The 71,926-nt window shown below is 41.7% G+C and overlaps 3 protein-coding genes across 4 annotated transcripts in view; 1 reads left to right on the top strand and 2 right to left on the bottom strand.

Moving 5' to 3' along the window:
- LOC140375886 (2-hydroxyacyl-CoA lyase 1-like) overlaps positions 1–4,595 on the bottom strand; it is a 7,900-nt gene extending 3,305 nt beyond the window's left edge. The window contains exons 1-11 of the mRNA XM_072461930.1: positions 4,480–4,595; positions 4,285–4,389; positions 4,178–4,218; positions 3,552–3,632; positions 3,399–3,471; positions 2,894–2,971; positions 2,726–2,820; positions 2,538–2,650; positions 2,181–2,316; positions 2,006–2,111; positions 1,838–1,921 (exon numbers count right to left, since the gene is read on the bottom strand). Of these exons, the coding sequence (XP_072318031.1) occupies positions 1,838–1,921; positions 2,006–2,111; positions 2,181–2,316; positions 2,538–2,650; positions 2,726–2,820; positions 2,894–2,971; positions 3,399–3,471; positions 3,552–3,632; positions 4,178–4,218; positions 4,285–4,389; positions 4,480–4,533 (966 nt within the window). The 5' untranslated portion in view covers positions 4,534–4,595. The remainder of the gene's footprint in view (positions 1–1,837; positions 1,922–2,005; positions 2,112–2,180; positions 2,317–2,537; positions 2,651–2,725; positions 2,821–2,893; positions 2,972–3,398; positions 3,472–3,551; positions 3,633–4,177; positions 4,219–4,284; positions 4,390–4,479) is intronic.
- A 194-nt stretch (positions 4,596–4,789) lies between these two features.
- On the bottom strand, positions 4,790–19,352 carry LOC140375884 (serine/threonine-protein phosphatase 6 regulatory ankyrin repeat subunit A-like). Of its 2 annotated transcripts, XM_072461927.1 has the most exons (28): positions 19,135–19,352; positions 16,039–16,122; positions 15,825–15,903; positions 15,582–15,652; positions 15,310–15,510; positions 13,747–13,834; positions 13,530–13,672; positions 13,225–13,437; positions 13,068–13,146; positions 12,869–12,983; positions 12,345–12,427; positions 12,010–12,073; positions 11,809–11,877; positions 11,021–11,161; positions 8,827–8,938; positions 8,723–8,749; positions 8,494–8,568; positions 8,211–8,412; positions 8,040–8,127; positions 7,849–7,966; positions 7,518–7,737; positions 7,349–7,436; positions 7,179–7,262; positions 6,844–6,989; positions 6,668–6,750; positions 6,511–6,593; positions 6,333–6,424; positions 4,790–6,244 (listed from the first exon to the last, which is right to left on the bottom strand). In XM_072461927.1, the coding sequence occupies exons 1-28, from the start codon at positions 19,159–19,161 to the stop codon at positions 5,961–5,963; spliced, it is 3,159 nt and encodes a 1,052-aa protein (XP_072318028.1). In that variant the 5' UTR covers positions 19,162–19,352; the 3' UTR covers positions 4,790–5,960. The 2 variants fall into 2 exon arrangements, with proteins under 2 accessions (XP_072318028.1, XP_072318029.1); XM_072461928.1 differs by lacking the exon at positions 8,723–8,749.
- A 28,540-nt stretch (positions 19,353–47,892) lies between these two features.
- LOC140375885 (histone deacetylase 9-B-like) lies at positions 47,893–70,996 on the top strand. Its single transcript, XM_072461929.1, has 10 exons — positions 47,893–48,165; positions 54,386–54,627; positions 54,989–55,148; positions 55,702–55,822; positions 55,945–56,066; positions 64,074–64,205; positions 69,248–69,489; positions 69,851–70,011; positions 70,556–70,684; positions 70,807–70,996. Exons 1-10 carry the CDS (start codon positions 48,060–48,062, stop codon positions 70,994–70,996), a joined length of 1,605 nt encoding a protein of 534 aa, XP_072318030.1. The 5' UTR covers positions 47,893–48,059.
- The last annotated feature ends 930 nt before the right edge of the window (positions 70,997–71,926 follow it).

Genomic DNA, 71,926 nt, shown 5'->3' with positions numbered 1-71,926 from the left:
GATAGTATTTAAAGCTGAACTGAAGTCCAGGAAAAGCATAGCAAATGAGTGTTCTCCTTCGGGTGTGAAAAGCTCAGGTGTTGAGCAGAAGAGATAGTGTTCTTGGTGGAGCGGTTTGTTCAGTTGGCAAACTCGATCCAACGAGGAAGGGAATCAAAACACTTCATAATGATGGGAGTTAGTGAAGCTGGCTGAGAGTTGTTGAGTGAGGTGATTTTAGCCAGGAATAATGGTTACAGTCTTATAACAGGATGGGACTTTTGGTTTGGCTTGGTTCAGAGAGATGTTAAAAATGGTCTGTGAGAACATAAGCTGATCTGCACATTCTTTGAGCGCCCTCCCTGGTATGTTGTCGGGGCCTGAGGACTTCCGGGTATTTCCTTTTCCCAGGGCTCTTCACACATCATTAGGGGAAAGACAAAATGCAAGGTTATCCTTGTGGGGCACAGTTTTCTCAGCAACATTGCTGTTTAGTACATTAAACCGGAAAAAAAATAATTTCACTGAAGAAGTCCAGCATTATACACGCAGGAGGAGCCCTCATCTTATAGTTTGTAATAGCCAGTACACTTCACATGCATGTTACGGGTGTTTGAAGAGTCATTGAAAAAATCCTGAACTTTTGACTTTGAGCATGTTTAGCAAGACAGATGGCGTCTTTCAGATCTGCTCTGGCAGTTCTCAATGCTACTTCATAGCCAGAGTTCCATGTCCTGAGCTTTAGTTTTACATCCTTAGTCATCCAGGACTTTTTGTTTGCTCGTGTAGTAATATCCTTAATGACACTGACATCCTCCATGCATGTGCAGATGTAGCCCGACACAAACATGGCAAACTCATCAATGTTGATTTGATAATTGTATGTTGCAACCTCTTTGAACAGGCCCCAGTCTGTGCTTTCAAAACAGTCCTGCAGTGTAAAACCCCTATTGCACCCTCAGTCCACACTCTCACTTAGGTTTTTCCTGGATCAGCAGAGGCTTGTGTGCAGGAATCAGCAGAACAGATAAGTGGTCTGATGAACCAATGTAGGGCTGCTTTAAATGCATCCTTCACATTAGTTTAGGCTTTGTCTAAAATGTTCTGTCCCATGGTGGCTAAGTCAACTGTTTAGTAAAACAGAGGGAGAACATTTTTCATGTTGGCCTGGATAAAAATGCCCTCTGTTTGAGCGGATTGCAAGCCACTGACGGTCCAGTAAATAACACTCAGCTTTCTTATTATTAGCACAGGGTGTACATACAAAGTGGGATGATAACACCCTGGGCAGGTAAAAAGGTCTACTTAGTAGTTTTGTAGCCTTATAGTTTTACTCTACGTGTGTGTGAATTAATAAACAGCTTTTGAAAATCAAAATCTATTCAAGGTATATTGGCAGAAATATTTTAGTAATTTAATCTTTGTTGGATTCCATATTTGTATTGTCCTGCTGCTTGTAACACTTGAATTTCCCCATTTTGAGACAAATTAAGGTTCTCTTATCTTATTTATAAGATTAGTTTAATTAAGTTAATTAACTGTCCTGACCAAATAAACAAACATTCCAGGCTAAACAATAACTAACAATAACAGGAAGTGGACCATATACCAGAACAATGATATACCGTAGTTCACCTTTAAATCCATTAAATCAATGAAATCTATTTTATACTATTTGAATTATATTAATCTTGGATGTTGAGTTTGTCTGGTTTGGGGCTCTAAATCACATTCAAAATGTTTCACATTTCAAACATTTGTCATAATTTAGTCCTCATGAAATGCTTTCCTTTTTCAATTTTTCAGATAGTTTTTTAGCTAAAATATTATACAGGCTAAAAGACGTTCCTAAACCTACCTGAGAAAGTACAGCAGTGATATCACCCAACAGAGCAACTGCAGGCCTCACATTGTTCCCCATTTCTTCTGGACAAAGGTCAACCTGTACAAAACAAGAAACATGTATTCATGTTTAACCAGTAGAATGAAATTTAACCAATACAAAGGTTATTATTTCACCAAACACCTGAATGATCTTGACATTAGGATCAAATCTTGGTGGTTGACCAAAGTGTAAAATCCAGTTTAGTCTGGCTCCAAGCAGAAGAACAACATCAGCCTGAAGAAGAGCCCTGGATGAAAAAAAAAACATGTGATTTGTTTCACTTATCAATAACAAAAATATAAATAACTTTACAGACCTTGAGCGGGCTGCTGCTACACAGTTGGGGTGGTCATCGGGCACAACACCTTTTCCCATTGGAGTGGGCAGAAAAGGCAAACCACTTGTTTCCACAAACTCCTTCAGAACAGTCTCAGCTCGTGCAAAAGCCGCCCCTATGGAACAATGACTTAATACGTTGGTGTAGTTCCATTGTAGAACAAGATTCAGTTGTAGTCATCTGGACGCGGACAAATATCCGAGTTCTCAGATTAGATCCGCAGGAATGGATGAGAGTCGAAACATGATGACTACAACTGATTCTGTTTTTACAATTACTTTATACCTCCAGTGCTCTTTTTTCATGGTTTGTAGTTATTATAAATCTAAATTATACCTTTTCCAATGATTATTAACGGTCTTTTAGATGCTTTCAACACAGATAGAGCTTCAGAAATGGCGCCCCTAGTGGCCATACTTATAGGAGGGGGTGGAGAGCAGGATACAACTCTGCAAATATAAATATGTGATTGTTGTTTATCTCAGTTTAAGTAACTCTGGAAAACGAGTTGGAAATACGGTTACCTGACGTTGCTCCTTTTCACATTTGTGTTGACCATGTCACCTGCTATATCCACATAACAAGCTCCCGGACGTCCATACACTGAAGTCCGGACTGCCTGAGAGGCACAAGACTAGGATGTTATTCTATGTGTCAGTTTATAACAAATACAAACAAACAAAAACACAGACCTTCTCAATTACAGAGGGTATGACTTCCAGACTGCTGGGTCTTGCAGAGAACTTACTATAAAGACGACATGACTCCACCTAATAACAGAGAAATGTTTTAATGTAACTCAGAAACAGGACATATTACGTCAAATCCATTTTTATGAGCTTTTAACCATGTTACAATGGTGTTCCCTCATCATTAGTTTTCCTGAGAGTTGTATTTTGATTTATTCATACATGTTTGAGTAATTCTGTATTTGTCCTGCATTGTCGTGGCTTGAGTGCTCGGACATTTCTGTTTTCATCTACCCTCTATCGATCTATACATAGCCATTTTCCATTAATAAGATCAAATAAATGAAAATGTGCTGCTTGCTACGAGGGAAAAGCTCTCAGCTCTGCTCAGCAGTTTAAAATCAATATTGCCATTTACAACGAAATGTAAAAGAATGAACTACATAATTTGAGAAATACACAAAAAAAGCATAATATGTCTTAAGATCATTGCTGAATTGTTTGTTACCTGTGGAAATTCCTGAAAAGCCCCTGTAGTTTCCTGGTTCCTATCAGACGAGCCCCCAATTACAACCACAGGCCTGAACAGATGCAGCACGAACAGAATTCATTAGAAGGGAAGAAATGATTTTACATCAGAATGTGGGCTCAAAAGTCTTACCAACAGTTCTCGTTGGCATTGGCCATTCCACCCAGAGCATGAATGAGGCCAGGACCAGACACCACCAGACACGCCCCTGGTCTGCACCAATTAGAAAACGTCAGTGGCCAAGCTTAAATGCACACCTGAAATCTACATTAGTTTATTGAAATGTCATGTACAGCTGTAATCTGTTATCTTTCTTTCTGATTGTTCACACCTATGCAAGGAAAATTATGCAAATAAAATAGCAAAATAAAGTGGCAAAATGAAAAAAATGAAAAAAAAAATAATTGTGAAAAACTGACAGAAAGAAAACAGCTGGGCCAGAGCAAAAATAACAGATTGGTTAATATTTTTAAATAACATTTTAGAGATGACAAAGAAATAACAAATAAATACAATTAAATTCATTGTACTTTGTCTTCCAAATCCTGCAGTTCCTTTAAAATTCCATTGATAATCCAACAAATGTGCTTTGTTGATGAGACTTATTTTGTGCATGCACACACCAACAACTAGATCTACTCATTGGGTTCATCTGATTATCCTAGTTATCTGACGATTATTATTATGATTATTACTGATTATTATGACTGTACCCATTGTACTGTACTACAATCACTTTACTAATGAGGCTTTCTCACCTTCCAGTCAGATATCCAATGGCAGATGCAGCATAACAGGCCTGCAAACGTTACAACACTGTTACAACACTGTTACAACACTGTGCAAAAGGCAATACTAGTCTTACCGCCTGCTCGTTTCTCATTCCCACATATTTGATTCCTACAGCTTGTGCAGCCATTGCCACTTCGATAATCGGGACACCGACCACACCGAACATGTACTCCACTTTCTGCACAAAGACGTAGTTGCAATTAGAACTATTTCGAGCGAATGATTATTATGCATGAACTTTAACGCAGTTTCATCGACACAAACTTACCTGAGCCACTAAAGACTCAGCGAGCACCCGAGCTCCTGTTATGTACTCGTCCATTTGTGAGCGGTGTATTGTTTTTGTCGTAATGGCAGCGGGAAAGCAATGTTTCAATACTTCAAGTTGGTGATAACGTGAGGTTAAAGTATTCCGCAAGAGGGGGTTGTTTACTTCCGTGTTTTAAGCCAATCAAAAGCATCGGAAGGGAAAACGAAAGCTGTGTAAGTCCAATCCATAGATCTATAATATTATCACGGTTTATGCTTCATTTGATTCAGTCAGATGAGTTAAAAAATAAATAAAAAATCAAACATAATTAAATAAGTCATTTCTTTATTACTCATAAAATATACATCAATCTCAGTAATGAAAGAATTCATTGGATCTCTAAATTCACAGTCATAATTTCTATATACATGCTAGTTTCAAATTTTCAACACTCAAATTGCAGGTAAAGATTTTTTTTCCATACTAATGAAGCTAGCAGATATTTTGTACATTTTTTTTTCCAGTTAAAACTGTTTAAGAAACTCAGAATTTCAAATCAAGAGTGGTCATCGTAAAATTAAAGCAATCAAACTTGTCAACAAATATTACCTAGAATAAGAGCAAAATTATAATTCGAACAAGAAAAAGCCTTCCAACCATTGGTTTACAATACAGTGTCTCCTCATACCGCAGTGAAACAGTGCTTTTTGCAATTTCAACACTACACAATACAGTTTATCACTGTAGTTTTACAGCTGCCGCTAAACCCCCGTGTTATTTATGATGGTGAAGGCACAAAATGAACACATAAATAGGAACCAAACAAACAAATAATTTATTACAGACTAAATCGCATAGTGGATAAGTCAATGTACACAAGGTTGTCTATTGACTTAATCATCGCTGATGGTGATATATTTATTCATTTGTGTCAGCAATTTTAATTCAGTGGTTTTAGTAAGTTGATGACATGAACATGGGTTTATTAAAATATTCCTTACCCAAAATAAACACTTTTCTCCTGTTTGAGTTGGAAAACTGAAGGACAAGTGCATCAGATGATACATGTAGTGAGCGCTTAATAATCTTTAACACGCCAAGCTTTTCAAAATCAAAACCAGCATCCTTCTAGGCCCTCAGGGCTCAATACAAACTCAGTTTTCATTCACACAATTACATGTGGGCTAAAATGCTTTTTGGTCCCTGTCCTTTAGCTGTTCTAGCATCCATATCCAGCTGTTATTGCCCTCATCTGCTGCTATCAGACACAAGTTTGCCCCTCAGAGTCCCTGTGTTCAACAGCCTCTGGGTCCGGTTTGCTGAATGGATTGTAGGTGCTGGATGAGGTCGGGACGAGTGTGGGCCAGCCTGTGGCACTCTCACTTGTTCTCTCTCCTCTGAAAAGGGGGGTCACTTAAGGCTCCTGTTGGGGCTTTCTTTCCCGGCCCTCCAAAGCTGGCGGTGGGCAATTTTAAGACACAGTTGTGTTTCTATGGTCATCAGTAAGTCTCTGAATCTGAGTCATTGAGCTCTTCGTCCTTGAAAAAACCATCATGGTGGCTGATGTTGTTGAAGCTGCAGTAGGAAGTGTGCTCGCTGCGCAGCACAGGCAAGCTGTCAAAGGTGACGCTCTTGGAGGGGCTGGTGGTGTAGTGATTAATGGCACTAAAAGGAAGAATGGGCGCTGGGGCGCAGGGGGACACAGGCATCATGGTGGCCAGAATGAGGGCGAGGCAGTCTGCCACATCTTTGTTAGGGGCACAGGCCAAGGCAGGTGTGTAACCTGAAATGTAAGCAGCAGATACATTATATAATTCTTTTTTCAACATTCCAGCATCAAAACTAGAACGAAAAGGCTATTATGACTTTACCATTCTCATCAACTGCAAGTACACTGGCTCCCTTTGCAAGCAGCTCTTGTACCACTACAGTTAGACCATTTCTTGCAGCCACATGTAATGGCCTAGAAATAAAAGCAGAAGCCAGTCAATATAATAACCTAGTATGACAATCACAATGATTCTCTAAGTTTAAAACACAAATGCATACGTCTGTAAGGCAGAGTTAGTGGCGTTGATCAGGTTTCTATCTGTAATCTTTTCCAATATTAACAAGGCACTAGTTTCATGTCCCTGGAAAAATGTAGAGTAAAAAGTCACAAAACAAATATTCAACAACAAATACAGACAATGGAGCGTGCTCATACCTTACTGCAAGCAAGATGGAGCGCTGTGTTCTTTGCAGCATCTTGCAAAGTGAGATCTGCTTTTGCACTACTCACAAGCAACTCTAAAACAAAAATAAACAAAATAAAAGACATTTGTTGTATGTCATGGCTGCAGTATATAATTCAGTGTGTAATGAAATTAAAGTCATTCATACCAACAGCATTGGTCTGTCCATTCTCAGCCGCCATCATCAGAGGGGTTTTTCCAGCAGCATCCACACAGTTGACCTGAGCATTGTGGCTCAGCAGTAGCTGCAGACACTCCACGTGGTCAGTGAAGGCTGCAGCGTGTAACGGCGTCCTGCAGAGTGTCCAAATACAACATACTTTACAAATGTGTCAGATATCAATACATAATATAGTATTGACATTTGTTTCCTGCGCTGGTTACAGCCAAAAAAACATTTGTTATTTAGGCACTCAATCATTTTGTTAACAATGTTAACAAAGAATATAATTTTATGTGTTAAAACCATAATTTAAAACATACCTGTCTTTTCCATCTTTGGTATTTACAATTGTAGGGCCCATTGTGTCTATCAGCATCTCTGCCGCACCTTCATTATCATGAATGCTATACAAAAGGTAAATAAAGATGACAAAAAAAAGCATAAAAAAAAAAAAAAGACAAAAAACATGAGACAACCATCCACCACTTACACAGCACAGTGAAGAGGGCTGAATGCATTGCCCACAGCCTTGTGAAAAACTTCTTGCTCCAGCAAAGCCTCCACACATGTATCATGACCTGTCATAAAAAGTTAACTTTTATTTCTTGAGTGTATTTCATATGTATTAAATTCTATAAAGAACGGGTGCCCATCTTTACCATTGTAGCAGGCCCAGTGCAGTGGAGTATAGCCGTGGTTGTCTGCTAAAGGAGGCAGAGTCTGCACTGACTGAGCCGCATGCAGCAGACTTCCCAACACCCCAAAGTGTCCACATGCGGCTGCCAGGTGGATGGGTGTGCGCCCTTTACAGTCTCGTGCCACGAAGTTTGCATTGTGCTGAAGAAGGGCTTCTACACACTCCTCATGGCCAGTCACAGACTGTAGTTCAAAACAAGAAGAGTGCCATAAATATTTATCAGCACAAACACATTCTATTCCATGGTGTGGTGAAGTAAAAAACATTTAAAATTAAAAAGAACAAGTACTTACTCCTCTGTGTAGAGCTGTCCTCCCCCACTTATCTTTAGCTTCTACACTGGCTCCTTTATTAAGCAGAGAATACACACTGTCCGTGTGTCCACTAAGAACTGACAGCATCAGTGGTGTTCTAAAGATACAGACATTTTAGCCACCAAAGACTTGCAATTCATCAATACATTATAGCTTTGATTTTGACTTACTGTCCATTTCCATCCTGAATGTCCACTGCACTTGGAAGATCTGCATCCCCAAACAATAAACGCAAACATTCAGAGTGACCGTTCGTGGCTTAAAAAAACAGAAGTAATTATTCATTAGTACTCGATTAATGTAAAAACACTGTTTATGGGACCATGCGACAGTATGAATACCTGCAGCATGAAATGGGGTCCGCTTTAAGGTGAAGTCCTTGACTAAAATGGAGGCTCCTTGGTTGATTAACACGTCAACACACTCGACGTGACCCTTGAAGGCAGCCAGGTCCAGTGGTGTGCGTCCTTGATCGTTTCGTACGTCCAAATCCAGCAAAGACTGTACCAACACCTCCAGAGCGTGGTGATGGCCGTGATACGCCTGAAAGATTTTATTTTTAAGACAAGTTTCAAATGAGAATCAGTGCAAGGTTATTATGGATGTTGTCAGCACCAAACTTACAGCAAGGTGCAAAGGGCTAACAGGGGCTCTGACATCAGAGTCATTCATGATGTCTGTTCCTGAGGTTTCCATGAGCTGAAAAGAAATGGATAAAGAAAACTGTTATAAACACAATTATAGAAATTGTGTTTCTATACCTCAAATAATTTTAATTTAGCCCACTCCAAATGGAGATTTTAAAATGAATTACTTGAGTTAGGGTTCAGTATGAAAGTGAAAACAGACTCACCACATCTAGGGGAGTTTCACTTGCAATCTAGAGCAAAACAAAATCAATCAATCAATAAATAGTTAGTTATAAAAATGACTGAAATGTAACCAAAGAGTTCTCACCAGTTCTAGGCAGAGGCGATGTCCGTAAGCAGAGGCGTAATGTACAGCGTTATAGCCGTGATTGTCGCGGATCCCTGGATTCGCATCATTCCGTAGTAAATATTCCAGGCACCTGCAACCGCAAGAAACAACGTTTTATAAAGATACAAACTGTGTAGAGAAAAACACACATGGTGAAAAAAGTAAAATCCACCTGGTACAACTATTTCAGAAGACATTATAAATTAAATTGCTACACAACTTTATGCTGATATTAACCTGTTACCACCCACCTGTCCGCCGGCGAACATTTTCTATATCTCAAATATTCTCTTACATCATCACTTTTATTTCCGTGGTCAATACCAGCAAGCCATACATCATTTTAAAGCTTATTTTCTCAACAAAACAAATATGTCATTGATTTACATTGAATAATATGCCCCAAGAAGCAATTGCCAATAGTTTGTGAGAAAGTCTCAACTTTTACAAACGCATGTCCTACCTGTTTGCTGTTTATGACGGACGAAACGGCTTTAATTCTGTACATCCTTGTACTCAGTCTGTCCGTAAGGAACCATTGAAAAACAATATCCACTTGTATTTTTCCTGAAGTCATCCGATTTCGAGATATTGTCAAGTAAACAAACTTTTCTTCGTTTCTCGCCGGACGAGAATGCGCTTGTCCGGCGCATTTCTCCGTCCATAACAAATGACCTGTTTGACCTATACGATAGTGTTTGACATCGATCTCTTCCTTAGACTGTTTCCTACAGAATGAGACCATCCACGAATTTTTCTGTCACCGGGTTTGTTTGCTACAGCCTCCGGAGGAAAAAAATGCGGCGCTTCCGAAGCGCGCGTCCATCTTTGTTTTTAGCCCTTAGCTTCTGCTAACAGGCACGCAGGAGACTTTGAGTGACATATTATTCTAGCCAATCAGGAGACCTTTGTCCTGATAGGCGGGACAAAGGGCTGAGTGACACAGAATGTCTTGTATTCCCGTGCGTAAGGCTCCGGGAAGGCTGTAAAGAGCCAGATTTCTCGGCAGGATTTTGCGCATAATGTTTTCTGATTTTATTAGCCTTTTGGACGTGCATTTTGTTAGATATATGTATTATTATACCAATACAAAAATAAAATAAAAATATTATATATATATTTTTTTTTTTTAACCTCTATATGGGAAATTCATGGGTAAACTCATATTACCACATTTTCACATATTTTTTTTTTAGCGGTTATAATTGCTATTAGTGGCCTACAAAACATCAAAATGTATGTTTTATGATCATAGAGGTGCTAAAATTGTAATAAAACAGTTTGGCACAGTTGGCACATATTTGGATCACTTGTTCCGAATATACTTTTTGATACAAAAAGGTCAACAGCACCAAAATGCCTGTTCCTAGAGATCTGAAACTTTACACAGTTGTTGTCAACAAGATAAACATTATGTACAGTGAACAGCATATGCACACAATGAAGTATGTCATGCTCAGGACCATTACAAATTGACAATATTCAGGCGAGACTAAAAAAGGATGTTTTGTTTATGTTTGGGCTTCTGTAGTGTAAGTTCTGAAGCCCTGACAGTGTGTCATGTGCACATCTGCAGAAACTAGAAGGCCTAAGCTTTCTAATGATGCATCACACTTGCATGTGGAACATAAGATCCTCTTTTAATAAGCAATGCCATTTGGGTATGTCCAACCATTGTGCACAGGGCGAAAATAGGTGGGTGGTAACAGGGTTACGCTCAAAGATCATTTTAAGTGTCCGTTGTCGCCCCCTGCTGTCTCTGAGCAGAAAACCAGCCTTGATATTAATGTTACCTTAATATTTGGCAACGTGACATTTTTTTGTATGTGATTTTATGGTCTTATAAAGCCTTTATGTCCATTTTCTGACAATGCATTTTCATTAGGATCCTGCAGGGGGAACTCCAGAGTTACTTTGTTTAACTTGAAATGACAAAGCTTGTGATTGTACCTCTACAGAGTTATGTCATTTTTTTCCAAGCTTTTTAGTTACTCCAAATTTTTTTTCTTACATTCAAACATTTTCCATTTTATCGATCAGTCGTTTCATTATTCAACAAACAATTCACACAATAAAAAAATAAAAAAACAATAAAATATGATCAGTCAGCTTGATTTGCTCGACCCATGTGAAACGCTCAGGATGAAAACTATGCTTCGTCTGTGATACGTACTTTCCATCTGTGTCGGAGGCAGCAGCGTAGTGCAGGGGCGTGCAGCCCCTCTCGTCCAGGTCATTCACGCTGGCCCCCGAGCCCACCAGAGCAAACAGGCACTGGTAGTTACAGTTGGCCGCAGCATAGTGTAGCGGGGTCCTGGAAAAACACATCGCACAAATCAAAGTTTAAATTTGATATCTGAGAGAACTTACAGTAATGGCTGTGTCGTGTGTGTAAGTTTGAAGTAGAAGTGGAAGATATACCGAAAAAATGAAAAATATCGAAATTGTTGTTTTGGAGATCGAGTATATGGACTATAATAAAAGCTATTTTCAGAAATCTGTGGAGTGTACTTTTGGCTGCAGAGAAAAAAGCTGTAAAATAAATGGACGACGGGAACTGAGCCGACTGAAGGACTGGACTGAGATAACTTTGCACATTTATAAAATGGAAAAACTGACTTTTACTCTGAACTTAAACATGGACAAATTGAATAATCACTGGGACAGAGAGACTGATATGTGTACCCAAGTGATATTTCATTTCTCATTTCCTTTTGCTTTCCTTTTACTGTACTCTCTGGTCTTGTTCCGTTTGTTCTTGTTCCGTTAATTTTACCGTCAATTGATGTTTTATGCAATATTTCAACCCAAACCATACAGTTAAAGGCACGTTTTAGCACGTTCCTGATCGACTGCACTGAACTATCTGAATATTATCAAGTCATTCCAAATAAAACCCCATTGAGATACATTTTTTTGCCAACATCGCCCTTGTGTGAACGCAGATGAAATAATACAAACCTCCCAAAGCTGTCTTTTCTATTGAAGTCTGCCCCAGTGTTGAGAAGAAGATTCAGACATTCCAGGTTTCTGAACATACAATACAAACAGCAACAGTTATAAGCAACAAATATAAATAGTACATTGTGTTTAGTCGTACAGTTTGATTGTTGCACCATCTGCAAACGTGACAGGTGAACGTAAAAATGCTCCTAAACTTACCCTCCGGCAGCTGCAGCATGTAAACAGGTCCTGCCGAAGTCATCAGGGGTGTCAATATCAAAGCCTGTGTGAATGTAAACACGTCCAACAGGAAAGCACAAATACAGTCAATACAAGGACTTCTGATTTAATGACGTTTAAGGCCTGAATCTATCAAAAATAAAATATAAATAAAACAGGTTTGCTAGCATTTGACCATCGAATTACAGACACAGGGAAAAATAATCTACTAATAATAAAAGAGATATTAGTTCTAGTTTCATGAGTAAGCAGTCTGAGATTTAACATGACACAATTAACGCAAACGAGAAAAGAGTGTAGGCTTTGTCGTGTACCTGATGACAGAAGCTTCCGGCAACAGTCGGAAAACCCACTGAGAGCAGCCAAATGCAGCGGAAACATGCCGTGAATGCCTCGTCTGAAAAATAAAAACAAACATGAATTACTTTAGTGTTTAATTGATTGACGGTGGCACAAATAATCAGAGTTTGTGGAGCAAATGTCACTCATTGCTTTCAACCATTTTTATTCTATTTGACAACACTATGAGCAACAGAGTGATTTTAATATGACAATATATCCATGGATTTTAGAATGATGAAAAACCAGGACTGTTACTATAGCGATTAACAATTCAAAACTAAATATTTCATCTTTTGAATGGGAAAGTCCTCAAGATGTGTCATAAAACAGGAAACTGAAAGCCATGAATCGCCCAGGACAGTTGCATTTACACATTAGACATTACACAGATAATTATTAATCTATTCATTCATTGTTTACATCCTTCTTTTGCCTTTAAAAAGGAGTTTCCCGAGCCTAAAGACAGGCCTTGACAGAGCTGCAGCGTGGCACTTACTTGGCTGTATCAGCTCTGTTTGTGATGAGTGTGTTGATGAGGAGCTCGTGTCCATAGCGAGCTGCGATGTGCAAAGGTGTGTTTCCATTTTTGTCTTCACAGTCAATCTCAGCACCTTTGGAAAACCGTCAGCGATTAGCAAGAGGAAAAATGTAGACAGTTTTACCATCCACTGTGAGTCAATTAAGCTGAGGCTCACCATTCTCAATAATAGCTTGAGACCTAGAAAACCTCCCATGGATAGCGGTCATGTGAAGCGGAGTCTTTCGATCTTTACTCTAAAACAAATACCAAACGAATGACAAAAAACACACGTAAATATATTGTTTTGGCAAAAAGGTGGCAATCATAATCACCTTAATGTTCACGTCAGCTCCGTTGCACACCAGGAGCTCCAGACAGAGCGCCCCGTGACGAGACGCAGCCGTAAAATGCAGAGGCGCAAACCCTTTCTCGTTCACCTGATTTACATTTGCGCCACATTCGATCAGCTCGTTCACCACGACGTCCTGGCCGTTGTAGCAGGCCACGTGGAGGGGCGTGTTGCCATACGCGTTCGGCTCGTTTATCTGAGAGAAAAAAAGAAAAAAAAAAAGTATTAATGAATTAGCACAGAGAGTTGCTAGATTAGACCAGCAATAATTAAACAAGAGCGACTTACATCAACCCCTAAGTCCAGAAGGTATTTGACCACACTGATCATCCCACTGGAGGCCGCTGCATGTAAAGGAGTGTAAGACTTCTTATCTTTACAGGCCACTTCAGCTCCATGAGACGCCAACAACTTCACCACTTCTATGTGACCTAAACGATTCAAAACATGGATTAAATAATGTTGATGGTAATAATAATGTGACGGATGCACATGTGATTCATACCCATATAAGCTGCCCAGTGGATTGCCCGACGGTCCTTTTTGTCAAAGGCGTTGATGTTGGCTCCTCTCGATAACAACAGGCGCACCATCTACGAAAGGAAAACATAACTAAATTACATCCGACCCGCTAAACCGGGGGTTCTCAAACTGTTCAGGCCGGGACAGGACACAAAATAATCATGCAACGGACTCAGGACCCCAACAGTAAAATTAAATAAGAAGTCTGTTATCATATCATATGTTTATTTGTATTTTTGTAATTGTATGGTATCTATGGTATCTATGTTTCACTATCGGCAGGTGACTATGGACCAGTAGATTCACTCTGTCACTGCATCCAACAGATCAGTTTGTGGATGCAAAACAACTTTCTTCAGCTGAACTCAGACAAGACTGAAATAATTGTTTTTGGCCCACAGAAACAAAGAGAAAGTGTTAGCGGTCACCTCCAGAGTCTCGCTCTAAAACCTACAAACCAAATTTGAAATCTGGGGGTAATAATGGACTCAGACTTGAACTTTATTAGCCACGTCAAATCAATAACATCAGCAGCTTTTTACCATCTAAAAAGCATTGCCAAAATCAAAAATATAGTGTCTAAACCAGATTTAGAGAGACTTATCCACGCGTTTGTCTCCAGTAGATTAGACTACTGTAACGGCCTGCTCACTGGTCTCTCCAAACCAGCTGTAAAACAGCTGCAGTACATCCAGAACGCTGCTGCTCGGGTCCTGACCAGAACCAGGAAGTATGATCACATTAGTCCTGTTCTCAGGTCTCTGCACTGGCTCCTGTGGCTCAGAGAATAGACTTTAAAGCAGCTCTGCTTGTGTACAAGTCTCTCCATGGCCTAGCACCAAAGTACATCTTGGACATGTTAGTGCCATATGAACCATCTCGGACTCTGAGGACCTCAGGGACCGGCCTCCTGCTGGTGCCCAGAGTCAGGACTAAACATGGGGAATCTGCGTTTCAGTTTTATGCAGCTAAAATCTGGAACATTCTTCCTGAAGATGTGAGACAGGCTTCTACTCTGACTCTACATGTTCAAATCTAAGCTAAAAACAGTTTTGTTTAGCTGCGCATATGACTGAAAGGATTTTTTCTTTGCACTCTTCTCTTTTGTTTGTGATTTTATTAGTTTAGACAATCAGTTGGATTGATAATTTTGTATTTAGTTAATTTTATTGTATTTCTGTTTCTGTAATTTCTTTGTGATTTGAATGCATTTTTCCTGCTGTGTGAAGCACTTTGAATTGCCTTGTGTATGAAATGTGCTCTACAAATAAACTTGCCTTGCCTTGCGTATGGTGTTATATGAACCAATTTCACTAAAACATAACGTTTTCAATAAAATAAATTGATTTAATCAACTCCTGACCTCCAGCTCATGCTTTGAGCTAATGGCTGCAGAGTTCACAGTCATTAGTTTAGTAAAGTGCTCAATGTTTTTATTTATTAAGCTGAATAGATATTTAGGATATCACATGGGTAATAAAAGCAAAGCTTACTCAGCTTACTGTCCCTGTATCATATAGTATGCATTATTGGGTGTGTGATTTACCTCCAGATGACCGCTGAAGGCTGCATGATGCAGAGCGGTGCGTCCTGCTCGGTCCGACACATTGACATTACTGAGCAGAGGCACCAGCGCCTCCGCACAGCGCACTGCCTTGTTCGCTGCTGCAACATGAAGTGGAGTCTGCCAGTTCTTGTCACGTGCATTTACATCAGCCGAGTGTTTGAGCAAAACCTGGACAGCCTCCTAATGGTGGAGAGGCTTCGATTAGAGCAAATATGAAAATACTGCTGATCTTTAAAAGGAAAAACGCATACCTCACTGCAGGAGGCCACAGCCCGGTGCAGAGGAGTAAGCCACTTGTTGTCTTTGGCATTTACTCTGGCACCTAAAGTCAGAAAAAAAAGAGCAGAAAAATGATCAGGGTCATGACATTCTAGTGACTCTAATGAGAAGATGGGCACAAATATAAAAGACAAATATTTATTTATTTAGCAATGTCTTTCCTTTTTATTAGCATGTATTGCTACATAAAGCTTTACATAGACGAAATACAACACCTGAAAGAATCAGTAGCTCTATAATTTCTGCATCTCCAAGATAAGCAGCAGCATGCAGAGGAGTCCGCTTTTCATTATCCTGTAATAAACAACAGTTTATTCACTTCACAAGTTTTCAACAATACCACAAAAGCAGGTCTAACACATATTGATATAAGACTAGTGACCTTTATAAAGTTTGCATGCATAAGTCTGAAGAGTTTAAATCAATTACCTGTACATTTACATCTTCCTTCTTGAAAATAAGTGCACGTACTTCGTCTGGATCTACACTGAAAATGGCTTTCAGCAGGGGAGGCTGGAAAAGAAGAGAAACACTTTAAACATTTACCCTCACTTTTGTAAATGGTAAATTAAATGGTCACATTTATATAGCACTTTTCTACCGTCAAGGCACTCAAAGCGCTTTACGTCGAGAACCACTCACCCATTCACACACCAGTGTACCCAGACACTGGGGGCGAGGCCGGTTAAGTGTCTTGCCCAAGGACACGACAGCAGTATTCACCTGAGGCAGCAGCGATCTCACCACCAACATGTGGGCCAGTGGATCTGAGCGCTCTACCACTGAGTACTGCAGCCCAAAGTAACTCAAAGTATCTAAAGGTCACAGCGATGCACAGCACAAAATGCTGGTGCGTTTCAATTTGTATCACTCCACAAATACTTGGATTGATGACATTGTTTATCGGTTTAAGCAGTAAGTCCTGTAGCCCTGTACCACTGTACCAACATGCCCATCATCAAATGCAATATGTTTACAGTATTTTCCGGACTATAATAGTAAAAATCACACCAGGCAAAAAATGCAAGTGTGAAAATAACAAATAATATCACATATATACTTATACTCCAGAGCGACTTAAGTATAAATATAAGTATAAGTCGCACCCCAGCCAAAACTACGAAAAAAGGGGTAGTTCCATTTTGCAAAGTAAAAAGGCCAAACCAGGCCAGCATAGTAAGATTATACAACACACAATAACAAACTCACTAAAGACAATAAAAATGTCAACCAATAAATCTAAATTTGCCCGGACCTGTCGAAGTTCTGACACATGTCGCTTACAAACTATAAACATGACTCACCGTTTCTGAAGTGGTTGAACCAGAGAACATGTTGGAAGATGAGAGTAAGTGCTACTCATAAAGTTAATAATCCATTCCTAAAAGTCTGAGCATGTAGCATTGAAATACTGGCCTAAAATACAGTATTAGAGGAAACATTTGCACATTGGAGCGAGCAGCATGACATCATAAAAGGTTTGAGTCTACACCTGACATTCAAGTCAGGACCGGCCCTGTCGAATCAATACATCAAGAGGAATTAATGTGCACATCAATGTACAGCATCTACTGAGAGATGCACTTTAAAAAGCACTATAATCATCCAGCATAAAGAACAGCACAAATGCACAACGCGTGACAAGTCGTAGCAACACAACCCATCGTGATTCTACCATTTTACATGGAACAAACACAATGTTCCCTTTGTTTTCATGCATCACACAGGGAAGAGCAGAGGAAAGCTCAAGTAAAAAAGGCCGATAAAAACAGTCTTGCTTTTTGTCTACAGAGATTTAAACTTTTCGTTTTGGGCAAATCATGTGAAACCGTCTCTAAATTGTAGCCTTCGCTTTAAATGTTTTAAATGCTAAGTTTAGTCAAAGAGATTGTTGGTTCCGGCCGTAGAGCGTTTCCACTTGATGCTGGCTGGGCTGGTTGATATTATCACCATGGCGACCGCACACAGTCAGGTGAAGTGCACACACAAAACGACACACGCGCGAGCCACATAAATAGCAACGGCTGCAAAACACCAGCCATAAATGACAACAGTGCTATTCTAGTATCGAGTGTTGGATATTCTTTAAGGGCACGGTGATGAATAAGAGTTGTGCGAGTTAACTTCCTCTGGTTTCATTTAAAAGTATTCATACAACAGCAAATCAAAAAGGTAGCTGCAGTATCTCTCAAGGTTTTCACACTGTCAGGGCTCGTCCAGGAATATATTCAGTACAAAAAAAAAAAAAAAGGACTTAAACCTGGACTAAATCGTGACAAATTAAGTCTAAAACGGCACCATGAACATGAATGTCGTTTGAGAACCATTAGGGCTGGAAAGTGATAAGTGTTGTGTTTATTTAGGTGTTATTAAGGTTTGTTGCCATAAAATACTATAAATCGATCCCACTGAAGTCACAGTTGGGAGGACGGAAGGGATGAGAGGCGCCATTGTTTCTGATGTTACAGGTAAGGCAAGTCCACAAATGATTTTCCATAACTTTTACTGGGGAAACGATTGAACCAGACGACAACATGAGACCATCACTGCTCCTGTTCTGACACATTAATATAACAACAGCTTTAGAAATGGATCCCAATGCAGTCAATCACCAATACGATGACGAACGGCCAATGAAACCAGAACAAACGCAGTGGACCTTTTAAAATGTCATGACGTCAAGTTGGTTCGAAGGGAAGAAACATCAAATAATTAAACATTTGTAAAGATGAATGGACATCAGACAAATATGCTAATGATTTTAAGCCTTTCAGCAACACGAGATGACGCTTAATCCAGCCTTGAATGTGTATTTGAGCTTCAGAAACAGTATGATTTGTGGTTAAGTGTACTATATCTGAAAGGTAAAAAGAGAAACTAGTGAAGGGTCAGCGTTTCCTCATCAGGATTATTCAAAAATGTGTCTGTCATGGTCTCCTATTACATAAACAAATGACGCAAAATACAACTGTAAGTGTCTTTAAACCAGGCTCTGATATCAGTGAAATGTATACGAGTGTTTTATTACTGCCAAAACCACGTAGGTTTGTCAAATTCTGCAATATTTTGTGGTCAATCCCAGTTTCTCCATTGAAATCACATCGTGTTCCTCTTCACTTTTGCCTGAAGTTGACTCCATTATGGAATGTATTTATAATATATGTATTTACCAACTTTTCACGGGTCTATAGCCACTAAAACCAAGACAAATTACGACAACACAGTGATGAACATTAGCAGTCAAACACCGACTGAGAGTAGCACACATGCACTGAACTACAACGCTTTTGCAACGACTTAATGGTGATTTTTGATTGCGTTTTGAGTCAAACCACGGCCCCGTCACACAGAGCCCAGTGTTGACAGTGTCGGGACATACATTTGAACGCTTTCGTCCCAGAGAAAAGCGGCACACACTCTCGGATTACGTTACGCTGCGATGTGGGGGATTGCTGTAGCTAGCACGTTAGCACAAAAAACACTGTCTCAAAGTTAAAGTCGGATATGGACACAACCGTCACTCACCTGGTCTCGGATTTTGAGAACCACCATATTTCTGAGGTTTTCAATGCTGTCATACAGTTCATACACGGGTGTTTGGTTTGTTCCCGGAAGCAGATTTGGTGGCTTTCTCCGTGCTCTCTGCTAGGCCTGATGGGACGCTAGCAGAGGGCTATTTTGCTAGCTCCCTAACCCGATGGCATGGAAGCAAAAAGCAGCGGAAACTCCATAACATTACCGCCAATGTGGTATGACAAAAGCTAGAGAGACTTTACGTACTGTTGACGTAGCAACGGCGGCGGCCATCTTGTGATTGTAAGAGCCGAAAATAACTTAAAACAGAAAAAAATACTGATTATATATTATTTTTTGTGGTCAGGGGTTAATATTCAGACAAAGATCCTGCACTGATCTGGACATTATGAACATTAAAACTACGTTTGTGCGTACATACACGGACACAACCAGTGATAATTATGGGTTTATACCTTCATTTATTACCTAAAATCGAGCCATAAGTATTAATGAGATTTTTTTTTAAGTCCAATTTACAACATTTTGAGAACCTTTGAAAAAAAAAAATCGAAATTATCATATTTTATGTTTTTTGAAAATCGCTATGGTAACAAATCTAGATCTCATCTCCAACCATATATTATGTCTCCAACACATGGATTAGTTTACATGAGTGCTTGAGTTGTTTTATCAAAGTTCATTGTTTTGTGACGAATCACCAAAGCAAGTTCATACTATCTAGAGTAGAGTATTGAAGTCCAGTCATGACTGCTGGAACACAATACACTCTAGTGTTCTATATTCTACGGTGTTTGCCGCCGCTGTAGCACCCCTCAGAAAGAAGCTGCTTTCCGATTGGTTACTTTCACTTGAAGACTCAGTGACAAGCATCTGGATTGGCTCATATCTGCCAACATATGAGTAGAGCATCGCCAACAACGCATCAGGTATAATATTTGTTATTTGTACAGGATTAAATAACAGCATCAGTTGAATATCACGTTAATAGGTTGTTGTATTAAATGATAGACTACTTATCTAACCAGAGTGTCCCGTCTTGACACTTCCATGGGCCCAACATTTCTCTCTAGTGTTGTTTACCTGCTAAAGCACATCTAAGGGGAAAAGAATATCAAAATTTATTCTCAAATCTATCTTTATTTATCTTATTTAACTTTACTAAACTTAGTACCCCAAATGTCAATGCAAGACAAGCCTAAAAATAGCTACACAGCTTTCTCTGGATACCATGGGGCCCAGGGGGTCTTGGGGGCCCTCCTATTGCTTGGCCGTTTGTGTTAATAAAAGCAGATCATTTGAGCTTTGACAAATAACATTTAAGAGGGCACATTGCTTATCATAATAACAACTGTATTTCTATATGAGTATATGGGGCCCTCATCAGATTGGAGCCCGAGGCAATTACCCTGTTTATCTACCTCATAATCTACCTCATTGGGGCGCGTTGAGAAGTTAATGACCTACCCACAATTTTGTCACAATAAAAGTGATGTATATTTTCGTTAGTTTAGAAATGTGGGTCTTTTCTAGCCTACTTTTCTGTTGTTCCCTGTTTCAGGTCTCTTTTATGAGCGAGCTGAGGGGTTATGAAGAAAAGGCTCCACAAGGATCCTTTTAAATCAATTTAAGGATACAATTAAGTAACTAAATTATTCTGGCCTTAATGCAACTAACTAAGGATCGTCATTCGAAATAAGTAATATGAGAATTCATCACAGTTTCATTATTTAACTGCCACATAAATTGCTACAGAGAAAAAACACATTCAACTTAATTTTCCAGAGGGCCGTATTTTTCAGTGGGCCAAGGTTTCTGGGCCAGAGGTGCACAACTCATCACATCACAACATTTTAGACACAAAATATCCCCAGCACTGTTTCAATTTAGTTAATACAATGAAAAAGCTATTGATTGATTAGATTTTTGTGAAAATATTGCCCAAAACAGGTCTAAAGCAGAATCAAACAAGGGCTAAACTAGTGCTAGAATTAAACCAGTAAACGATTCCTTTTCACTTTTGATTTATTGTTTTGTATCTACTTTTAGAAAAACACTCCTAGCTATGCTTGATACTTTTTGCCATTATCTTTTCACCTTTATTCATGTGCCTGATGTCTCTACTTTGCCTCACCGCGAACTTCTCTGATGAACCACTAGAGGGCACTGTTTCTACATAGATAGTGTTCTGATGCTACAGGTGCTATTTATAGGGGTTGTTTTGTCCAGTTCTTTCATGTACATAGTTTTTATAGTTACATAACACAAAACTGACACCTTATTACAAGTTGTGGCACTTTAGTGCTGCGTCTCAAAGACATTTGTTCCCCTCGATAATAACAAAAACCACAAGAGAAACGGGGGCAGTTTATTTTAGCTCTGGTAAAGTGATGGGTGAGTGTTGCTGTGCACCTGCAGAGGCCCCTGTCTGTCTGTCTCGTCACAGCGCTCATGGTGAAGTGAAGCTCTGAGTGCATCTACCTTGGCATCTACGCCCTCCCCCCTTTGACCAAACAGCTCTATTTTTAGCTTTGTCGTCACATCTCTACTGTCACATCTCCTCTGGCGTCCAGTCGTCTCAGCCTATTCTTTTTCGCTGCCTTTACTTTACAGTGATTGTTGCCGAGCTGTAGCTTCTAAAAATCACTCCCGAGTAAAGCAAAGCTGAGCTACAAACTCCATGCCCTACTTTTGGATCTAATAATGACTGTAAAGCATTATTGTAGACTCATTCAACGATTCAACAAAGCAGATTAAAATTGTCGTCTGAATTTAGGTCTTATCACACCAGAATAAGGATTATACTGACATGTGGAAATGTAATTGGCTTTGAGATATTGCAGATTACTGGATTACTACAGACCTTTACATCCTGGTAGAGTGGTCAGATCCCCTGACCCACACGTTGGCAGTGCGATTGCAGCTGCCGTTGTGTCCTTGGGCCAAACACTTAACCTGCCTCACCCCCAGTGTCTATGTACACTGGTGTGTGAATGTGTGTGAATGGGTGAGTGGTTCCTTTGTCTAAAGCACTTGCCTTGAAGGTAGAAAAGCTCTATATAAATGTGACCATTTTAGTCGTTTATAGTCAATTCATATTCAGTCAAGTCTTTTTTCAACAAATATTTATTTAGTTGACTTATTATTTTGGTGGATTTTAAGGATTTATATTCACAACATCAGGATTATAATGATCTATAGTGAGGTATCTTCAAATGTGGGAATTATTTGTGAGTTTAATCTTTCTTTTTACAGATCATACACTGTTTACTAGTAGTTGTTTGTATAAATGTTTGTACTTCCATGAGCTGTAATCTCGTGAGCTTGTCAGTGCACTTTGAGCACGGATACACGGTCATAGAGATACTTAATAGGTGTGAGAGCTTTATATGTTTGAGAGGTTTGAGAGCCGGTACCAGGCCATGACTATTTTTGTCAATGTCAATGTCAACTTTATTTCAACAGCACATTTACAACAACACCAGCTGCCCAAAGCACAAGTCATGGTAAAAACACAGATAAGTACAAATGTAATTACAAATAAACAACACAATGATGCACAGAGCAAGTCTTTAGTCAACCGGGCTTGTTTACTCGACTACAGATTACAGTTAGGTCCACACTTATGTCCTGTCCAGAATTCATCATGACAAGTATCTTATTCTTTTCAGAAAGTTGTCACTGAACAACAAGTGCAGCCTACACAACATTTAGTCAGTCCACTTGACAAGACTCATCCTTCTCAGCCAATCCAAATGACCCTTTCCTTCGGAGAATCGTTGTGATATCGACACTGGATTTGTTCTTGGCAGGTTAGCGCTCACAGATGTCTGTTCTGCTCAGATGGCTTGAGGGGGCAGGTACCATCTGAGCTGTGTCACACACAGAAAATCATTTTAACAGCACCTTACACTTAGCCTAACACATCATCTCATAGTACCAATGAATGTGTTAATGAGACAAAATGTTTTAGAGGGAGACGCTCATGGCAGGCGCCTGTGGATTATTGACTGGGCATCAAAAGTTAGCATCGCAGGGTCTCGAACGAGTCAAGGATCTGTGCTCAGTAATACTGTAAGAACCAACAAACAATGCAATAAAAATAATAATTATGACCGTTTCAGAAACAAATAAGTCGTTTCAATTCAATCTCTCGTAGTAAATGTAAATATTCCTTTTTTATCTGTTGTTTGGACACAAAAACTTTATCTTATTGTTCATTGTCTTTGTAAATCGGGTCTTATGATAATCCGTGTGTCTGGAAGTGAATTAAAGGATTTCACTGTTGTTAAGTCATGTTCATGTTGCAAAATCTTTATCTTTCCCCCCCAACTCTAATTTGATGTTGTGACGTCCGTAGCAACAGTCAGGCAACAATGGGAGCTGCTGTTTTTATGTAGTACTTGAACACCGAATACTAGTTATTGACAAAGAGTGACTCGTTGTGTCGTCAATGACAATGTAAGTGTCAAAAGTAATGCATTAGCCTCCACTTAGTCACTGAGAGTCGTATTTTTGGCGTTCTGTTGGCAACAATAGCTGTGGTAAAGCGGCTCAAAACACTGTTGTTTTGAAGAATAACGCATGGATTTGAATGACAAAACAATGAAGATAATAATGTGCTCAAATAAGAAGTTGACGTTGTTATTTGATTTTCGCAAATGAGTTATATATTTCGTTGAAGTCACAAACTACACAAATCATTTTACTTTTAAACATAATATCAGTTCGGCTCATACCTGTGGGAAAAGAATAGAAGGCACATTTAAGGATGACCATTTTAATAGTCACTATTCTTTATATCATTTATGTCAAGTTTGATTTGGTGAAGCTGGTCACATCAACATCTCAAAGACAGTGTGAATAAAACTGCATTTACTGTTGTTTGCTCATGAGTAATCCTAAAATCACAATGTCTCTTCTCACCGAAACGCTAAACTCTGACATCCCCAGTAGTCGCAGTTTCACTCTTTGTCGGCAATTTTTGTAGATTAAACGCAACAAAGTTTGAATTGTACGTTACTGCATTCCCAGCAACAACTCGTGACACGCTCCCCGTGAGGGTGACCGCGGTTCAATCCACATTCGAGCAAATCCCATGGAGGACTAGCTGTTTATCTTGAATGTTTGATATAAGTTAACTTAGTTTGGCCAAGCGTTCCCTTCATATACGGTGCCAGGAGCCCAAACGACTGTGAGCATAACGTGTTTTGTGCTTTTCACACTTCGAAAATCAGCTCTCCTCCTGTCCATCACCGCTGAAATGGCAGATGAGTAATAATTATATAATGGCGGCGGCGTTTCTCCTTTTTTTTCTTTTTTTTTTTTCTACAGTATCATTTTCACGACTTTTCGAGTTCGGCGTTCCTCTTAGATAACGTCCCCGTCGCGTCATGACCGGACACTTCTCGAGGCACGATTTAACCCCTCGTTACACGGCTAATAATACTGTTGCTGCTCGTGAAAGGGATGAAAACTCCCAACATGGCGTTAGGTAACCAGGCAACTGCGTCGGCTCGGCTGCCTCGTTTGTTCCGTGCGGTTCTGACGGCTAATGCTAAGTGACTGTGGCAGGGATCCAGCGTTGCCCGTCCCAGCCCTGGCCCGCTGTCAGGAGGCGCACAGGCTATTTTTGGCTGCTTTGTTCCCTTCAAAAAGACGAGTCCTCGGTCTGGACATGACATTTCTCTCGGTCTGTAAAGTAAAGTGGGTTCGGGTCAGTGAGTTAAGGTTGTTGTTGTTGTTGTTGGTGCCCAGGAGAAGGCGATGCTTTTCCCCCCGGTTCTGTCACAATCTCTAAACTGTGACGTTGGAAAGGGAAATTAAAGTTGTTGTTTTTTACTGTGAATAGAGATGTGATTATTGTAGGATTCGACCGGGTGGAGATCATTTTTTCAGTTAGTTGATTAGTCAAAAGATTATTTCTATTTTGCATTGAGATTTTTTTTAACACGTTATCAACCAAATACATGTGGAAATACGGCGACTCAAGATATGATAGAGAATATTTACGAATAAATAAATGTTTTTGTAGTTTCTCCTGCAGAAGGAGGGTCTAAGGACATTATCCATTTGCTAATTTTCTCTGAACTGATTTCGGAACCCTATAACCCATTGAAATGAATAAAATGTATGATTGATGAAAATGAGAAATTGTTATTCTTTCTTGATATTGTGATTTAATAATGTTTTTTGTCTTTTTGCACATGCTTTAGAGTCTATGTAGTAGTAATAATAACTATAGTTATTTTTTATAGTGGACTTATAGGGCTGGGCGATCAGGGGAACAAATAATCATTATTTTTTTCCTCATTTTGATCGATCTCGATTTTCAGTTCGATATTATTTGAGTTGGTCTTTTCAAAAACAAAATACAAATTGTCATGGAATCAGACATACACCGATGCTATTCCTTAACACATTGAGAACACAATTCAACTTAGAATATGAAACGACACAGAAACGTCAGACATTTGTATGGCATGCATGGGAGAAAACGCGGGGACTGTGTCAGCCAGGCCGTTGTAAGGAGCCTGGCTGACCCTCCTGCGTCTCACCCCCGCGTCTCACCTCGTTTTTTCTCATGCTGGTTGGTTTTATTAGATATTCTGGAATAGGCGGGTCACATTTCTCATTGGTCAGCCTCACATCAAGGCACTTGGTATTTTTCCGTAGAGATAAAGCCTGCAAGGGGGGTGCAACTCCCCCCCCCGGGGCAACATTCTTTGGCCCATCTTTATGATACCTTCGCAAACAAATGCTGTCACACACCCGTTCTTCTCTTAGACTAATGATGCAGATAAAATATCACTATTATGCAGATAAAATACATCACAGAAATATACTCATATATTCACATTTTATCACAAAAATGTCTTTTAGTAAGGATTTCATGAACATAAACTGTACAGACTTTCAATCTGAGCCTTTCAACACAAATAATAATCACACTTCTTCTCTGACCTCTGCTCTGAACCGCAGAGGATTATCTGTGGACTCTTGATCAAAAAAATAATAATATTTCGATTAATTGCCCAGCCCTTGTAACGAGTTGATTTAATGTTGCAAAAATGACCGCTAAGTCTTGTATCTGACCGCAATAGGTTTACAGCATTGCAGTATTTTCCAGGTGATGAGACTCTCGGTGCTCATGTATAAATAATTAGCCTTGTCATTCTTAAATGGAGCCATAGCATGTTTCATGAGACATAATTCACATAATTACACATGTCTTAAAGGCAGGGCGTGCGCTGTTCCCATTACCTGTTCCTTTGACCTATTTTCACCCACTGCAGCTGTGACGTTCTCTTTTATTTGGCTTTCTCTCAATCGACGATCTGTTTGCCGCACTCCTGGCCACTTTGAACAGTTTACGTTTTATTATTATTTATTCTTGACCACGACTTGGACCGAGCTGTAAATACTGCATATTCATCACCTATCGAGCTTTTACTTGATCAAGAATTTAAACGTTTCACCACATTTTTGAAGGAGGAAGTTGAGCTGAAATACGGCTTCTCAATACAGCGACAGCACAGAAAAGAATCATTATTTTTAACACTAATTTCACTTCAGTTTTCACTTAACGAATTCCTCAAATGTATAAATAAAGCTAATTGTGATGCTGTTGAAAATAAAAGAGCATGAGACTGTGCACCTTCATTGGTTTGATTCATTGGTCGATATTTTAGTCAATCTTTATTAACTGCACTTTTTTTCATTGGAGATTATACCGCTTTATAGTGACCAGGAAGGAGAACGGGTGGAGTTGAGTTTTGGGAGTGAGTTTTGGGATTTTAGTGGGACAAAACAGAGCTCCTCCTCATTGGCACCAAATCCACTCTCAATAAAACTGGTCCCTTTTCACTCAGCATCGACACCTCGACCATCACCCCCTCTACCCTGGTACGCAATCTCGGTGTCATCATGGACCCCACCCTCTCCTTCACTCCCCATGTCAGCCACATTGTCAAGACCTCATACTTCCACCTCCGCCGCATCGCCAAAATCCGACACTGCCTCACCCTCCCCGCTGCTGAATCCCTCATCCATGCCTTCATCTCCTCCCGCCTTGACTACTGCAACTCCCTCTTCACTGGCATCTCCTCCCATTCCCTCCACAGACTCCAAATGGTCCAAAACTCCGCTGCCCGCCTCCTCACCCACACCCGGTCCCGTGATCACATCACTCCCGTTCTCCGCTCTCTCCACTGGCTCCCCATCAAGCAGCGCATCAACTTTAAAATACTCCTCCTCACCTTCAAAGCTCTTCACCACCTTGCCCCCCCCTACCTGTCTGACCTCCTCATCCCCCCCGCCCCTCCCGAGCCCTCCGCTCCTCCTCCTCTCTCACCCTGACTGCACCAACATCCCGACTCAAAACTTTTGGCGACAGAGCATTCTCCCGAACAGCACCCCGACTCTGGAACTCCCTCCCCCAACCTGTCCGCCACTCTCCCTCACTCACAACATTCAAATCCCGCCTAAAAACATACCTCTTCACCCAAGCCTATGACCTCCCCTACCCCTAGCCTCCTCTACCCCATTGCCTACTCTTCTACCCCCTGTTACATCCCCATCTTTTTCTCTCTACTTCTTCTGTCTTGTTCATTTTATCTGTATATTAATGTGTATTGTACGTGTTGTCCCCCCTGTCTGTAAATACCCCCCCTTTTTTATATATGTTCAGCGTCTTTGGGTCACTGAAAAGCGCTATATAAATAAAAGTTATTATTATTACTTTAAACTCCCCTTTTTACACCGGGAGATTCTGTTTACTCTATTCGTACTCGTAGTTGTTTTTGTCGGGGTAAACACATAGTCAGATCTAAGAGTTTTGAAAGCTTTTGCCAGCACCACGTCACTTTTTAGTAAGCAACGGGCACGTCTTTAGTCAACCACAACGATATCAGGGGTCTAGTGTTGTGATTACCTGTCAGTATTTACTATTTCAACTATTTCCATTATTTGTTTGCCATAATTCATCTGATTAGCCATCGCAGTCCTAATTTGCATATCTTTCTGAATGTCCTTTTGACGGACATGATCAGCCCGGTCTGTTTAGTTCTCACTCCAGTGTTTCTAATAAAGTCTGCGTTGTAAAGCTGCACAATACTGGCAATTACTGTGATGTACAATATGGCCACTGCAATTATATATATATGCAGTAGATATTGTTGTGATATTTGATATTTATATTTATATTAAAACAAATATATTTTCTGTCAAAATAAAAACTTAACAGAGACAAAACCGAGCAAAATCATGAACAAAATTTGCAATTTTCTATGTTTTATTTTAAAAACAGCACATTTCAGTCAGATGGAGGACCATGGGGGGTTTTCGATGCAGTGTTTCTCAAACTGTGTCTGGCATCAGCTTCATTTTACACACGTTTTTGCTCTTTCTTGAGTCATTTCTTAGTTAAAACTACTGAGGAAATGCTGTATTCCTACTTCATTCCTGGTTTAGCCCTAATTTAGACCTGGAATAATCCTTTTTGTGAATTGTGCTAGCAAATATAGCAATATCAATACGTTTGCGATATATTGTGCAGCCCTACTGTGTTGTAAATACTTACTTGTTACTTACTTACTTGTTAGTGTGCGTTTCTCTCAGACCGATTGTCAGTTTGCTGTCATTGCAAGTCGCTGATTAAAAGAGGAACTGTAGCGTGCCATCCTGGCCTCCGTCTCCTGAAAGTCTCACCTCTTTGCGCTCGTCCGGTGAGTTCTGCCACGCACATACGGCCCCTCTCCACCTGCTGTGAAATGTACAGAACAAACGGGGCCAGGAATTACAGCGAAATTGGACACAGCGACGGGAGCTCTCAGAAGTGAGTGCCTCGTAAAAGTCCCGCCTGTCAAAGAGGTGCCGAAGGGTTAGCTGCCCATCTGTTTTCACACAACACTTTCACCTTTTGTTCGATGGCTTTTTCATTCTGCATTCTTCGTTTTACCTTTTGCTTTTTTGGTTTTGTTGTTTGCTATTTTGGGCGTGGGTGCCTTTAGTGCCTTTTGGTTTTGTGTCTGTGCAAACTCGTTAAGTAAAGACATAAAACATAAAAAAGTAAGAAATATATGCGATTTAAAGTATAGTAGGGTTGTCAAAAAAGTCATATACTAATAATTAATACACAAATTAGCATCAAAACACAAATTTGAACAATCAATTCATAAAAAAAAATCACTTCATTTTGTGTTGAGAATATCATTTTATTGTTCGAAAAAATAGTGGTTTTGATCATTATTATGGAATCAAATTGAGTACAAAGCTTTTTCCATAGATACAACCCAAAGTTAATGACCAAATTAAGTTTTTATAATAATATTTTTGAATCTTAAAATACACATACTGTATAAAGTAAATAATGTAAAATGAAAACATCTACTATTGACACTTGATTACTCTTTCTGCTAAGAACTAATTATGGAAAGCAATGTGTTGTAAAAGTACGTCACGGTGTATTTTACGATGTGAAAAAGGAGCTAAAAGAGTGCGATAGAAAGTGCTCTGTCTGCGTTTGGTAACTGCGGGATTTTGAGATGAAAGAAAGAGGTCAGGCAGCCACTCCCAGTCCTCGCTGTCGCTGTAGCGCATATATATTTTCAGCACGTTTGGTTTGGCTAAATTTAAATGTATGTATCTGCTTTTGTATGTTATCTTCATTCTCCACAAACTACAAAACAATCCTAAATCACATGTTTTACTCACAGGCAAAATACATATTGGGAATTATCAAGTGAGACATTCAATTTTAACATCAAAATAATAAGACTTTAATGGCTGTCATTTCAGAGTAACTGCCCTTATCCACTCATTACCAATACCAATCGCAATTTCTGATTTGATTACATTTTCCTTGTCAAAAACAAAGAACTATGACTTTCGGTATTAATTTAATATTACAAAAACAAGACTTACTTTGAGTCAGTGCCATTTATTACAAAAATAGTAAAATTTAATCCTACAACTCCAACATGCAGGATTTTTTTGTCTTTTTTCCCCTGTTGTGTACAAATTGTGCACTACAAGTAAACTTGCCTTGCTTTTACCAAAAACCTGCAGATCTTTCCCATGTCTATGTTATTGCTGTGTTGCTGCTTGGTCTGGGCAATGGCAAAAAATAAATACAAAAAAGAAAATAAAGTAAAATGATAGATAGACCTAGAATAGTCCTGTTTTAGACCTGGTTTAGACTCAGCTCAGACCTAGAATAGTCCTGTTTTAGACCTGGTTTAGACTCAGCTCAGACCTAGAATAGTCCTGTTATAGACCTGGTTTAGATTCAGCTCAGACCTAGAATAGTCCTGTTATAGACCTGGTTTAGACTCAGCTCAGACCTAGAATAGTCCTGTTTTAGACCTGGTTTAGACTCAGCTCAGACCTAGAATAGTCCTGTTATAGACCTGGTTTAGACTCAGCTTAGACCTAGAATAGTCCTGTTATAGACCTGGTTTAGACTCAAATCAGACCTAGAATAGTCCTGTTATAGACCTGGTTTAGACTCAGATCAGACCTAGAATAGTCCTGTTAACAAACTCGTATTGCCCAGTCACAATTTCTGATTTGACTAACTCTGACTTTAAATACAGTGCAGTTTAAAACACAAATGAAGTCCTCTGTAAGAGTGCATGTATTTCAGGGTATTTTTGAGCCCCTAAAGACACCTGTCGATGGATAAATACGATTCTTTACATAGAGTGAGTCTGGTTACCACGCCCTACGTCACGCCTCAAATCAAAACTCATACAGAACCGGGAAGTCAGATTTATTTCCGTGACGCACGTGGCACAAACAAGTTCATCTGTCATTCACGAAAAACTTCTCTCATCTCAGATTAACTGCGTCTTGTGCTTCACTCATTGATTCTGCACAAATCCGCAGTGGTTTTTCAATCCTTTTTTTTTTCAGTCAATCAAGCTTTATTTCAGACTCAACAAGGGCCATTTAAAACATTTAAAAACAGACAAAAGACAAAACATCAAACAATACAATTATGATGTTCCTTTTTTTCCAATCTTCTAATTATCCAGGGGCCGTTTCTCAGTCCTCAGTCTGCAGACTCCGTACTCGTGTTAAAGACTTGTAGGTACAGCGCGGTCTGTCTATGGGGAATCTGAAATATTTAACAAATAAAACAAAACATCATCCAAAATGTTGTTTCCTCTTGATCGCTGTATTGGCTAAATAACTTAAGAACATAAAATACATTGCGTTTGAATGGTTCGACTGACAATCCATGTTCAGAATTCTAATTTTGAGTTCCTTTTTCATCTGGTGTTCAGAATACAGTTTTTGTATTGTGGTATTTCATCAGGAAAATTTAGATAACAGTAATTAAAGTGCTTGTGGACAGTGAGTGCGCGACCTTTCCCGTCCATCTTTTGTGATGAATAAATGGTGAAAGACACAAAGCTGTTTTATTCCTTTGCTCTGTTTCTACACTATGATATAATACAACTTAAAAGTATTTTAATTTGCCCATTCTGAATACAGCATTGGGCCAAGTGACCACATTGTATTCAGTATTATCAGTATTCCGTGTAAATACATGTTCAAAGTCCAGGCAAGTGTCTGCAATAAATGTAGACTAATAAGCTTCTTTAACTTACCTTAAAAGTGCAATGGCTTAATTTGGGCCTCAGTGATTACTATTGTTTTGTTGGTATTAATAATATAATTAAAATAAAGAGGGAAATCTATTTTAATATTTAGTATGCACGGTTCAGATGGAAACATAAAAGTCTGGTTGAAATTTTCCAGTTTACAAAAGACAAAATATACAAAAGGTTGTTCACAAATTAATTGTGAGGAAATGGAAGCGAAACTCACAGAGATAAAACCGGTGACTCGACTCTGTGTAAAAAATACTGATCAATGTCACAGTATAATTAATGCCATACTGTGGAACATTCACATCTCCACAGAGACAAGCAACAAGTGGCGTGCCCTCCAGCCTCCGTGTAGTCCAGTGCACCTAACTGTAAAATATCTCATCTCGTTGCATCTAAAAATACACAGCGAACGCATGAACTGTTATCAAGGGAATATACTGTACATATATATATATAATAATATATATAATATATATATATATATATATATATATATAATTAACTTGTTTTGACTTTATTCGGCTGGATTGAGTGTTCTCTTCGTGTCGTTGCGATGTGTCTTGGCTCTGAGTCCCCCGGCTCCGGCCCCGCCCCCCGGCTCCGGCCCCGCCCCCCGGCCGGCGCCGTACCGCGTTTACACAAAGGAGGAACTCATGAAACTGCAGAGAACAGTCGTCTTACCCGGAGAGCGTCACGTTATCCCGTCGCAATACTGACCTAACCTAATACTGATGTGCAATTCTGTCGTATGTGCAATTGCTGTTGGAATTCATGTGCAATTCATGTGCAATTACTGTGAAATTCATGTGCAATCTATGTGCTGTTGTGACACATATTCATGTGCAATTACTGTCGGGATCACATGCAATGGTATTTATTTATTTATTTGTCTATGGGAGTTTTTATTTATTTATAGGAGATCTTCTACTGAAAGTGTTTTTCAGACTTCCTATAAGTGATCTGTTCTTCTGTATCTACCTCTGTATCTACCTGCGTTGCATCAATGAAATTTCCCCATGTGGGACAATAAAGGAATATCTTATCTTATATATATATATATATGTCTGTACAAAACTCAAGGTCACTGATGCAAGGTGTAAAAATCCCTGCAGGTTTATTGCATATGTGGTCCATTACGTATGTGTGATAATGAGAGGAAGAGGCATCGTCGTTGGTGATGGCGCACGAGGAGGGTTCTGTGAAGAGCTGTGGCGTAGGTGGAAGTGCCCGGGACAATGAGCGTCGGTCCACCCTTCCCCGCTATAAAACCTCATTTCCTCACTTTTGTCGTGAATCTATGAATGGAGGTTTTGTTTTCTGCTCTTTAAAGGTCGTCAAGGAATTAAGTTAAGAAATAGGGTTAAGATTACATGTCGTGTTTGTTTATCACTTGGCTTAACAACGATAAATGTGAACTATAAACGGACTCCAAGACATGCTGAGAGGAGAGGTTTTATGACTCGGACAAAGCAAGAGTCACATCCACATTTTGTGTTTTTGAAGTAAAGTATTTTGACTGTAATTGTACTCTTCCAGTATTGCCTCAAACAGCTTCACGTGATCTGTATCTGGGTCAAACTTTGTAAGAAAAAAAATCCTATTTGAGGACTTTTTGCAATCTAAACATAAAATCTAACTAAAAAAATAGTCTGTAGATTAATCAATCTGCAAAATATTCATTTGTTGCCGCACTACAAACTAATAATTAAAGGGCTTGTGTGGTGTAAACTTTCTATGCAGGGCCCATCAACTCCTTATTTTAGATTTCTTATTGCATTTTAAACAGATGAAGGCAAAAACCTTCACGCTAAAAAAAACGCCTGATGATCAAAATGCAAAATATATATCCAGACTTTATATTGTTGTCCGTCTGTCATAGGTTCTTTCAATAATTGATTTGTCACAATTAATCCGATTAGACGCTGCAGCCCAATTTCCACAGCGTTGAGATTAAATGATGTGCGTCTGTTTCAACGGACGCTACAATTGTGTAAAGACAAGAATAACAAAGCTGACATTCTGACAAAAGACCAAAGGATTTTTTTTTTTTCTCAGAGCTGTGTTCTTATCAAAAAGTACGTTTTAAACATAACAGCTCGGGGCATTCGGGACGCTATGATCACCCACAGTTTGTAAATAAGACAGAGCACCTTTGTTGTTGCCATAGCCGCCGGGATTCTCTAAGGTCAAGTGAATTGGGCTGGTTTCCATCAAAGTCACATGTGTCTGCCGGGCCTGTGTGTTTGTATGATACATTTGTGACATTTGACTTCTGCAGGCGCGGTAAAGAGCTGCTGATGCAACCGCTGCTTCAGGCTGGACTTTTCTCAGAATCCTCTCGGTCTGCCATCGTTAATGACGTCGTTACAGAGCGTCATTAGGCCCGAGCGCCACAAGCTGGCGAGAGGCCTATTAATCTCGTAAGGCCGTGCGAAGCACGGCTGCGAAAGTGCGCACGCAGTGCGCACGAAATCGAGCGCGAAGCGCTCGCCCACTTCCAAACACTCACTAACGCACTCCTTCACTCATGCACGCCCCGTGCATACTAATTAGTAGTAGGAAAATGGAACATTACCGTTGTAAACGGGCGAAGCCCGTGCAAAAGTGCGCACTAAACGAGCACTTTACATTGAAGCACTCATTTGCGCTAAGTAGCTCACGAATACGTTCCCCATCTCTTGCATGTTCCGTGCATATAAGCATGTAATGCAAAAATTGAACATTATTACTGTATAGAGGGCCAAAAACACAAAGTGGGCGGAGCCCACTCAAAATTAACGAAAGTACCCGTCAGTGACCAGGGACCCACACCATGAGGTAGGAAAGCGCGAGAGCTTTCCGAAAATGTATAGTTTATGACATTTGAAAAATGGGAAACATTGTTTTCGCATCGGAATATTATTCTTCTTCTTCTTCTTCTTCTTCTTCTTCTTCTTCTTCTTCTCGGGACCAACCCCCCTATTTTTCACCCAGTGAACATTGACGAAAAGTCACAAAAATGTTCACACCTCTAAAAATCGTGCCTCTCTACATTCTGGCTATTTCCCTTTTCTAAAATAAAAAAAATTGGCGCGTCAGCGCCCCCAAATGTACCAAAAATGCATTGAGAGATGGGAAATGACCCAAAAAAAATCTGATCGTAGAATCATGAAATTTGGCGCAGAGGTAGATGGTGACAAGAGAAGTAAAAAATATTATTACGGCAACGCCGTCCGCCCAACCAAATGTCGGCCATATTGCTTCAAAAATGGCTAAACATGACTTCGGAGTTTTTCCAAACGTCGTACTTTTACGAACTCCTCCCAGGGCGTTGGCCCTAAAAAGCTGAAATTTGGTGAAAATGCTACTGAGGAGTGGGACATCAAAAGTTATCCAAATTACATTGATACCTCTCACGGTCTCTGTGCGGCGAAGCCGCAAACTGTAGCTAGAATTTCAGAAATCTCCCATATTTAAAATTTCTGCCGTTTGCGCAGATAAAGTCCGAATTGCGTCAAATTAGAATCAGTTGTTAAACTCTTTGCCCTAAACCTACTTGAAGTGAAATAAATTCATTTGGCGCCACAGCGCCCCCTACAGATTTTATATGGAGGTTAAATGTTTAGTTTTGCGAAATTATATGAAATTTGACACACAACTCAATTTTAGCATCCCCATCAAAAAAGTCAATGAGACCCATGTCATAATTGTTATGGCGTTGCCGTAACGATGACCGAAACCTTTCATGTTATTCCAATGGGGAAATCGCCAGAACATGTTTACACTTTAGACTTTCACAAACTCCTCCCAGGGCGTCAGCCCTATTAACCTGAAATTTGGTGAGACTCATCTTCAGGACCATCAAAAGTTATCCACATTTTCATTCAAAGAGTCACGGTGTCTGTGCGGCAAAGCCGCACATTTTGCCAAGAATTCAAAATAAAATAGCTTTTTGATGGTAAAACAAAGGGGAGAAGATGTGACAGCGTCACAGATTCAGCAGTAGGCGTAATAAAAGGACAATTGGGGCGCGTTAGCGCCCCCTCCTCTTGCGGCGTGGCGACGGTGTGGCGGCGGCGTGGCGAGGGCCGATCATTGCCGCTTGCGGCTATATTTTTTATTATTTTTCTTGTTCTTCTGCTTTTTGAGCTCTAATTTGACCCCCTGAACATGCTCAAAAACTCACCAAACTTTACCCAAAATTCAAAATCGGCGAAAAATTTTGTTTTTTCTGGGCCATTTTTTTTTTTCGTTAAAAAATGGCGCGACAGCGCCACCGACAAAAGTCAAAATACATTGCGCCTATGGGAGACGCCCCGAGGTCAACTTTGTCGTAGAGCTACGAAATTCGGAACACGCATTCCTCTTGTGAGGACAAAAAACAAATATTATTGTGGCCACGCCCCCAGAATTACCCTATGCCCGCCATCTTCCTTTGAAAATGAAAACACGCTGTGTTAGCCATTTTGTTCACGTCAAACTTTGACGAACTCCTCCTAGGGGGCGTTTTGCCCACCAACTTCAAAATCGGCGGACGTCCTCTGGACAAGTGGGGCATCTAAAGTTATCCAATTTTTTGAGATACCTTTTACGGTCTGTGTGCGGCGCAGCCGCAAAGTTGGACAACTTATTTTGGGATATTGCAGATCTAAAAATTGTTCCCATTTGATCAAAACAAGTCCGATTAGGACCAAATTTGAATCAGTTGTTCAACTTTCTAGTTTGGACCAGTTTATGATGACAAAATTGAAATGGGCGCGATAGCGCCCCCTACAGAGTGACCTTTAAATTAACATTGAAGGTCAAAAATTAGTTCTACCAACATTTTCTAAACTTTACCCAAAATTCTACTTTGGCGTCGCGATCAAAAAAGCCAATCAGACAAATGCCTTAATTTTTACGGCGTAGTCGTAGCGATGACATAAACCTCCCATGTTATCCCTATGGGAAAACCGCTAAATCTCTCGAATATCCACATTTTTATGTTTTACACTTTAACGAACCCATCCTTGTGCGTTTTGCCCACCGACCTCAAAATCGGTGTACGTCCTCTAGACAAGTGGGGCATCTAAAGTTATCCAAATTTTAAGGATAGCTTTTACGGTCTCTGTGCGACGGAGCCGCAAACGTTTCCCAGAATTCTGACTATTTGGCCTTCAGAGTGGCCTATAAACAATAGAGTTTTTCCAAATGACATGATATTTTGAACAAAATTCTAATTTGCCATCCTGATCACAAAAGTATGAGAGCCAAAGTCATATTTTGTACGGCGTAACCGTAGCGATGACAGAAACATCCCATGTTATCCTTATGGGAAAATCATAGAATTGCTCAAATCACCACATTTTTACGCTTCACACTTTAACGAACTCCTCCTAGGGCGATTGTCCTATCAAGTTCATATTTGGAGAATATCATCTACACAAGTGGGGCATCAAAACTTATCCATATTTTGATTCTAAGTGCTACGGTCTCTGTGTGGCGGACCCGCAAATATATGTCAGAAATGGGAAAACAGCGAAATCTCTGAAATGTTCACATTTACGCTTCACACTTTAATGAACTCCTCTGTGGGCAATAGCTCGATCAAGCTCATATTTGGGGAAAATCATCTACACAAGCGGGGCATCAAAAGTTATCCATATTTTTATTCCAAGTGCTACGGTCTCTGTGCGGCGGCGCAGCAAATTTGACTGACACTTGTGTTCATTTGCACTGGATTGGCCATGTCCAATGTGTCGCCGCCTGTCAAGTTCTTTTTTAATTCAACACACAATAAGGGCGCCATCTTTATCAAGTCGAAAGCGCAGAGTCGGAAGGCCGGCGGCCCGCGAGGGCCGTTGGATGCCGCTTGCGGCTTTAATATTATTATTATTTTTCTTGTTCTTCTGCTTTTTGATCTCTAATTTGACCCCCTGAACATAATCAAATCTCACCAAACTTTGCCCAAAATTCAGAATCGGCGAAAAATTTAGTTTTTTCTGTGCCATTTTTTTTTTCGTTAAATAATGGCGCGACAGCGCCACCGACAAAAGTCAAAATACATTGCGCCTATGGGAGACGCCCCGAGGTCAACTTTGTCGTAAAGCTACGAAATTCGGGACACGCATTCCTCTCGTGAGGACAAAAAAAAAAAATCATTGTGGCCACGCCCCCAGACTTACCCTATGGCCGCCATCTTCCTTTGAAAATGAAAACACGCTGTGTTAGCCATTTTGTTCACGTCAAACTTTGACGAACTCCTCCTAGGGCGTTTTGCCCACCGACTTCAAAATTGGCGTACGTCCTCCGGACAAGTGGGGCATCTAAAGTTATCCAATTTTTTGAGATACCTTTTACGGTCTGTGTGCGGCGCAGCCGCAAAGTTGGACAATTTATTTTGGAATATTGCAGATCTAAAAATTGCTCCCATTTGATCAAAACCAGTCCGATTAGGACCAAATTTGAATCAGTTGTTAAACTTTCTAGTTTGGACCAGTTTATGATGACAAAATTGAAATGGGCGCGATAGCGCCCCCTACAGAGTGACCTTTAAATTAACATTGAAGGTCAAAAATTAGTTTTACCAAAATGTTCTAAACTTTACCCAAAATTCTATTTTGCCGTCCCGATCACAAAAGCCAATCAGACAAATGCCTTATTTTTTACGGCGTAGTCGTAGCGATGACAGAAACCTCCCATGTTATCCCTATGGGAAAACCGCAAAATCTCTCAAATATCCACATTTTTATGTTTCACACTTTTAACGAACTCCTCCTAGTGCGTTTTGCCCACGAACCTCAAAATCGGTGTACGTCCTCTAGACAAGTGGGGCATCTAAAGTTATCCAAATTTTAAGGATAACTTTTACGGTCTCTGTGCGACGGAGCCGCAAACGTTTCCCAGAATTCTGACTATTTGGCCTTCAGAGTGGCCTATAAACAATAGAGTTTTTCCAAATGACATGACATTTTGAACAAAATTCTAATTTGCCATCCTGATCATAAAAGTATGAGAGCCAAAGTCATATTTTGTACGGCGTAACCGTAGCGATGACAGAAACATCCCATGTTATCCTTATGGGAAAATCGCAGAATCGCTCAAATCACCACATTTTTTATGCTTCACACTTTAACAAACTCCTCCTAGGGCGATTGTCCGATCAAGTTCATATTTGGAGAATATCATCTACACAAGCGGGGCATCAAAACGTATCCATATTTTGATTCTAAGTGCTACGGTCTTTGTGTGGCGGACCCGCAAATATATGTCAGAAATGGGAAAACAGCGAAATCTCTGAAATGTTCACATTTACGCTTCACACTTTAACAAACTCCTCTGTGGGCAATAGCTCGATCAAGCTCATATTTGAGGAAATATCATCTACACAAGCGGCATCAAAACTTATCCATATTTATATTCTAAGTGCTACGGTCTCTGTGCGGCGGAGCAGCAAATTTGACTGACACTTGTGTTGATTTGCACTGGATTGGCCATGTCCAATGTGTCGCCGTCTGTCAAGTTCTTTTTTAATTCAACACACAATAAGGGCGCCATCTTTATCAAGTCGAAAGCGCAGAGTCGGAAGGCCGGCGGCCCGCGAGGGCCGTTGGATGCCGCTTGCGGCTTTAATTCTTCTTTCTTTCTTTCTTTCTTCTCGGGACCAACCCCCCTATTTTTCACCCAGTGAACATTGACGAAAAGTCAAAAAAATTTGCACACCTCTAAAAATCGTGCCTCTCTACATTCTGGCTATTTCCCTTTTCTAAAATAAAAAAAAATTGGCGCGTCAGCGCCCCCAAATGTACCAAAAATGCATTGAGAGATGGGAAATGACCCAAAAAAAATCTGATCGTAGAATCATGAAATTTGGCGCAGAGGTAGATGGTGACAAGAGAAGTAAAAAATATTATTACGGCAACGCCGTCCGCCCAACCAAATGTCGGCCATATTGCTTCAAAAATGGCTAAACATGACTTCGGAGTTTTTCCAAACGTCGTACTTTTACGAACTCCTCCCAGGGCGTTGGCCCTAAAAAGCTGAAATTTGGTGAAAATGCTACTGAGGAGTGGGACATCAAAAGTTATCCAAATTACATTGATACCTGTCACGGCCTCTGTGCGGCGAAGCCGCAAACTGTAGCAAGAATTTCAGAAATCTCCCAAATTTAACATTTCTGCCGTTTGCGCAGATAAAGTCCGAATTGCGTCAAATTAGAATCAGTTGTTAAACTCTTTGCCCTAAACCTACTTGAAGTGAAATAAATTAATTTGGAGCCACAGCGCCCCCTACAGATGTTATATGGAGGTTAAATATTTAGTTTTGCGAAATTATATGAAATTTGACACACAACTCAATTTTGGCATCCCCATCAAAAAAGTCAATGAGACCCATGTCATAATTGTTATGGCTTTGCCGTAACGATGACCGAAACCTTCCATGTTATTCCAATGGGGAAATCGCCAGAACATGTTTACACTTTAGACTTTCACAAACTCCTCTCAGGGCGTCAGCCCTATTAACCTGAAATTTGGTGAGACTCATCTTCAGGGGTGGACCATCAAAAGTTATCCACATTTTTATTCAAAGAGTCACTGTGTCTGTGCGGCAAAGCCGCACATTTTGCCAAGAATTCAAAATAAAATTGCTTTTTGATGGTAAAACAAAGGGGAGAAGATGTGACAGCGTCACAGATTCAGCAGTAGGCGTAATAAAAGGACAATTGGGGCGCGTTAGCGCCCCCTCCTCTTGCGGCGTGGCGGCGGCGTGGCGAGGGCCGATCATTGCCGCTTGCGGCTATATTTGGCTTTTGTTTTCTCAGAGGCTGTGGTTCGATGCTAAGCCGTTCGACGCCTGTCCATCATCAGGGTCGTCTGTAGTTTGTTGTGTAGGAGACGATGGCGAGTCAAATGCAGTGGCGAGTGGCGAGTGAATGTAGGACGCGTAAAGCAACCGCGTGGTCAATTTACACTGCGTCAATGGTTTCCAGCACAGATGAACGTATTGATCGGTAAAAAATGCCCCCTGCCCTCTGTTTCCAGCGGGCTTTTGAGCACCACAGCTATTTTTAGAAGACTTATGATGAAGGCTTTTGTGTGAGTAACCTCGAGGTCAACACATGATGCACAGATCTTTTACCGTTCACTTCTGGTGCTGTGGTTTAGATTTACCTGCATTAGCAATTTGGTGTATGTAAGTAAGTATTTTTTTTTTTCTAATTCTTTTTTCAAACAATTAGATTTGCAGTTCTTTTTTTAACGGCAAAATTCTGCCCAAAGTCGGCTCACGATATCATGATATTGCGATACATGCAATAATCGATATATTGTTCATGATATTCTAGTAGTGAATATGTCAAATGTTTTGGATAAACAACTACAAGAGACAAAAGTGTAGTGCTGTCATTGCACCAAAATACCAAAAATGTCTCATGATTATATATCGATACAGCAGCCCACGATATTGATACTGTATCACTGTATTCAATTTAGTATCATGATAATTCAATATTTTGGCACACCCCTAATTTCTCAGATTTACTCTTTACATGATAAGAAAACATGAAGACAAGATGTTTTCGTGTTCGCAGACAACTTTATGTTATAAGGCGATATCAATTGAATTGTGATGATTTGATTTGATTCTCTCTTTAATGCAGCTTTCTTTCTCACCCACTCCTCCTATTGGTCCCTGTAAGGCTCTAAGTGAGAGATTTACCCAATCACAGTGAAGTGTGAAGAAGCAGATCACTTTAACTGCTACTTAAAAGCAACAGAAACATGGAAGTGTACATGAAGTTTTTTAAATCTTTAATAGTTTTGCTCTAAGAAAAGTGTATGATAATTTCTTTTGCCATTTCACACACCCTTATTGTATATATTTATATTTTTTTGCTATTTCCTAAATGCGACGACTGAAAATGTCATTGTATTCACTTTCTTGCATCTTACTAATAACACAAGATAGTTTGTCTTCTTTTTAGTAGAGGCACAGTCACACCCTATAACACTACAGCCTCATCTTTGATTCTGTTAATAGTCAAAACTTCACAATTAACCAAAAAACAACACTGGCTTTATGTGTTTCATGTTATTTGATCCAACCTGTAAAGTGCATTGACTCCTGCCTTGAAAGTCCAACAGGAAATACCACAGGACGCCAGACAGAGAGTAACCCAATAAAAGTAAGAGTGCACCGATCATTAATGGGCCAACGCACTCACATCACACATCCAGATGTACAGGCTAATTGGATTTTTACTATCAAATCAACAGTTTGAGGCTTTTGTGCTTTTACGAGGCCAACCACAAGGTAAAAGGAAAATGAGCTTTTTGAAGGGACAAAACTTCGCCCAGGCTTTTAGCAGGTATGTGTTGGCGCAGCGGGTCGCTCTTATTAACGTGTTTTGTTCCAGATTCGCGAAGAAAGTCACATTGATGTCTGTCTGAAGTGTTTGGTGTTGGTATTTTCCTGCCAACGCCGTCCTCGGAGCCGTGTGCGTCGGTCACCGGGGGCACAGACGAGGCAGGGCAGTAACGTCACGAGGAGCTGTTTGTTTTGAGAGGCTTCTCCAGGGAGGGCCGTCTCCTCTGACTGGAGAAAGCCGCACCTGCCTTGATCACATCCGCCGCCTGGTCCCACGGGGTGTGATGAAACGATGCATTAACAGGATGGAAGACACACAATTACGGCTGTGTGATAGTAGAAAAACATGCAGCGTTCAATTCCGAAGACGTGGACTTGAAAGGATGTGAGCAATGATTGGTTTAGCATTGTAAAATTAAAATGAATTAGTATTGTTTTTGACACTCTGGTCTGGTTTCAAGCTTCTCTGTGAAACTTTTCCCATTTCCACGGAGATGTTGTGGCTTTGCCTGGAATGTTCCACACGTTCGACTTTTCTATCTCCGTGTAGACAAGTAGGAGGCGCCATCAGGTAAAGTTACGGGTCAGATCTGTGAAGAGATGATCTAGCTCACAGTGACAATATATTATCTTTTTGGACAGGACATTGCAGCGTGAAATGGGGATGAGACAGGATTTCGGGGGCTGGATTCAAACTGACGACGCGGCGCTATCCACACGACCCCCGAGCGGCACACTTAGGTTTTTCAGGTATTTTTGAGCAAGGTAATAATTTGATAAATGACACAGTTTGAGCCACTCCCCTCGGGCTGGAGGCAACGGTCCGTCTGCACCAAAACCATCAGTATTCGCACTGCTAGTTTGCACTGTTGCTCTGATCTTACTGTCTACACTTTGTATTTAAGCCCATTTTATTATTACTCATATTTTTTGCATGCCTCTAGTTTATTTATATATTTTTTTTACTATTATTACTATTCATTGTCTTCTGTTGCACATTACCTCCTAGACACAAGTAAATTTAGTTATTTGATAATAGCATTTTTTTCCTGTCTGATTTTGACTCTGAAATGCTATGTTTAACAATATACTGTGGAACATTCCGGGCAAACCAATAACATCTCCATGGAAACAAGCAGGTGGTGGATCCATTATCAGAAAGGTTACATAGTGCACCTTTAGAAAGCTAGGATTAAGTGGAAAAGATGCTTGGCCAGCGTCTGGAAGATCGCCGGTTCAGAACCCAAATGAATGCATCTACCAGCCCTAACTTATGGTCACCCTGTGTAACTGAGGAGTGACTAAATTATCAACCAAATTATTAGGCCCCTTTGATTTTCAAGAAGAGTGCAGGTTAAGGCAAATGGATGATTATGTATAGATTATTCTAAATGTAAGACCTTTTGTGCAGCGTTTACAAAAAAAAACAACACACATCCTTTTACGTAAAGCAAATGTATTTTCCCATTTATTGACGTCATCATATTTATGGTCAATTAACGGCAGAGAGGCTTCTCAGGGGACACAGGCTTTGAGTTAATGCCCAGTAACAAAGCACCGTGAGTCACTTCCACCCACATGTGCATACGCAAGCTGCCATGGGACCAGACCAATTTGTTGCTGGATCATCGCCGTCCTCAAGAGCTGTTTTTCACCAGCCGCATACATACAGTATCTGTCGCAACACTTGAGTTCAGCTGCCGCTTTTTTTTGTCCTGTTCGCCGGCTCCCTGCTGGGTTTCATCATGCTCACTGTGCCACATGCGACCGTGTTTTTGCAATGCGATCGTGAGCTAGTGTAATTTTGCAGTGATGTGAGTAGGCTTGACGTTAGATAAACGCGAGTGTCTCCATTTTTAAATCATTATTTTACAGAGAAAAACAGCATGAAGTGACTTTGGATAAACTGGGAGTGAGTACAGGCTGCGAGAAAACAACAGGAGACTAAACCCCAACACGAGCAGAAATAAACCAGGACAAAAGCAGGTCAAAATATATAACTGATGAGAATAGAGTGTTTATTTTTCCATTATTATTATTAGTATTATTAGTATTATCTTGTCTTACGCTAGCTGTTTTTTTATTTTATTTTATTTTATATTTTATTCTTATTTTATTTGTATCTTTATTTATTTTTCCCCTTCATCCCTTGTTGGGAAATGGGAGGTTTTGTTTATAGGAGTTTTTGTTTATAAGAAATCTTCTATAAGTTATCTATTCTTTTCCTCTGTATCTACCTGTGTTGCAACAATGAAATTTCCCCATGTGTGGACAATAAAGGATTATCTTATCTTATCTTATCTTAAAACTCAGACAAACCCAGGACTTCACTAAGACTTAACTAGGTCACCAGAACTTCAGTCAGTGATTCGACAACACTAAAATGCATAATAAAACTCACTTGGTGAAAATAAATCCTAAATTAAATCTTTAAATGCAAAATACACCCACTGCTAAAGAGGCTTTTGTTGTACCAGTACCACAGTTTGAGAAACACAGTGTTCTTATTAGCAACAACTGAGCATCAAGTATTTTTGTCAGTTGTTTCTACCAAAGCCAGGCCCCGTCCACAGCGTTGGACACGAGTGAGGTGACAGACAGTGGAGCGCGGCTCCCGGGGACTCGTCTCTGAGTGGCAGTCCGGCAGCCGGCACGCTGACGTTCACACTTAAATGCTTTAATAGGACTAAAGTAGACAAAGGCCACCAGTGACGCAGTTAGAGCTATTATGGGCTGGCCACATCGAAGGTTTACTGAACCCTGTATATTGGATGGAGCTATTTCCAACCCCGCAATCTCCCTTCAGCCCCAGGAAGTGAGTTATATATAAAAAGTATAGGTTAATCAGTGCGGAAGTAAACCTTTTTGTTTAAGGGGCAGAAGAAAACTATTCATTTTGTAAGACTTTTGCAGTTTAGACTTGTGGTTCTCTAGACTTTTTACTGCTAGAGAAGAGCTTTAAAACAGCTGGATAAACATAGAAACAATTGCAAAAGCATACTTTGTTTTTTAGTCCTATATTTTCCGTTTTGCAGTAAATAAACTTGTAACATGAGAGCCTTCAAAGTGTGTAAACGAAAACATATCTTTAAAAAGCGAATTATTTCAAACTGTGTATTAATACTACATTAAAATAAGTTTCTTCCCTATCACCAGAGATAAGTGGGATTATTTCCCCCCAAAACGTCCATGTATTAACTTTTTACCACATTAAATTGGTTACAAATCCTTGGGTGCTCATGGGTTTCAACTTCCTGTTGTAAAGGACATTTTGAGGACTTTTACCCACTGCTTTATCTAATTTAATTTTTGTTTTTTTTACAAGATTTTGTTTCTGAAGCCAGTGGATACAGACTGTGGCACGCATCGAATCGCAATCACCCTTTTTATTCCATAGCATCTAAACAACATTTCACACATTTTTATTTCATAGCAAAACACTTTTAACACAGATTAGATCTCTTTATTGCTCCACACTAGGGATTTGGTTAATTGATACTCATGATTATTCAGGTCACAAAATAAGAAGTGGTGTAGAAACAATAATCAGCATCATAAAAAGCTTTATTGACAATGAGTGACAACAAAATCCACAAACTCTGAATGTGCATTGTTAATTTGGTGCAACATAACATGGAAAATATAAATATAAACTATGATAAAACAAAAAGCAGATAGACTTTGAACATAGATGCAAAATATGCAGTACGGACACATTTAACTGTATTCCATCCCTGCACAATATGGCTCTTCTTTTATTCTTACACCTGCATATTATTCTCATCGTAATTGACAGGCGCTCTTCTCCTTGGTGATCGGCGTAGACAGTCGGCGTGGGTGCAGGTCCGTCTACAGGTTGCGCGTCTGATCTCGGCGCCTGCGTGACAGGTGGCGCTCGGGGAACGTGTGCGCACACCTTGGACTTGAAACCTTGTTATTTCTGACTCTCGTCCGGTCCGCTTCATCTTCCAGCCGACATCACCCTAGATTCAACTATAGAAATGTGTGTCACCGTAGGGATTTCGCAAACTCGATTATCCTATTTATTTGCGTTTATATTTAGACGGCTTAAAAGGCATCTGTAAATAGTGATCTCTTGCTGGGCTGTTTTAAATCCAGGGGAGGGAGAGAGAGAAAGAGGGAGAATTTGCGTATGTCTTAGTGCCGTAGTAAAATCTATGAGGGGTTTTAAATGTTTGTCCAGCTGAAACAACACAGTAAAACTCCCTCTCCTCCTCCTTTTGACTCGCTGCAGCCCAGTCGTCAAAGCAGCTCAGAGCCTAAAAATAGCCCACGCTGGCTGGCTGGCTGGCTCCACGCCCCTGGCTTGGGGACAGGTCAAATTATGAAGGAAGATGAAAAATTTAAAGGCACAGACACTTTCTCGGTCACTGATAGCCAGTCCTGCATCATCACAGGACGTTTGAATTGACGTAGAAGCCGGTTGATGAGTCAAGTAGTGTTAAGAGTAGAAGCTCGGGTCATAAAACCACATAATAACAAGGACACATCAATTAGCCTTAATAAAACATGGGCAAAGGAGTTTGGGTTTCGTTTAGGATAGTTTAGTTAGTTTATTTATCAGGGAAAATGCACATATGAAGACTAAACTGAACTGTTCTACCCACAGTCCTTGGTCAATATTACCGGTAATACAAGTCATCCATTTTGTACAACTAAACTCACTCTGAAATACTCTCACTAACACGCACCCATACACCTTTACATAACATGCAATCCATGTTACTGCATTCAATTCAAGGATTAGGATGTTAGTTAAGTAGTTCCTAAGCCTGAATTGTTCTTATTTTTGTTAATTTGTTCATTATGACTTCATTCTTTGTTAAGGCTTATAAAATAAACGTTATTATAAGTGTTTCCATTTTCTGTTTCTAACCAACTCTCTTGTCTCGTTTATGTTTTGCAGATCCAAGTTTTCGAGGAAGTGGTGTGAGCTAGCCCCGGAGAGCTTCTTGACACACTTTGGAGGCCTTACGTAATTGTGATCAAGCTGTTATGACATGGTACAGTTGGGCCTCTGAAAAGCATGCTTCCTTCGGTAACATTACTGGCCTAAATTCACATTCAAGCATTGCCATCAAGCTCACACAATTAAGACCTTTGGAATCACTGAAATATTAACACCCATTGGTTGTATAATTTAGCATCCACCAAAGCTCTTAGCATTCAACAGTGTTTATTAAGAGATATCAGGTACATCGGATGACTATTTTTACATTTTTGAATCACACACGGCTTCACAACCTTTGCCTTTACATGCTACGTGTGAGATGCATCAAGGTGAATCTTTGTACCGGAGAAAAGGGATATAAATAGAAATTGTGTGAAAGACTGGTTCAACAAGTCAAAAGCGAACGGGGAGAGAAACCGAGCCTTCATGTGTGTATATAGAGTGCTTTGGAGTCAGGAGACATGCCTACTGGCAGGAGCAGCAGCAGCAGCAGCAGCAGCAGCAGAAGACAGCTGTGTTTGGTGGGGTATTTTTAAACGCATCAATGCTGCTCCAATCCCCGCGCCTCGCCTGACCTATTTTTAGCCAGGGCTGGCCATTGTTCTATTTCTGTCACCTGTGGGGCCACGCAGTTGTTGATTCACATGCAAATGAAGGCTCGCTCCCCTCCCCTGGCTTTGGCATTACCGCTCCAGACTCCCGCTCAGTGCACACCGCGCCGCTTTTCCTCTGGCAACTCAGATCCTTCCTGCTGCTCAGAGGTGGACTTCTTCTCTCTCTGCGCGCTTTGAAGAGTACTTATTTTCTCTCTCCCTCCTCAGTAGCGAGAAGGACAGGGGACGGCAAAGTGTGTGCGTTGGACACAGAGAGAGAGAGAGAGAGAGAGCCTGTTGTCTTGGTCGCTTCCCCAGAGAGAGCGGCTGAAGGGAAGGGAAGGGGTGGCTCTTCTGGTGACAGGAAGCAACACTACGGCTTGCGATGAAGACCTGAGCGCTGAGTGGACTATGCTGCAGACGATTTACGAGGGCGAGTCGAGTTTCTCCACAGCAGACGGCAGGCGCTACCACCAGCAGATCCCCAGCGGCAAGATGCACAACGTGAACAACTCAGGTGAGGGAAGCGAGCGCGCACTCGGGACGGGCGCACGGACATCCTTCTCCTCCATCCCGTCAGCCTCCTCTCTCCCCCCTCTTGCCCCCTCGCTCTCCCTCTCAACTCTTTTCGCTCTCTCATTCCCAACTCAAAGATTCTCAGTAGTCGCGGCAGTGGCAGGGCGGTAGGGACTGACGCTGCTCCTTCGTTTCAAGGTATTTACTGTTTGTACCAGCTCTGGTCTTGTTAGTTGTATGTGTTTGGCTGCAGAGTGTTGCTCTTGACACCTTTTAAGCAGTGTGTTTTCTAGCGTTGAGCTTTTCCACTTTTGGGGATGTTGCGCTCGTGTTGTGCGAAGGCTGGTCTGACACTTTTCAGGAAGCGGGAGGGGGAAAAAACCTTCAACTGAGAAACTAAAACTCAACAGTGGTATGATATTGCCACAGTAACTCATTGTCTGTGCTATTCTGGAATTGCATTGAAAGCGGGTGACATCAGAGTGACGGGTGACGAGGCACTGTTTATTGACTAAACGTGAGTCATGCTTCATTTGGTTAGGTTTTTGTTACCGGCTATTGACAAACCTGTTATATATAGTCTTCAGGAGAAGTCTGGTTTTGAATAGACAACAAGTCATGTGGATTTTTGGGAACAAACAGAAAGTAGACATATGAGATCTGGATGGGAAAATGCATCGTGCCCTTTGACCCTTCACTTCAGTATGTAAACAACTTCACATTGGACGTTTGGAATTAAAATAGCACTGCCTTGAGAAGGAACTGTCCCCGTGTGTAGCCTTTAGCGAAGAAAGATCTTGTATTTGTCTCTTCTGAGCTAAACAACAGATACAAAGAAGTGCACAGTGAATTGAGGCTCCTTGCGTATTCTGTGGGTCAGCTATTCTTAGGTGAGTTATTTTCAGCTTATGGCATTAGCCTGCTAAGATTAGGCATGTGTGCGTTATCATTCCATCTTGGCACGTCCCGCTATAACAGTGGTTTGGAACAGATATTTTTAGAGGCTCTTTCTGCTGTTTGTCAGTCTAATTTGTCTTTTCCACGTTATAGTAAGTCATTTGATGGTGACTAATATTGCCGAGCTCAAAATATCCCTCTTTTTGTGTGTCGGTTGTTATTTTGATGCTGTTGCCAGAGTAGACAGCCTCCATCAACATATGACTGAAGCGGTTCGAAGTTCTTGACATTTTTAAAACACTACAGCGCCCCAAGTGCAATAGGTCTGCATTCATTTGTATTTGTTCTTTATCATTTCTGTCATCAAAGTTCTGTTCAAACACTTCTCACATTGGCTTGCTTGTTAATTTACTCCCACAATGCATTTGTGACAGGTAAAATATCATGAAAGCCAAGCAACCTTTCAGACAATAATAACACAGTAGCTTTCAAGTCCTCTCATCTGCTTCTATTCATGTGAGCGCTCGTTGCTAAAGGGACAGAATACAATGGAAACACATGGCTCTGATTTTAAATGACAATGAGTTCTTATTAGCTGAACGTTCATATGGTACAGACAAGTGGGGCAGTGGAGTGCACATTTCTGGAAAGGATTGTTGTTGTTTTGGCCTGTGGCATTAGGGTCAAGTCTGGGTTTGACAAGACATTAAAGGATTCCACTGTAGTCTTCAGTGCTATTCACGGCGTTCAGCTTCCTGTTGTATCTGCAACATTTTGGGGACTTTTTCATAGATAAATGTCACATTTTGACAAGTTATATTTTTTTAATTGCTCATCGCTATGGCAACTGTCCTAATTTCTCATCATTCTGAAACCCAATATATACAACATGAGAAAGTACCAGCCTTTCCTTTATCCTTTCCATTTGAACTCTTTCCTGTTTTCTTCATGTTTTGTCAATTCACACATGAATTGATGAATCATATTTCAACCAAGTAAAATATGAAGCAAAAAAAGAAAAATGAAAAAAATGAAAAGAAGAATAACAAAATGTAGTCTATTATAATTATTCTAGCAACATTTTGTATCCACTAATTCTCTTTGTTGGTTCTTAGACTTTGGGCACTGCACCCTAAATGATACAAGCCAAGGCAGAATTTCCCGTTCATTCATTCACTACTAGTTGACTGACTGGAACAAAATACACTGCATTCTGTTGAACTAAAAACATGTAGGCAGAAACGTACACATACTCCATTGAGTATGTGATGAGGTATAAGGTCTAAGAGCAGTACATTCTCGGTGACTCCACTCAAAGTCAGCCCTGTTTGTTAACAAACTCAGCTGCAACAAGGACGAGCCCGAGTCTTAAAAATAAAGACCTGTTTCCTGCTTTAGACATGCCAGCTGCTCAAAATAACAGGCACTTAATGAGAGATCCAGCGCCACATTGCAGTCCCCAGCATCAGCTTATTTTTGCCCTCAAACATCTCCTCTATCTCTGCTGCTATTTATACTGTCAGACAGGGAATATAGATCAGCTGCCAACTCCACTGGCTTCAAATCCATGCAACATACGACATGTTTAAGGAGTAAACACTGTGCTGGGGCTGTTATGTATGAAACACTTGGGTGCGTCACTGATAATATATACACCGATAATTGATGAGCTGTGGTCAGCATCACACTGAATAAAAGCCTTTTAAGCAGACATCACAGCCAATGGGGAACAAGTTGTTCTGCAGTGATCCACATGAACTCAGAACACACTTTGCCATTGTCGAATTATAGGATTTATGAGGTGAAATAGGAAACAGCAGGTTTGCCACAGGCTGTGGCTTTATGCAACACAATAAGAATAGATGTGCTTTGTACTGACCTAGATGTACTTCAGAAGTACACTGCTCAAGTTCTAGAAAATTGTTATGGATTAACTATATTGTTCTACCTAACATAAGTTAGGTTAGGTTCTAAGTTTCTTAACATTTCTTTGCATGAATTGAGTCATTTGTATTGCGTTTTAATAGTGTTGGTTTGCAAACTGTTGTGTTAAGATTCTTTGACCCATTTTCTTTTTCTTTTAAGCATTTTTTTGGCCCTTAGTATTTATTAGACAGGACAGTGCAGCGTGAAATGGGGCTGAGACTGGGGAAGGACACTACAGCAAACTGTCGAGAGCAGGATTCAAACTCACAATGCTGCAGGTTGCTCACATGGAGCTCACATGTGCCATCCACCGAGAAGCACTTCTCTAATTAAAAAAATCAGCATTTCCCTTTTATAGCGAAGCGCCCATCAACAAGTGCAATTATAAAAAATATTTAAATAACTGGCTCTTGGCTCCATCTCGCACCTTGCTCTGTGAAGCACTGGCTGGTTAATATTTTGTTATATTGTGTGGCACTATATATATAAAACCCTCTTTATATTAGTTACATGGTACCGGGTTTAAATGGATCGCTCAAAGTCTTTTAGCCTCTATCACACGTGCGGTGACTAAATATACATGTTACATCTTGCTCTCATGTGATGCTGGTGTCGTTGGTAATGTGTGCGAATGCTGCTAATGTGGCTGGAGGCAAAAAACAGACACTGATCCGACGTCTCAAATTAAGGCTGTGATTGTCGCTGCGACCGCCGGCAGAGCTAATGAGAGGCATCTCAGTGATAGAAATAAACACTTTGAGAGGCTGGCTCGCGATGCTACTGCAGCAGGAGTCCCAGCAGGTCTGCGTGAGTCACGAGTGAGTCCACCCTCGCCCCCTCTCTTGGCAGGACCTCCACGCGAGGAATGTGGATAAGCATGGGGCAGGGTACTCTTCTCCCCCTGGTGCTAAAAAAAAATTTGGGAACTGTCATTCATAAATCTTTGGCTTACCTATGCCTGGAGACACCTCAGTGCACTTTTCTATTGGAATAATAGTAGGAAAGAAATTCTAGTTAATCGTTGTAGAATTTAGATCGCATTCCCCAGCTCACAATAAAGATCTGAATTTGAACCACAAATCACTGGCAATTAGATAACAATACCACTGGGATACATAATATGTTCTTTTACAATTTCATTTTCCAAAGTGACCTGAAAATGAATGTTACATAAAGACAGCCCTGCGCCTTTATATTTGCCTGTGTTAAATTGAGCAGGCGGCCCTCACAACTGTGACAGTCTTTCTCACATTGTCTATATTAAGCCCCTGCTCAGAAAAGCACTTATATTTAGCCATGGTTACTGGTGGTGGTTCCGTATTCTCTGCATATTTTTACCATACACGAGGCATAGATTTCATATTGAGGTGGCACACGGGTGCGCTTCACTTAAAATACACTTTATGTGACAGTAAATCAGAAGTGTGGATATTTTGGTTCTGGTGGAGGCTGAGCAAGAAAGACATATTTTATTTGTCTTTCTCACATTGAGTTCCAAATAGCAGTATTGTCACTCTTTTGGACATGGCCAACCTACTGTAATAATAGACCAGGCACATGCTGCGGTTGTCTCTAGAGCCTCAGCTATCAAAGGTGCCTTAAGCTCTCACCCTTGGCCCTTCCTCTCCGTGCCTTCACCCTTTTCCCCATCCTGCTCTAAACCGCTGCCACTGCGACGCTCAGCGAGGGGCCCTCATCAAAGTGTGACTCTTAATGCCACTCACAGCCAGAGCACAGAATGAAATATGAGATTAATTAGTTATCACAGTAGTGAATTCACCCAGTCAGCAGCAGGTGTTTTTCTTCTTCTATATTTAGGCCCATTAACCGAAAGCGAGGCTGTCTGACTGTACTGTAGATTGGTCCCTACTTGCAAAAATAGTCCTTTGTCAAAGCACTTACACCCGCTAAGATTAATATGATCTGTCAGGAGGAAGAGTCCGTGCTACAGGTGCGTGCTCTCCCTGTTGTTCAATGGGAGCTTATTTTAGAACAAAAAGAAAGAATCAGAGCGCAGGACTGCCTCTTCTCCTTCTTTGAACATATCAAAACACAACAAAAGTAGACTTGTGTCAGCAGGCTTTTGTGTCTCTCTTGTCTTTCCCTGCTGGGGGACTCCTTTTGCCTTCGATAAGAACTGATATAAGAGTCAACATGTGCCACTGTAGGCAGGAGATGACACACAGTGAGACGGGATGTGTGCGGGATGGGGAGACATAATTACGTAGCAGGCGTTGTCATGGCAGCGACAAGTTAGGGTGGCGAAGACTGGAGAGCGAGAGAGAGAGAGAGAGCGAGAGAGAAAGAGAGGGCGTGGGGGTTGTCACAGACCAGAATTGCGCCACTTGCTTTTATGTTGCTATTTATAATCATCAGCGCTGCATACACATGGAATGGTGGCTATGAAAAACAGGCTTTAGGGCAGAACACACAGGCAGTGGACAGCGGACCTCACAGAACTGTAAAAGAAGGGCACTTTAGTACTATTTCAAATTCTAAATGCAATGCACATTTATTATTCACTAATAAAACGAATAGTGATATTTTAAAGCTTGTGATATATATATATATATATATATATATATATATATATATATATATATATATATATATATATATATATATATATATATATATATATATATATATATATATATATATATATATATATATATATATATATGCTGTAAAATGAAGCCTCTTCCAGGAATCATAAGTTCTTCAAATGAATCAGAAATTATGCAGTCTAAACAAAATTTTCCCTTTCTTGAATGTCATTTTGTGATAATAATACATCACTGTGGAGTCAGCGATCAAATCTCACCACCTTGTGATCAGTCAGATGTTAGATTTAAATTATTATTTAGATATTTACTAAATGAATGTTCTTTGTGATATAGTGAGGTGATAGTACCAGAGATACAGCTCAAACATTTTGCCTTATCAGTGATCATCTCTGGAATAGGAAGACAAACTAGCTTTGTCTTTCATGTACTGGCCATTAATTTTCTCTGGTGAACTGCTATTTATAGAATCAGGGGACCAAGGGGATGCCCTCTAAACTTTGAATCTCACTTTTGCCTGGATTGGAAAATAATCAAAATCTTTTATAAACCGTAAGTTCACAGAATACGGCTCACAAGTCCAGACCCATGGGCCAAAGTGAAGTGTATTGTCTGCATGTCAAGTTTCTTGTATTTATTTAGTAAACACGAGGTGAGGATTAAAGAAGCAGAAATGACCATGTTGATATTTTGTGCCAAATGTCAACAGTGTGCTATGGTTTACCCAGCGGACTCTGTTGAGGATGTGGGGGATCTTTTGTTTGTTTATGGAGATATCAAAATGTCATAGATTTGGGTTCCCTGACCCTTTATCTCTTTCTTTCTGTGCCACAGTGGACATAAAGACGGACGTCCCCCTGTCGGTGGACCCCCTGTCTCCCCTGGACCTGCGCACAGAGCTGAGGATGTTAGGTCCAGGATCAGACCCGGGTCTGTGGGAGCGGCAGCTGCAGCAGGAGCTGCTGCTCATCCAGAAGCAGCAGCAGATCCAGAAGCAACTCCTCATCAGCGAGTTCCAGAAACAGCACGAGAAGCTGAGCCGACAGCACCAGGCCCAGCTCCAGGAGCACCTCAAGGTCTGAGCACAGCAGAGACATGCACAAATAAAGGGACATTATAAGAAGACAGGAGAGTTATCGTTGGTCAAGGAAAGAGAGAAGATATATAACAATACACAAATCTGTACATCTGCTTTTTTACACTTAAAATAATCAATAGAAAGAAACTATGTCCGGTAATGCACTTACTTAATCTAATGTATTCAGCCAATTTTCAAGCCCTTTAACGTATTCAGCACTCAGCACATTATAAGTGGGGCTTGGTTTGCGCGGATGAGCGCAGTGTGGTCCTCTGCAGTAAATAGTGCAGTAGACTGCAGAATTGCTATAAAATGCTTTGTTTCGTATTTACGTCTCTGACACTGTCCTTTGTGTATAGCTCCAGCAGGAACTGCAGACCATGAAGCAGCAGCAGGAGCTGGCAGAGAAGGAGCGCCGTCTGGAGCAGCAGAACCAGCAGGAGAAGGACCAGGAGCGCCACCGCAGAGAGATGCATGTGTCCACACTGAGCCTGAGGGCCAAGGAGCGCTCCAGAGAGAGTAAGTGCTCACCACCGCACCACACACACACTTACACTGTCCAAACATGCTCTGCTCTTCCTATTATTTTGATTTTATTGTTGAATATTCAGAGATAATTACACTTTAATATGCTAAAGAAGCTATACAATACTTTGTTTGGTGCCATGCAGACTCACAATTCTCTTAAAAGATATCTTAAAAGATAGATGATAGATGAAAATAACTTTGTGTATAGTGTTTCGGTCTGTTTTTACCTTACAGCTAATAATAGAATAGATTTATGACTTTGTCAGGATGGGTAATTTGAAACTGTGTTCTGCAACTGCAATCCCCCAGTGGGAAACAACATCTCACTGCAGTTCCACTACAGCAGCCCACCAATATAACACACCACAAGGGGGCAATGTTTCCGCATGAGATTGAGCTGCTTTGAAATAAAGAAGCAAGGGGAATATGGGGAGACTTCTAGGCAAAGGGAATATGATGCACAAAGTTCATTAAAATATGATGATAAGATTTGTCTGCCTTAGGGTAACCCCAATCCCCCTGTTTGTCTCTACTGGCCTCACAGGTGCAGTGGCCAGTACAGAGGTCAAACAGAAACTCCAAGAGTTTCTGTTGAATAAAACGGCGAAGGACCCTTTAAGCAACGGAGGAAGCCTTTTCATTCAGCATCCAAAACTCTGGTACATGTAAGTATCACTCAATTAAGTTAAATTAGAAATATTTTGTACTAATACAATTGGCATTAAACAGTATTTATACATAACAATTCTTATAGTATGAAATAATGTGTACTTTTTATGTGTACCAGGTCCTCTCATCACACATCCCTTGACCAAAGCTCTCCACCTCCGGGCGGCACCTCCCCCACCTGCCAGTACACGCTGCCATCGCCCATCGAGAGCAAGGACGACTTCCCCTTGAGAAAGACAGGTTTGCTTCTTTCCATGTATAAAAATACCTCCAACCGCAAGGACATACAGTACTATATCCAGAAATAAACAGAGATGGATAAAAAAAAAATCATGATCACATTTGGTGCATTAGTAAGTTCACAATTTATCCATCCATCCATCTTCTGCCGCTTTATCCGGGGCCGGGTCGCGGGGGCAGCAGTCTGAGCAGGGACTCCCAGACTTCCTTCTCCCCAGACACTTCCTCTAACTCCTCCGGGGGGATCCCGAGGCGTTCCCAGGCCAGCCGAGAGACATAGTCTCTCCAGCGTGTCCTGGGTCTTCCCCGGGGCCTCTTCCCGGTGGGACATGCCTGAAACACCTCCCGAGGGAGGCGCCCAGGAGGCATCCGGAACAGATGCCCGAGCCACCTCAGCTGGCTCCTCTCGACGTGGAGGAGCAGCGGCTCTACTCCGAGCTCCCTCCGTGTGGCCGAGCTCCTCACCTTATCTCTAAGGGAGCGCCTGGCCACACGGCGGAGGAAACTCATTTCGACCGCTTGTATCCGCGATCTTGTTCTTTCGGTCACTACCCAAAGCTCATGACCATAGGTGAGGGTAGGAACGTAGACCGACCGGTAAATCGAGAGCTTTGCCTTTCGGCTCAGCTCCCTCTTCACCACAACGGTCCGATGCAGCGACTGCATCACTGCAGCCGCTGCACCGATCCGCCTGTCGATCTCACGCTCCATCCTTCCCTCACTCGTGAACAAGACCCCGAGATACTTAAACTCCTCCACTTGGGGCAAGGACACCCCACCCACCTCGAGAGGGCAAGCCACCTTTTTCCGGTCGAGAACCATGGCCTCGGATTTGGAGGTGCTGATTTTCATCCCAGCCGCTTCACACTCGGCTGCAAACCGTCCCAGTGCATGTTGCAGGTCCGGGTTTGATGGAGCCATCAGGACAACATCGTCTGCAAACAGCAGAGATGAGACCCTGTGGTCCCCAAACCAGACACCCTCCGACCCCTGACTGCGCCTAGAAATTCTGTCCATAAAAATTATGAACAGAACCGGTGACAAAGGGCAGCCCTGGCGGAGTCCAACATGCACTAGGAACAGGTCTGACTTACTGCCGGCAATGCGAACACAGCTCCTGCTCCGGTCATACAGGGACCGGACAGCCCTGAGCAAAGGGCCCCGGACCCCGTACTCCCGAAGCACCCCCCAAAGGACACCCCGAGGGACACGGTCGAAAGCCTTCTCCAGATCCACAAAGCACATGTAGACTGGTTGGGCAAACTCCCATGAACCCTCGAGCACCCGATGGAGGGTATAGAGCTGGTCCAGTGTTCCACGACCGGGACGAAAACCACTCTGCTCCTCCTGAATCCGAGGTTCGACTATCGGTCGGATTCTCCTCTCCAGTACCTTGGAATAGACCTTACCTGGGAGGCTGAGGAGTGTGATCCCTCTGTAGTTGGAACACACCCTCCGGTCCCCCTTCTTGAACAGAGGGACCACCACCCCGGTCTGCCAGTCCAGAGGCACGGTCCCCGAACGCCACGCGATGTTGCAGAGACGTGTCAACCAAGACAGTCCTACAACATCCAGATACTTTAGGTACTCAGGGCGGATCTCATCCACCCCCGGAGCCCTGCCACCGAGGAGTTTGCGAACAACCTCAGTGACTTCAGCTTGGGTGATGGATGAGCCAGCCTCCGAGTCCCCGGTCTCTACTTCCTCTTCGGAAGACGTGACTGAGGGATTAAGGAGATCCTCAAAGTATTCCTTCCACCGTCCGACGACATCCCCAGTCGAGGTCAGCAGGCCTCCACCCGCACCGTAAACGGTGTTGGTGAGACACTGCTTCCCCCTCCTGAGGCGCCGGACGGTTTGCCAGAATTTCTTTGGTGCCGACCGATAGTCCTCCTCCATGGCCTCCCCGAACTCCTCCCAGGCCCAGGTTTTTGCCTCTGCGACAGCACGAGCCGCGGCTCGCTTGGCCTGCCGATACCCCTCGATGACCTCCGGAGACCTACAAGCCAGAGTGGCCTGATAGGCCTCCTTCTTCAGTCTGACGGCATCCCTTACTTCCGGTGTCCACCACCGGGTTCGGGGGTTGCCGCCACGACAGGCACCGGAGACCTTGCGACCACAGCTCCGCGCAGCCGCATCAACAATGGAGGCGGAGAACATGGTCCACTCGGACTCAATGTCCCCAGCCTCCCCCGGGACATGGGAGAAGCTCTCCCGGAGGTGCGAGTTGAATACCCTACTGACAGAGGGCTCCACTAGACGTTCCCAACAGACCCTCACAATGCGCTTGGGTCTGCCAAGTCTGTCCGGCTTCCTCCTCCGCCAGCGGATCCAACTCACCACCAGGTGGTGATCGGTTGACAACTCTGCCCCTCTCTTCACCCGAGTGTCCAAGACACGCGGCCGGAGGTCTGATGACACGACAACAAAGTCGATCATTGACCTCCGGCCTAGGGTGTCCTGGTGCCATGTGCACTGATGAACACCCTTGTGCTTGAACATGGTGTTCGTTATGGACAATCCGTGGCTAGCACAGAAGTCCAATAACTGAACACCGCTCGGGTTCAGATCGGGGAAGCCGTTCTTCCCGATCACCCCTCTCCAGGTGTCACTGTCATTGCCCACGTGGGCGTTGAAGTCCCCCAGTAGAACAACGGAGTCCCCGGTCGGTGCACTGTCCAGTACCCCTCCCAAGGACTCCAAGAAGGCCGGGTACTCTGCACTGCTGTTCGGCCCGTAGGCCGCCACAACAGTGAGAGACCTGTCCCCCACCCGAAGGCGGAGGGACGCGACCCTCTCGTTCACCGGGGTAAACTCCAACACGTGGCGGCTGAGCTGAGGGGCTATCAGCAAGCCCACACCAGCCCGTCGCCTCTCCCCGCGGGCAACACCAGAGAAGTGGAGCGTCCAGCCCCTCTCGAGGAGATGGGTTCCAGAGCCCAAACTGTGCGTGGAGGTGAGGCCGACTATATCTAGTCGGTATCGCTCAACCTCCCGCACAAGCTCAGGCTCTTTCCCCCCCAGCGAGGTGACATTCCATGTCCCCAGAGTTAGTCTCTGTGTCTGGAGATCTGGTCGCCGAGGCCCCTGCCGTCGACTGCCGCCCAGATCTCTCTGCACCGGCCCCTTATGGATCCTCCTGCGGGTGGTGGGCCCACGGGAGGGCGGCCCCACGTCGCTCTTTCGGGCTGTGCCCGGCCGGGCCCCGTGGGGTAAGACCCGGCCACCAGGCGCTCGCCATGGAGCACCCATCCCAGGCCTGGCTCCAGGATGGGGCCCCGGTGACGCCGATCCGGGCGACGTAAACTGCCTTGTTCGTGTTGTCATCATAAGAGGCTTCTGAACCGATCTTTGTCTGACCCGTCACCTAGGACCTGTTTGCCTTGGGAGACCCTACCAGGGGCATGAAGCCCCCGACAACATAGCTCCCGGGATCATTCGGGCACTCAAACCCCTCCACCACGTTAAGGTGTCGGTTCAAGGAGAGGTTCACAATTAAATATTCACAATTTATATTTAATTATAATACAGTGAAGGATGTTTTTCCATGCAGTAAATGAAAGTGTAAAATTGGCTTGCAGACTGACATCTCTTTGCAATAAAGGCGCTTCTTGAGATTGGAGCTGACCTGCTAATGACATCAGTCAGGCTCAGAGTGACCTTTGGCCTCATGCTCATTACCCTGAGGCTCTTCATTAAACCTCCCTAAAGACCGGCACACGACACAACAGTCGCCTCAACAACTATATTTCTCTTTGGATTACTCTAGAGCAATTATCCTCTGAACTGGGCTCTAGATTTATGTGCACAGAGTAATTTGACTCACATGGTATAATTATATTTTTTTAAGGTGTTGACACAATTAACAGCATTCCTTTTCTCAGTGCTTTTAGAAATATATTTCAAAACACCAAAAAGCAGCTATGTTTGTTGGTTTAAACTCTTGAGAGCCCATTTGAGTTGTTGGCTGGACAAATAAGCAAAAGATCTACCTTTTTGGTTTGCATGACCACAAGTCCAACCCCAAACTTCATAATTCCCCAATGAGGTCACCAAATTACATTATGCACCTTTCCCCTTCTGTATCACTTTTAATTAAACTGAAAAGCAGTTATAGGTGGTGAGATATTTAACTATAGACCTGTCGTGTTGTGTATATACGCAATTTAGAGCTAGAGAAATTACCTTTGTGAAAACAAGCCGTGTGTTGCTGGGGTACAGATTAGAGGCTGAAGTGAAGGTTTGAGTCAGAATTTATTTGCTGCGATTTGAGAGGTATCTTGTAAATATTATGTATATGTGGGACAAATAGGCTTAGTATAATTTCTTCAGTGTGTCTGCAGTGAAATAGCCAGTTTTCTGAAATAAACTAGTCTTTAAGGGCTGCATTGTTTGTCTTCGACCTCATACACTTAAAAGACCTTTCCACAAATACCTCGAGGATAAAGTTTCAGTCTTCTCTGCTATTCATCACATTTTCATGCTTTCATTCAATCATCTCTGCTCCCTGGGCCTATAACTCCGCCGCGCTGATAATCCTATACTTCTTTGGCCCTTTGAATTCCTGAATCTATATGTGGTCATTTCCTGCTCTGGTCTTCCTCCCCCACTTCCTGTCTGTCTTCATTAAAGTCCTGGGAGAGCTTGGCACGCGAGGAGGGGAGGGGGCGTGCACAAAGGTACTGTTGTATCCGAGGGCCCGGGCTGTCACTGCCGGCTGATTGGCAGGTGGTGCACTGCTAAGACTGGCACACAGACAGGATGGACCTCGACAGCAGTGTTTATTTAAGCAAAGATAGCACTCTCCAAATGAAGGGGAGATGACTCTAGTGCAGACGTCCCGTGGATTCTGCAGCCTGAGGGGCCCCATGGCACCTTTATGTGGCTGAGGTCAAGTGACAGGGAAATATTAGGGTTTTGAAACATTTTTGCCAGAACAAACCCAAAAAGTGTATGTATTTATGTAACTCAACTTTGACAATAATGAGAAAAAATGTCATCTCAATATTTTTGGATTCTACTTTATATTTTTATGGATCACATTTTTAAATCCATCCAAAGTGCAAATGTCCCTGTAAATGCCCTGGTCAAAAAGTGAAGAGTAAACGTAAAAATGCAGAAATACCATCATATACCTTACATCTTAGAGATCACATAGCTAGTTTTGTTCTTTTTATTCCATATCAACTTTATTTGCAACTTTTATTTTATTTTAGACATTAGATTATATTAGATATTATACTTTTGTATGTTTAAAATGTCCTTGTTAAAAGTTAAATGCCCTAAATAAACAATTATCCAAGTGACCCATTTTTACTTAGCCTGTTTTCTTGGAACGCTGATATCCTCTTTGTTTCACTTCCACCAACTAGAATAGACTGGATTTAAGACTCATGATACAAAATAGTCTGTACTAAGAATAGATGCAGCTTAACACTAAGAAGTAGCAACACCTTGCCTGGTGTTGACCCACTTACCAAAAGTGTACATTCAGCAGGTGCACGGAAGACTTATAATAATCCCCACCCCAAAAAGTCACATATTGTAACAAAACTACCAAAAGAACAGCTTGGGTATATTTTTGGTCATTGAGGCTTAAAGTAGAGTGCATAAATTTGGCCTTTTTAATTTGTTATTTTATATATTTTTCCTAGGCAGCAGTTCTTTGATTAACTCTGCCTTGAATCCGTCTCTCTAGGTTCAGGGTGTAATGGGCCCCGGCTCTGACTCTGACAGCATGCTTAAAATTCTGATTATACGGAGATAGTGTAACACATTTACTTGCAAAGCACAAGCCCTGCAGCACCTCTTTCAAATACAATAAGCAGGTTGATTTATGTATGCGGCAGAGCAGGCATCCTGTATATTTTCTTTAAGTGAGAAGTTGGAGTGAAGTGACCCTGGCGTTGGCTCATGTATGCGGCATCATTACCTCCTGTTGCACGGTACTCTCGGGACGTTTTTCCACAGACACCAGTGAGAAAGTGTTTGTTCTCAAGCTGTGGTCTAGTGTTCCCGTGGCGACCAATTGGGATGCTTAGCTTGGTGGCAGCGGCGTGTAAAAATAGAAAGCAATCAAGGCAACAGATTCATAGGACTCCCTGCAGTGTTTCTCTGCATTTATCTCTCCTGCCTGCTGTCTTCCTCTCTCACTCACTCTCATCTACCTCACACCCCCAGGATTAAAGGGCTGCGCCACGTATTATGGAACAGGGTTCTGCTGCTTTTGACAAAAGCCAGAAATAGCATCTGCAGCTGGCCCCCTCTGAGTGCCCCTATCAGGGCTTTGCTCTCCCCGCAGCGCTCCCACGTCATAACGCCATTTCTCACCACTGTGTGTGCTACTCATCACATAAAAGACGCTTTTAATTATTGATCTGAGCTAAATATTTCAATCCGGGTGGTCATTGTGTAACATGTTTATATAAGTTGGCTTGCTGTCAATATAGCAGCTTATGTGTTATTTGTATTTGTGTCAGTGTAACGTGGCTGTCTCTTAAGGCTAAAAGACACACCAGGCTGACCCAGTGAGCCACAGTCACAATGAACAGACTGACGCACACGGAGTCTAGTAAAACAAATATTGTAATATCTATCATGTTGGGTGTACTTTTAGCTTCTTTTCAACTTACTAGAATCATCGTATGAATAAGACAGAACTACCAGTAGTCATCATAGTCCTGCTTTGTTAATTCGTCACAAAAATTAATAAATCCTTTTCTACTATTCAAACACTTTTTTTGTCCCTCTATTGAATTCAAGATAGATATACGTAGTTCAAATATCAAAGTGTATTTTTGTTATTAGTGTCAGCTGTCAGTGCCAACTTTAAAGCACTGCATGTTTTTGCAAAAAGCCTTACACCAGTCTTCTATCAACAGCAATGGACTTGATTTGTGCCTCTGAGCTGCGGTGCACATGTGAGGCTGGAGTTTTGGGATCTCTCTGTTTTGCATTAGGATGAAGGCGGCACAGGGCGAGCTTGAAACATCTGCCATGTTTTTGTGTTAGTTTAACTGTTGCTACTGTATCAGACTGTGGTCACCGGGGCGGCAGGTAGCGGACTATTTCCCTTAGAGCTTGGTGTGTTGCTTGACCTAATTTGGTCCAGATGAGGTGGAAGTAACTCAACCTAAAATCATTACAGTTGAAACCTGACAACATAGCTTTTTTGCAAAAGATTGATTGTATCTTCTCATTTAGATTACTTTATTTGTGATTTACTATTTATGACATATGCTACTTGACTCAGAATCAGAAAAGGTTTATTGCCATTGTCATTGAACACAGTTCGCAAACATAAGAATTTGTCTTGGCGTTAAGGTGCAACATAAAACAATGAATAATAAAATGATAATAATAGCAATGTTTATAGAGTCAAATGTGGCATGCATAAATTAAGAATTGACTAATAAAATTAAGTAAAGTATAAAAAATAAACTTGTCTTGGTATTTACACAGATATTTACATAAAAATGAAGATGGTCGAAAATAGTGCAGAAAGTGAACAGTGCGTGAATAGTATTGGTTGAATAATAGTGTAACAGGTGTTAATTGTTCATGAGTCCAACAGCAGAGGGAAAGAAACTGTTCTTGTGGCAGGAGGTTCTGGTCTGGATGGACCGTGGCCTCCTGCCTGAGGGGAGTGGCTCAAATAGTCCGTGTGCAGGGTGAGAAGGGTCGGCTGTGATCCGACCTGTTCGTCCCAGAGTCCTGGAGACGTACAGATCCTGCAGAGATGGAAATCTGTGGCTGATCACCTTTTCAGCAGAGCGCACTATGCGCTGTAGTCTCTGTTTGTCCCTGGCTGTGGCTCCAGCGTACCACATGGTGATGGTGAGGATGGACTCAATGATGGCCGTGTAGAACTGCACCATCATCTGCACCGGCAGCTTGGCTTTCCTCCGCTGCTGGAGGAAGTACATCCTCTGCTGGACCTTCATGATGACCCCATAAAAAGGCACAGCACAAACAATTTTTTAATGTTTTATTTATTTTTTCTTGCAGCCTCCGAGCCAAACCTGAAGGTACGATCGAGACTGAAGCAGAAAGTAGCAGAGAGGAGGAGCAGCCCTATGCTAAAACGAAGAGACAGCACCATCATGACCCCGTACAAGAAGAGGGCCCTAGAGATAATGGGTACAAATCTACTGTACTATTGGTTGTTTTAAGATATTTTATTAGACTGAGATGATGTCACACTCACCCTTAACCATATCCCCATAAGAGAAGAAAAGAAGCCATATTATTTGTATTGATTTGAAATATTTTACTCCCACAATGCATTTGTGACAGGTAAAATATCATGAAAGCCAAGCAACCTTTCAGACAATAATAACACAGTAGCTTTCAAGTCCTCTCATCTGCTTCTATTCATGTGAGCGCTCGTTGCTAAAGGGACAGAATACAATGGAAACACATGGCTCTGATTTTAAATGACAATGAGTTCTTATTAGCTGAACGTTCATATGGTACAGACAAGTGGGGCAGTGGAGTGCACATTTCTGGAAAGGATTGTTGTTGTTTTGGCCTGTGGCATTAGGGTCAAGTCTGGGTTTGACAAGACATTAAAGGATTCCACTGTAGTCTTCAGTGCTATTCACGGCGTTCAGCTTCCTGTTGTATCTGCAACATTTTGGGGACTTTTTCATAGATAAATGTCACATTTTGACAAGTTATATTTTTTTAATTGCTCATCGCTATGGCAACTGTCCTAATTTCTCATCATTCTGAAACCCAATATATACAACATGAGAAAGTACCAGCCTTTCCTTTATCCTTTCCATTTGAACTCTTTCCTGTTTTCTTCATGTTTTGTCAATTCACACATGAATTGATGAATCATATTTCAACCAAGTAAAATATGAAGCAAAAAAAGAAAAATGAAAAAAATGAAAAGAAGAATAACAAAATGTAGTCTATTATAATTATTCTAGCAACATTTTGTATCCACTAATTCTCTTTGTTGGTTCTTAGACTTTGGGCACTGCACCCTAAATGATACAAGCCAAGGCAGAATTTCCCGTTCATTCATTCACTACTAGTTGACTGACTGGAACAAAATACACTGCATTCTGTTGAACTAAAAACATGTAGGCAGAAACGTACACATACTCCATTGAGTATGTGATGAGGTATAAGGTCTAAGAGCAGTACATTCTCGGTGACTCCACTCAAAGTCAGCCCTGTTTGTTAACAAACTCAGCTGCAACAAGGACGAGCCCGAGTCTTAAAAATAAAGACCTGTTTCCTGCTTTAGACATGCCAGCTGCTCAAAATAACAGGCACTTAATGAGAGATCCAGCGCCACATTGCAGTCCCCAGCATCAGCTTATTTTTGCCCTCAAACATCTCCTCTATCTCTGCTGCTATTTATACTGTCAGACAGGGAATATAGATCAGCTGCCAACTCCACTGGCTTCAAATCCATGCAACATACGACATGTTTAAGGAGTAAACACTGTGCTGGGGCTGTTATGTATGAAACACTTGGGTGCGTCACTGATAATATATACACCGATAATTGATGAGCTGTGGTCAGCATCACACTGAATAAAAGCCTTTTAAGCAGACATCACAGCCAATGGGGAACAAGTTGTTCTGCAGTGATCCACATGAACTCAGAACACACTTTGCCATTGTCGAATTATAGGATTTATGAGGTGAAATAGGAAACAGCAGGTTTGCCACAGGCTGTGGCTTTATGCAACACAATAAGAATAGATGTGCTTTGTACTGACCTAGATGTACTTCAGAAGTACACTGCTCAAGTTCTAGAAAATTGTTATGGATTAACTATATTGTTCTACCTAACATAAGTTAGGTTAGGTTCTAAGTTTCTTAACATTTCTTTGCATGAATTGAGTCATTTGTATTGCGTTTTAATAGTGTTGGTTTGCAAACTGTTGTGTTAAGATTCTTTGACCCATTTTCTTTTTCTTTTAAGCATTTTTTTGGCCCTTAGTATTTATTAGACAGGACAGTGCAGCGTGAAATGGGGCTGAGACTGGGGAAGGACACTACAGCAAACTGTCGAGAGCAGGATTCAAACTCACAATGCTGCAGGTTGCTCACATGGAGCTCACATGTGCCATCCACCGAGAAGCACTTCTCTAATTAAAAAAATCAGCATTTCCCTTTTATAGCGAAGCGCCCATCAACAAGTGCAATTATAAAAAATATTTAAATAACTGGCTCTTGGCTCCATCTCGCACCTTGCTCTGTGAAGCACTGGCTGGTTAATATTTTGTTATATTGTGTGGCACTATATATATAAAACCCTCTTTATATTAGTTACATGGTACCGGGTTTAAATGGATCGCTCAAAGTCTTTTAGCCTCTATCACACGTGCGGTGACTAAATATACATGTTACATCTTGCTCTCATGTGATGCTGGTGTCGTTGGTAATGTGTGCGAATGCTGCTAATGTGGCTGGAGGCAAAAAACAGACACTGATCCGACGTCTCAAATTAAGGCTGTGATTGTCGCTGCGACCGCCGGCAGAGCTAATGAGAGGCATCTCAGTGATAGAAATAAACACTTTGAGAGGCTGGCTCGCGATGCTACTGCAGCAGGAGTCCCAGCAGGTCTGCGTGAGTCACGAGTGAGTCCACCCTCGCCCCCTCTCTTGGCAGGACCTCCACGCGAGGAATGTGGATAAGCATGGGGCAGGGTACTCTTCTCCCCCTGGTGCTAAAAAAAAATTTGGGAACTGTCATTCATAAATCTTTGGCTTACCTATGCCTGGAGACACCTCAGTGCACTTTTCTATTGGAATAATAGTAGGAAAGAAATTCTAGTTAATCGTTGTAGAATTTAGATCGCATTCCCCAGCTCACAATAAAGATCTGAATTTGAACCACAAATCACTGGCAATTAGATAACAATACCACTGGGATACATAATATGTTCTTTTACAATTTCATTTTCCAAAGTGACCTGAAAATGAATGTTACATAAAGACAGCCCTGCGCCTTTATATTTGCCTGTGTTAAATTGAGCAGGCGGCCCTCACAACTGTGACAGTCTTTCTCACATTGTCTATATTAAGCCCCTGCTCAGAAAAGCACTTATATTTAGCCATGGTTACTGGTGGTGGTTCCGTATTCTCTGCATATTTTTACCATACACGAGGCATAGATTTCATATTGAGGTGGCACACGGGTGCGCTTCACTTAAAATACACTTTATGTGACAGTAAATCAGAAGTGTGGATATTTTGGTTCTGGTGGAGGCTGAGCAAGAAAGACATATTTTATTTGTCTTTCTCACATTGAGTTCCAAATAGCAGTATTGTCACTCTTTTGGACATGGCCAACCTACTGTAATAATAGACCAGGCACATGCTGCGGTTGTCTCTAGAGCCTCAGCTATCAAAGGTGCCTTAAGCTCTCACCCTTGGCCCTTCCTCTCCGTGCCTTCACCCTTTTCCCCATCCTGCTCTAAACCGCTGCCACTGCGACGCTCAGCGAGGGGCCCTCATCAAAGTGTGACTCTTAATGCCACTCACAGCCAGAGCACAGAATGAAATATGAGATTAATTAGTTATCACAGTAGTGAATTCACCCAGTCAGCAGCAGGTGTTTTTCTTCTTCTATATTTAGGCCCATTAACCGAAAGCGAGGCTGTCTGACTGTACTGTAGATTGGTCCCTACTTGCAAAAATAGTCCTTTGTCAAAGCACTTACACCCGCTAAGATTAATATGATCTGTCAGGAGGAAGAGTCCGTGCTACAGGTGCGTGCTCTCCCTGTTGTTCAATGGGAGCTTATTTTAGAACAAAAAGAAAGAATCAGAGCGCAGGACTGCCTCTTCTCCTTCTTTGAACATATCAAAACACAACAAAAGTAGACTTGTGTCAGCAGGCTTTTGTGTCTCTCTTGTCTTTCCCTGCTGGGGGACTCCTTTTGCCTTCGATAAGAACTGATATAAGAGTCAACATGTGCCACTGTAGGCAGGAGATGACACACAGTGAGACGGGATGTGTGCGGGATGGGGAGACATAATTACGTAGCAGGCGTTGTCATGGCAGCGACAAGTTAGGGTGGCGAAGACTGGAGAGCGAGAGAGAGAGAGAGAGCGAGAGAGAAAGAGAGGGCGTGGGGGTTGTCACAGACCAGAATTGCGCCACTTGCTTTTATGTTGCTATTTATAATCATCAGCGCTGCATACACATGGAATGGTGGCTATGAAAAACAGGCTTTAGGGCAGAACACACAGGCAGTGGACAGCGGACCTCACAGAACTGTAAAAGAAGGGCACTTTAGTACTATTTCAAATTCTAAATGCAATGCACATTTATTATTCACTAATAAAACGAATAGTGATATTTTAAAGCTTGTGATATATATATATATATATATATATATATATATATATATATATATATATATATATATATATATATATATATATATATATATATATATATATATATATATATATATATATATATATATATATATGCTGTAAAATGAAGCCTCTTCCAGGAATCATAAGTTCTTCAAATGAATCAGAAATTATGCAGTCTAAACAAAATTTTCCCTTTCTTGAATGTCATTTTGTGATAATAATACATCACTGTGGAGTCAGCGATCAAATCTCACCACCTTGTGATCAGTCAGATGTTAGATTTAAATTATTATTTAGATATTTACTAAATGAATGTTCTTTGTGATATAGTGAGGTGATAGTACCAGAGATACAGCTCAAACATTTTGCCTTATCAGTGATCATCTCTGGAATAGGAAGACAAACTAGCTTTGTCTTTCATGTACTGGCCATTAATTTTCTCTGGTGAACTGCTATTTATAGAATCAGGGGACCAAGGGGATGCCCTCTAAACTTTGAATCTCACTTTTGCCTGGATTGGAAAATAATCAAAATCTTTTATAAACCGTAAGTTCACAGAATACGGCTCACAAGTCCAGACCCATGGGCCAAAGTGAAGTGTATTGTCTGCATGTCAAGTTTCTTGTATTTATTTAGTAAACACGAGGTGAGGATTAAAGAAGCAGAAATGACCATGTTGATATTTTGTGCCAAATGTCAACAGTGTGCTATGGTTTACCCAGCGGACTCTGTTGAGGATGTGGGGGATCTTTTGTTTGTTTATGGAGATATCAAAATGTCATAGATTTGGGTTCCCTGACCCTTTATCTCTTTCTTTCTGTGCCACAGTGGACATAAAGACGGACGTCCCCCTGTCGGTGGACCCCCTGTCTCCCCTGGACCTGCGCACAGAGCTGAGGATGTTAGGTCCAGGATCAGACCCGGGTCTGTGGGAGCGGCAGCTGCAGCAGGAGCTGCTGCTCATCCAGAAGCAGCAGCAGATCCAGAAGCAACTCCTCATCAGCGAGTTCCAGAAACAGCACGAGAAGCTGAGCCGACAGCACCAGGCCCAGCTCCAGGAGCACCTCAAGGTCTGAGCACAGCAGAGACATGCACAAATAAAGGGACATTATAAGAAGACAGGAGAGTTATCGTTGGTCAAGGAAAGAGAGAAGATATATAACAATACACAAATCTGTACATCTGCTTTTTTACACTTAAAATAATCAATAGAAAGAAACTATGTCCGGTAATGCACTTACTTAATCTAATGTATTCAGCCAATTTTCAAGCCCTTTAACGTATTCAGCACTCAGCACATTATAAGTGGGGCTTGGTTTGCGCGGATGAGCGCAGTGTGGTCCTCTGCAGTAAATAGTGCAGTAGACTGCAGAATTGCTATAAAATGCTTTGTTTCGTATTTACGTCTCTGACACTGTCCTTTGTGTATAGCTCCAGCAGGAACTGCAGACCATGAAGCAGCAGCAGGAGCTGGCAGAGAAGGAGCGCCGTCTGGAGCAGCAGAACCAGCAGGAGAAGGACCAGGAGCGCCACCGCAGAGAGATGCATGTGTCCACACTGAGCCTGAGGGCCAAGGAGCGCTCCAGAGAGAGTAAGTGCTCACCACCGCACCACACACACACTTACACTGTCCAAACATGCTCTGCTCTTCCTATTATTTTGATTTTATTGTTGAATATTCAGAGATAATTACACTTTAATATGCTAAAGAAGCTATACAATACTTTGTTTGGTGCCATGCAGACTCACAATTCTCTTAAAAGATATCTTAAAAGATAGATGATAGATGAAAATAACTTTGTGTATAGTGTTTCGGTCTGTTTTTACCTTACAGCTAATAATAGAATAGATTTATGACTTTGTCAGGATGGGTAATTTGAAACTGTGTTCTGCAACTGCAATCCCCCAGTGGGAAACAACATCTCACTGCAGTTCCACTACAGCAGCCCACCAATATAACACACCACAAGGGGGCAATGTTTCCGCATGAGATTGAGCTGCTTTGAAATAAAGAAGCAAGGGGAATATGGGGAGACTTCTAGGCAAAGGGAATATGATGCACAAAGTTCATTAAAATATGATGATAAGATTTGTCTGCCTTAGGGTAACCCCAATCCCCCTGTTTGTCTCTACTGGCCTCACAGGTGCAGTGGCCAGTACAGAGGTCAAACAGAAACTCCAAGAGTTTCTGTTGAATAAAACGGCGAAGGACCCTTTAAGCAACGGAGGAAGCCTTTTCATTCAGCATCCAAAACTCTGGTACATGTAAGTATCACTCAATTAAGTTAAATTAGAAATATTTTGTACTAATACAATTGGCATTAAACAGTATTTATACATAACAATTCTTATAGTATGAAATAATGTGTACTTTTTATGTGTACCAGGTCCTCTCATCACACATCCCTTGACCAAAGCTCTCCACCTCCGGGCGGCACCTCCCCCACCTGCCAGTACACGCTGCCATCGCCCATCGAGAGCAAGGACGACTTCCCCTTGAGAAAGACAGGTTTGCTTCTTTCCATGTATAAAAATACCTCCAACCGCAAGGACATACAGTACTATATCCAGAAATAAACAGAGATGGATAAAAAAAAAATCATGATCACATTTGGTGCATTAGTAAGTTCACAATTTATCCATCCATCCATCTTCTGCCGCTTTATCCGGGGCCGGGTCGCGGGGGCAGCAGTCTGAGCAGGGACTCCCAGACTTCCTTCTCCCCAGACACTTCCTCTAACTCCTCCGGGGGGATCCCGAGGCGTTCCCAGGCCAGCCGAGAGACATAGTCTCTCCAGCGTGTCCTGGGTCTTCCCCGGGGCCTCTTCCCGGTGGGACATGCCTGAAACACCTCCCGAGGGAGGCGCCCAGGAGGCATCCGGAACAGATGCCCGAGCCACCTCAGCTGGCTCCTCTCGACGTGGAGGAGCAGCGGCTCTACTCCGAGCTCCCTCCGTGTGGCCGAGCTCCTCACCTTATCTCTAAGGGAGCGCCTGGCCACACGGCGGAGGAAACTCATTTCGACCGCTTGTATCCGCGATCTTGTTCTTTCGGTCACTACCCAAAGCTCATGACCATAGGTGAGGGTAGGAACGTAGACCGACCGGTAAATCGAGAGCTTTGCCTTTCGGCTCAGCTCCCTCTTCACCACAACGGTCCGATGCAGCGACTGCATCACTGCAGCCGCTGCACCGATCCGCCTGTCGATCTCACGCTCCATCCTTCCCTCACTCGTGAACAAGACCCCGAGATACTTAAACTCCTCCACTTGGGGCAAGGACACCCCACCCACCTCGAGAGGGCAAGCCACCTTTTTCCGGTCGAGAACCATGGCCTCGGATTTGGAGGTGCTGATTTTCATCCCAGCCGCTTCACACTCGGCTGCAAACCGTCCCAGTGCATGTTGCAGGTCCGGGTTTGATGGAGCCATCAGGACAACATCGTCTGCAAACAGCAGAGATGAGACCCTGTGGTCCCCAAACCAGACACCCTCCGACCCCTGACTGC

The sequence above is a fragment of the Eucyclogobius newberryi genome, unplaced genomic scaffold (assembly GCF_026437365.1).
Source record: "Eucyclogobius newberryi isolate DKJ021-1_F unplaced genomic scaffold, fEucNew1.0.hap1 SCAF_342, whole genome shotgun sequence".
Taxonomy (NCBI): Eukaryota; Metazoa; Chordata; class Actinopteri; order Gobiiformes; family Gobiidae; genus Eucyclogobius; species Eucyclogobius newberryi.
The sequence above is the reverse complement of the archived record's forward strand: the minus strand, read 5'-3'. Positions and strand labels throughout refer to the sequence as shown.

Excerpts from the sequence above, each read along its gene's own strand:
- LOC140375884 (XM_072461927.1), bottom strand. The coding sequence starts at position 19,161 with ATGGTGGTTCTCAAAATCCGAGACCAG. Across the intron at positions 16,123-19,134 it reads TTCTCAAAATCCGAGACCAG|CCTCCCCTGCTGAAAGCCAT; the intron begins GTGAGTGACGGT and ends CTTCTTTTCCAG. Across the intron at positions 13,438-13,529 it reads TTCTGGACTTAGGGGTTGAT|ATAAACGAGCCGAACGCGTA; the intron begins GTAAGTCGCTCT and ends TTTTTCTCTCAG.
- LOC140375885 (XM_072461929.1), top strand. The coding sequence starts at position 48,060 with ATGCTGCAGACGATTTACGAGGGCGAGTCGAGTTTCTCCACAGCAGAC. Across the intron at positions 56,067-64,073 it reads CTTCCCCTTGAGAAAGACAG|CCTCCGAGCCAAACCTGAAG; the intron begins GTTTGCTTCTTT and ends TTTTTCTTGCAG. Across the intron at positions 69,490-69,850 it reads AGCTCCAGGAGCACCTCAAG|CTCCAGCAGGAACTGCAGAC; the intron begins GTCTGAGCACAG and ends CTTTGTGTATAG.